At 40.8% G+C, this 72,089-nt stretch overlaps 2 protein-coding genes across 3 annotated transcripts; one reads left to right on the top strand and one right to left on the bottom strand.

Moving 5' to 3' along the window:
• The first annotated feature begins 22,011 nt into the window (after positions 1-22,011).
• On the top strand, positions 22,012-27,462 carry LOC122056728 (mitochondrial carnitine/acylcarnitine carrier-like protein). Of its 2 annotated transcripts, none has more exons than XM_042618814.1 (3): positions 22,012-22,299; positions 24,997-25,388; positions 26,740-27,462. In XM_042618814.1, exons 2-3 carry the CDS (start codon positions 24,997-24,999, stop codon positions 27,233-27,235), a joined length of 888 nt encoding a protein of 295 aa, XP_042474748.1. In that variant the 5' UTR covers positions 22,012-22,299; the 3' UTR covers positions 27,236-27,462. The 2 variants fall into 2 exon arrangements, with proteins under 2 accessions (XP_042474748.1, XP_042474749.1); XM_042618815.1 differs by lacking the exon at positions 22,012-22,299 and adding an exon at positions 22,368-22,534.
• Positions 27,463-27,507: 45 nt separating this feature from the next.
• On the bottom strand, positions 27,508-40,646 carry LOC122056727 (zinc finger CCCH domain-containing protein 56-like). The gene is made up of 2 exons (XM_042618813.1): positions 39,591-40,646; positions 27,508-28,070 (listed from the first exon to the last, which is right to left on the bottom strand). The coding sequence occupies exons 1-2, from the start codon at positions 40,387-40,389 to the stop codon at positions 27,793-27,795; spliced, it is 1,077 nt and encodes a 358-aa protein (XP_042474747.1). The 5' UTR covers positions 40,390-40,646; the 3' UTR covers positions 27,508-27,792.
• Positions 40,647-72,089: the final 31,443 nt, after the last annotated feature.

Raw genomic sequence — 72,089 nt, 5'->3', positions numbered from 1 at the left:
CAATGCCTTAACTCCTCCTTGCGCTTTTCGCCCGAGCTGAGACCGACGCCACGCGAGAGGAAGATTGGGAAAAGGTTTAGGTCACAGCAACATCACCCCAACTTATCCCCCTTTTATAACTCCCATATTCTGTTAACTAACTATCCTTTAAATTATTTTCGTTCGATATTTTCTCAGCACCGCCCGCTTGGGTGCTTGGTCATTAAGCTTTGCTTAAGGCGTGGACCGGGTCGGAGGTTGCAGGTTCGAATCTCGGCCGCAACTCTTTTATACTTAATATTTTCTATTTAACTACTACTACTTAAAATATTTCCACTATTTTTTCTAAACAGCACCGCCCGCTTGGGCACCTGGCTATCGCGCTTCGCTTAAGATTCGGGTCGGGTCAGAGGTCGCAGGTTCGAATCTTAGCCGAAACCTTTTTATTCCTAATTATTTTCTATTTACTACTACTATTTAAAATATTTCCACTCCTTCTTTAATAAGCACGACCCTATTGGGTTCCTGGTCAGCAGAGACAACTAAAGGCTTTGCTTAACCGGAGGTCTCCGGTTCGAACCTCGGCTTAATTTTTTTATTTTTTTGCAACTTGTGTCGTTTGGTAAAAATACCAAACGAACTCCAAAAATTGCATAAAAATACTCTAAAAATTTATAAAAAATTCTAGAATATTTCTAAACCATTTATAAATATTTCTAATTACTATTAGGACCCGAAATGAGGAAATTGGGTTATTACAGATCGAATGCATCTTTAACCAGGTTGAAGGCGCCTTCTATACGTTATGGAGGGCGCCTTCAACTAGGTTGAACGCTCCTTCTATACATTATGGAGGACACCTTCAACCAGATAAAGGCGCCTTCCATTGATTAGGGCAGGATTTCCCGCCCTTCCGAGGGCACCTCCAATGGACATGGAGGTGCCTTCAGTAGACGTCTGCGTGTTTTTTTTAAAAAAAAATATTTTTTAAAGGAAATTTTAAATGATTTAAAAGATTTTTAAAATAATTTATAAAATAATCTTTTAAAATATTTTTAAAATAATTTTTAAAAATAATTTTAAAATAATTTTTAAAATGATTTTTAAAAGATTATTAAAAGAATTTTTAAGAAATTTTTTTAAAATAATTTATATATGATATGTTAATTAATGTATGTTTAATTAATAATGGTATTTAGTTTAATTTAACTTAACTTAATTTAATTTAATTTAATTTTTTACCTTAGTCATCTCAGCTGATCTATATTTTTAATCATGGAATCCTATGATTTTATGAGATGAATTAAGTTCAATTTCAGGGTTTGATTTAACTTTATGTTATATTCAAGTTTAGCTTTGGGTTCAACAAATAAACATTTTTGGATAAACTTCTGGGCTATGCTTAGTCACCTGGACATCATTAGAGTAACCATGCCTTCGAAGTTTTCCAAATAGTCCTATCCACCGAACTTAGTATAAAACCTTGGTCTAACTAATTAGGATCCGTAAGGGGTAGCTTCAATTAGTTCCACTGAGCTAAATGCACTAGGTCGAAGTCATATATTCCTAAACATGCATAGACAAAGTTTCCCTAACTTACTATCATCCAAAACTTCAACAGTACCATAGGTCAAGTTAAAATTTTGTCCCTTTTTAGACTGTCCTAATTACCCATCCGGGTAAGTTATTATTTTTGAATGTGCCAACCATTTTGGAGTCTCTCCCTGAATTATTGAGCTTAAGTTTTGGGTTTCTGTCGTTTTTTTTTATAGTTATAATAGACTTGATTATAGTTTGAGTTTGGATTAATTTTGTTTTTACTTGATATAGGCTTAGTTCAACTTGTTTTATGTGGTTTTATTGGATTTATCTTAAAGGGAGTAATTGAGTTTGAGTTAATTGGTTTATTTGATTTTAGATAGTGTATTTTATTTTTTGGTGCGTAGTATTGGTTGAGTCCTACTTGTGTGGTCAAACACGCTTTATGAACCCAAGCCTTAATTTGATTTTTACTTTAGTTAACTAAGGATATAAGGTTTTGTTAGTCGAGCTGGACTTGTATCCGAGTCTGAACTTATTGTACACAGCTCTTTGTGACCCAAGTATCATGTCGAGGTACTCGGATCTAGTTGTGAATTTCTTCAGTAATTCTTTTAGTTCGACTATTTCGCTTTTCAATTTGAAATTGTCCTCCTCAAGTTTTGCAATTTGAGTTGGGATTTCAGGTTGAATCAGCTTAGTTGTTGAATTTGATTTTAGTTGATCATTAAGTGTTCTATTTTCTTTTGTTAGTTCATTTATGTTATTTTCAGAATTAGTTAATTTCTAATTTAAACATGCAATAATTTTTAAAAAATAATTGCTCAAACCAGAATATACCTCATCGGAACCTTTGGAAATGAGTGCGCCTTCAAAAATTCACTTTTCGATTCTGGTTCGTATGCCATCAATGTGATGTAGTTGGTGTGTCTTGGCTCGTCGTTGTCCGATTCCTCCGAGGACAATTCATCCCAAATCATCTTAAGGGCTTTCTTCTTCTTGAGATTCAGGCAGTCGGTCTTGTAGTGACCCTTCTTGTTGCATCCAAAGCATGTCACATTCTTGCTATTCGAGTTAGAGGTGAAGTTGATCTTCTGCAGGTCCTTATTGGTTAAGTTCTTCTTTCTCCTGGTGAACATTTTTTACCAAGTTCACCAGGTATTCTTCTTCATCTGAGCCTAGGTTAGACTCGACTTCATGTTCCGGCTTAGTCCTAGATTTTTCTTTCAACGTTCTTACAACAAGAGCAATACCTTTCTCGATTTTGACGTTAGTCTGTTCGTGTAGCTCCAATTCACAAAAAAGTTCATCTAATTTTAACTTGGACAGATTCCTCGAAATCTTATAGGCACTCAAAGCCAACGCGCAAGTTTGTTTGCAACACTTACAAACCAATAATGGAGATCGTGGAATTTATTTAAAAATCCCTCTCCCACTTAGTTATTTAAGATGAGGATTTTAACATGCACACACACACACATTACAGTAAATAAAAGCAATAAATATGGAAAAATAATTTTCCAACTATTATGACCTCTTCCATCACTGCCCCCCGTGTGCTGCCAGCCCTAGCAGTCGTCAAAACTAGCTGCCAGCCCTAGGGCTCATGTCGTCGCATCCATCGAGCTTCTTTTTCCGCTGCGCCTCTGGTCCTCAAATAGCACCACGCCTCGCAAGGATACGATCCGCGATAAAAATAAAATTTTATATATATCGATCCTATATTCCACAAAGAAATGTACATAAAGTCTCGATCGAACAAAATGTAAAATCTTAAAACTAATACAGCTCCTGTTGTATTTAATAAATACAATCATGCACACACATAAAATGCCTTCGACATGTCCGAGGGTCCCATCACACATAATCACAATAGGCCTTAATAGTTAGATCCTGCAACCACAGAGTTAATCTATTTGTACATCCTACTATTTTCATGCCTAAAATATGTATGACATGTGCATAATTAAACTAAAAACCAAACACACAGAGGTAAAACCTAGCTCTGATACCAATTGTTGGTTGCTACTCGGAATACCATTCTAGTTCCCCCTGTACAAAAATTTGTACAAGCATAGAACTATCCTAACTACCCATGTGCTCTACTGAAGTTAAATTTGGATTGCAAATGATGCTTAACATTATTAATCCAAATTGTCCTTCAGAAGTTAAACTTGGATTGGAAACGATACTTAACATTTTTACTCTAAGTTTAACCGATGTGTTCTTCATAAGTTAAACCTTATTACAGAAGTTAATTAAATATCTATTTCAAAAATCGGCTTCCAGGTTAAACATGGTGAGGCACTAGGCCTTCTTGGGTATGGGATCATCCACCACTTCCTAGACAAAGTCTTTCAAAGAAATCAGATATTTAACTTCAAACAGTAAACTAGGTTTAACTACAGAGACCTCAATAGAAACACAATATCGAAACATGAAATCAAAACACAAAATCGATAACAAAAATGATAGCCTAAAATCGATAGCCTCTTGTGTTTAGTTTTTCAAGATCTATACAAAGAAGATGAACTAGTTATGATGCGAAAACAAATAAATAATTATACCTTTTCGTAGCTTATAGGCCTCTTGATCTTCTATTGTATTCTTCTCCTTCTCTTGGGCGTCGTGTGGGCGACGATCTACCAAGATGAAATCCACCCAAACCTTCTTCTTCCTTATAAACTTTCGGCCACTAAGAGATGTCACAACTAGAGAGCTTCCTTTCTCTTCTTTTTCACCTCCAAGTATCCAGCCACCAAAAGAGCTCCAAGCTTGATGCCACTGGCTACAAGGAAAAAGAAGAAAGGAAGAAGATGATGAAGGGGCCGGCCACCAAGGAAGGGAAGAGGAATAGAAGATGTGTTCAACCATAAGGCACCACCTCCTCTTCTTTTATAATCCTTGGTGAATGCAAAAAAGAAAAATTTTAAAACAAAATTAAAACTTCCTTTAATTCATATATCATGGTCGGTCATAACCTTCTTCATCAAACAAAGAAAGATTTTAAACAAAAATTAAAATCTCTCTTTTAAAATCCCTTTTGTGAATAACTATAAAAGGAATGTTTTATAAATTAAAATCTCTCTTTTAAATCCTTTTGTAGATGTCTATAAAAGAAAAGATTTCAATAATTAAAATCTCTCTTTTAAATCCCTTTTATGGATCTCTATAAAAGGAAAGATTTAACAAAATAAAAACTCCTTTTATTTCCTTTTGTGACCGATCTAAAAAAGGAAAGTTTTATAATTAAAATCATCCTTTTAAATCCTTTTAATGGATCTCTATAAAAGGAAAGATTTAATAAGATAAAAACTCCTTTTATTTCCTTTTGTGGCCAATCTAAAAAAGAAAAATTTTATAATTAAAATCATCCTTTTAAATCCTTTTAATGGATCTCTATAAAAGGAAAGATTTTACAAAAATATAAAACTTCCTTTTCCATGTGTGGCCGACCCCTTGCTTGGGCAACAAGCAAGGCTTGGCCGGGACCTAGAGGAGGAATTGGCTTTGGTCTCCCGATGAGCTTGAGCTTCTCGTGTTCGCTCTGAACACCCAACTCAAGTTCATCAATAATAACTCATACCACTAAAAAGTTATCATTGAACTATTGCACCATTCCCAAATTACAATATGAGCTCCTTCTTATCATGAATGCATTAAACTCCCTATATCTAAGATATCTAATGTCCATTAATTAAATGAGTTACTGTCACTCACTTAATTAATATCTAGCTCTAAGAGTAGTACCACTCAACTTTATTGTCATGTCGGACTAAGTCCACCTGTAGGGTTTACATGACAATCCTTATGAACTCCTCAAGGGGGAATCACCAACCTAGATCACTAGGATACAGTTTCATTCTATAATCAACAACACACCATATAAATAATATCATTTCTCAACTTATCAGCCCTATTGATTTAATGAACTAAATCTCACCCTTTGATAAATTAAAGAAATAAATATTAAGTATATGTGCTTATTATTGTTGATGCAATCGACCTCCAAGGTTTTAATGTCAGACAAATATGTTTAAGTATGCTTAAGTATGCTTAAGTATGGAACTTGATCAAGGGAAGTCCTAGTTGTAGGCTAGGCAAGAGGAAAAATCTTGGTATATCATGGAAGTCAGTTGGATAGGTCTGGAGGACTTGATCCCTGGGTAGCCGAATACTGAGTCTTGGTGAGTGAAGCCAAGTGGAGAAAATCCTAGGGGGTGGTAACCTTAGGTCTTGGTGAGTGAAGTCAGGTTGAGAAAATCCTAGGAGGTGGTAACCTTAGGTCCTGATGAGTGAAGTCAGGTTGAGAAAACCCTAGGAGGTGGTAACCTTAGGTAACTAGAAGTCTTGGAGGAGTGAACTCCAAGCAAGGTTATTCGGATGGTTTCCAGTCGACTGCGCACGGTCGACCGGACCAGCGGATCTCAGTAAATCTATGTTTAGGTTTACCATTGTATTCTATATTACTATTATTGTTGTTGGCTAATGTAGTATTGCAGGAAAAGTCTTAGTGGATCGGGCGATCAAACACTAAGCAGGAAAAGTCCAAACATGTCTGGAGGGCCATGTTTGGCAAGTAAGTTGAGGTAAAGAACTGGAGGAGTGACAGTGAGGTCGGGTTCCTGAAAGGAACAACCTAAGGTCGCTGATCCAACTGAAGAAACCGGGAAGGTTTCCTAGTTGAGATCAAGACAGTTCTACTGTCTTTTATACTACTCATGCATTATAATATTACTATTGTAACGCCCGCCCTTCCAAGGACACTCTGACTGCCCTTAGAGGGACGGGGTTACTTACTTTCACCTAACATACTAATGCATATGAACTCATGGCAGCGGAAGACATACTTAAAAAATTTTATCATATGCATTTGATTGTCTTAACACATGGCATGTGAATCATAACTTATTAACATTTTACCATATCATAATTATTCTAACATGAGCAAAATCTCATAAGAGCATAACATACTGGCTCAAACTATCATCATAAGCATAAGGTCCAAACTTAGTTCACATGCACAATTTAACCAAATATAAATTTAAACTTAATTTGATCTATCCACCATGTCACTTCCACACACATCATCATTGCCCTTCCTGCTGCTCCCCTTAATTCATCCATCCCTTGCCTTTATCTGTAGTACAAGGAACATAAAACTATAAGCCCTAAAGGCTTAATGAGCTCCTTTCCTACTCATAAAACATAGAGCACATAACACAACATAGTATGTGAACAAAGCATATCATAACATAGCATGGAGAATCATAACATAGAACATATAAGAAACATAACATATCATAACATGGCATGTGGGAACATAATGTAAACATATCATCTCATATAAGGAGCATAACATAGCATAGCATGGCATGTGAGTGCATATCATGAACATATCATGTCCTGTAAACACATATCATGAAACATATCATATCATGTAAACATGTATCATAACTCATACCTGTTCATAATAGTGCAGAAACAATAATTTGTAAAATATGGGCATGTAGGTGCAAGATGTATATTTTTTTAAAACATGTATCATGGAATGCACATATGCATCATTTTTAAAACATATCATATACATACTTGAATATAATATCATCATGGGGGCCCGACTTGTACCACATACATACATAATACGCGCAATCCCTAGGACAGGGTAGCTAGCCCCGAACCTACTAGGGATCTAGGTCCGTTCATAGTCCGTCGACCTAGGGGCGTACTAAGGAGCCCATCCCTTTTTACGAGGCCCATTTCATAGACCATCGACCTCGGGGCGCTTATGGAGCCCACCCTTGGTACAAGCAATATAAAATAAAATATAATGTCATACATATCATGTCATTATGCATATCATAGCTTATCATACATGTCATAATTTCTTGTCATATCATGAAGAGAGCTCTTGATCCCATCTTAAGGGAAGCATCTCTTTGCCATATCATGAAGAGTGCTCTTGATCCCAACTTAAGGGAAGCAACTCTTAGGCTTTTCTTCTTACATAAGCCTTTCATACATATATCATGAAACATAACATGTTCGTATCCTAACATAAAACATAACATGTGATCTTCATGACATCAAGCATAGCATAACATATCATGAAGCATAGCATATCATATCCTGAGCATAGCATATCATATCACGAGCATAGCATATCATATCGTGAGCATAGCATATCGTACCATGAGCATAGCATAGCATATCATATCATGGAACATACTTATCTCATACATAAGGCATAACATATCATATCATGAAGCATGGAACTTAAACTAATCACATATCAAAGACCAAACATCATGAGAAAATATAAGCATGCTTGATTAGATTCACTCTAGACCCATTTATCCACCTTGGCCGAAACCTTACTAATTGGGTTTCCCATTTTTTTTTCCACTATAAGAAGCATGAAACTAAAGCCACCTATAGATAAATAACCATATATCATAAATGGGCATAAACAAGCATGGTTAGTTTGCAAGACATGGCTCTAAGTCTCTACACTTGCTTGGGCCGAACCCTAAGGTGCAGTTCTAAGTTTCATTTGTGTAACATGTAACATGAAAACTTATCTAACAATATACCAAAGATCATATATCATGTAGAAACATAACTAAGCATGATTAGGGTTCAAAACTTTACCCTAGGTTTGGCATTCTCTCTTGGCCGAAACCTACATTTAGGGTTTTAAGTTTTTCTAATGCCACATGTAACATAATGACTTAACCTATCTTCATACAAGATATCATACCTCATGAGTAAGCATAAATAAACATAATTATATTTCAAAACTTTCCTCTAAGCTTTTCATTTCACTTTGGCCGAACCCTATAAATGGGGTTTTAAATTCTTCTAATGCAACATGTAACATAATGACTTAACCTCACCATATACAAGATATCATACCTCATGAACAAGCATAAAAAAGCATGATTGGGTTTCAAATTTTGACCCTAACTTTGGTATTCCCTCTTGGCCGAAACTTTACACTAGGGTTTCCATCATTTTTGTTACCACATGAAGCATAACAATCTAAGCTATCAACATATAAAAATTCATATATCATGAAGGAGCATAAACAACATATTTCCTTTTCAAAATTTTTGCTCTAACTCTTATAATCCATCTTGGCCGAAACATTACATTAGGGTTTTCCTCATTTTTGTTACCACATGAAGCATAAAAACCTAAGCTATCAACATATAAAAATTCACATATCATGAAAGAGCATAAACAACATATTTCCTTTTCAAAATTTCTTTGCTCTAACTCTATGATTCATCTTGGCCGAAACATTAGGTTAGGGTTTCTAATTCTTCTAATAACATATAAGGTCTTAAAACTTAAACTAACAACACATGAAAGATCCTACATCATATAAGAGCATGGGCAAGCATGATACCAAAAGAAACTTTGCTCTAGATCTTCCCTTTTTGTCTTGGCCGAAACTTCAAGATGAGGTAAATATATATTTTTTTTCTACAACATAAGGCATAACTTGTAAACTTGTAAATCCTAAGTGACTACCAATCTATCTTGTCCAAAACTTTCAAGGAAATTCATAAAATTTCAAAAAAAAAATATTTTCATACAACACAAATCGAAACTACTTGTACTGCAGTGAAGGGATACTCACATTCTCGCTTGATTTTCTTTCTTTTTTTTTCTTAGGGAATAGACCTTGCTTGTGGAGCCTTCCTAGAGAGGAGCTTCTTGCTTGGGCTCGGCAATGGTGAGGGGAAGAAACTCTTGGTCACGGTGAGGAGGAGGAGGGAGGGAGAAAAATGAAGATTTTCCTTCATTTCTCCTTTTATTCTAAATGAGAAGAAGAAGGAAAAATGGGTTTTTCCTTCTCTTTTCCTTTACTTCTCTTTTAATGAAAAGAGGAGGCAAGAATTCTCTTTTCTTTTGAGAGGAAGAAGGCAACTCTAACTTCTCCTTCTAATGAAAGAAACTCTTTTCTTACTCTTAACTATATTGTCACTTCTCTTTCTAACAATATCTTCTCTTGGTCTATTGGTTAACACATACATGTATCTAGTAAGAGATCCAAGGTTCAAACCTTGGTCATCTCTTTTTGGTTCTCTTATTTTTATTGTTTTTGAAATTTTACATATAAGGCCTACTAAAAAAAAATATCTAAAATCTTGCTAGATATCCTAGGGGTGTTACAACTGTGCTAATCTCTATTTTGCAGGATTATTATCTAACACTGTTTTGCAGGTTCGACCCGATCGGTCGATCGAACAAGAGGATCGATCGATCGAACCAGGTCAACTCAAAGCAGGTATCAGTTCAGACCAAAACATAGTTCTGTCCGGTCAAAGCTTGATCGGTCGACCAAACCAAAGGATCGATCAACCGATCCATGGTGACTCAGCACTGGTCAGCTCATTAGCACCGATCAGCAGGAAAAGGAAAAAAGCTTGATCGGTCGACTGAACCGGAGGACCGGTCGACCGATCCAATCAGCATTAAATACAACATTAAAAGAAGATCTCAGCTAATTATGACGAACAGGGAAAAGATCCTGTTCGGTCGACCGAAAGGCATGATCGGTCGACCAAACCCTTAAAGAGCATTGATTGCCGGAGATTGAGCCAGCTTCAGACTCTAGCCAGGAAGGAAGGGAGCGGGTTCGGTCGACCGAACAGAGAGATCGGTCGACCGAATACCCAAGGCACCTATAAAATGAGGCTCAAAGTCTGAGGCCAGAACAACTCTTCTGATAATCTAAAAAGCTCTTCTTCGCGTACGGATTATGCTACACAACTTCAACAGCTCAGCAAGTCACTCCGTCCGGAAGTACCGACCAAGCTACATCCTACATATACGATTGTTGGTATATTTATTTTCATATTGCACTTAATTTAAAATAAGATAGTAGGAGTGTTACTATCTTATTTCATTTTACTTGTATGATCTGCTTCTTTCCGAAGATTTCGAAAGAAGGGTTTTAGTGCTTTGCCCATCGGTGCGGTCGAGGACCGCGGGCCTTCGAGTAGGAGTCGAGCTAGGCTCCGAACGAAGTAAACGACTTTGTCTTTTTTCTTATTTCCGCTGCACGATTCTGATTTAAAAAGTAAAAGAAAAGTTTTAAAAGAAGTGATATTCACCCCCCCCCCTCTATCGCTCGCATCCGATCTATCAGGTATTATATCATGATTAAAAGTACGCACTTCCATAATAACAAAGGTCTTATTCTTTTTTACAGTCAGTATAAAAAGAACAACCTCAAATGGTCCTGCTCAATACACTTAGAGTGTACTAGTATAATTTTATAGTCAAGACAAACTAATACCAAATTATACTACAACCATTCCAATGGTTTGTCCCATTCCATCTTGGTTGTGAGCAACTATTTATAATTTATAAGGAACTGAAAATATGATCTTCTATGTGACACCACACACTATGTTATCTTCAATATAAATTAAATGAACAACTACATTTAGCATATAAATGTAGACATTTGACCAATGTGATTCTTATTTCAAAATAAATATTTATACAAAAAGCTAAACTTTTAGTATACATTCTAACAACTTCAACTATGGAGGTAGAGTTGGAAGCATCCTACGAATCATCAAATCACAGAATTCGGCTGCAGAACTTTATCACAATATTACAGATCGTTGATGACATTGACAAATCACTAAGGATCTATTGTGATAATAAAACTGTAGAACTTTATGCCAAAAACAACCATACTTCATCGAAGTTCAAGCACATTAACATCAAGTTTTTAGAGGTTAAAGAAAGAGTTCAGAGTCGTCAGGCCATGAAAGAGCACATCAGCACAGATTCCATGTTGACCAATCCACTCATCAAAGCCTTGTGTAACAACCCGCCTCCTACTGACTAGGCTGCGAGGCCGATTGCTACAGTTATGCTATGCTAAATTACTATTGCGGAAAAACTGATCTAATTTGAAATTTTACTGAACTAAATGTTGTAAGGTTTAACTTAGTGTTCTGGGTGTACCTAAGAGTCGTACACATGCTAGGGGAGGTGTTTACAACTGATAATAAGCTTCGGTTGATCCACAGACCGATCTACTGATACTGGCACGGTAGGAAACTCCGGATCGTTCACCCGACCGATCCATAAACCACACTGCGATCCTGTACGCTGCTGGATCGGTCTGCCGACCAATCCAGCTGATCCCTGATCGGTCAATGAGACCGATCAGTGGCTTACTGATCGGTCTGCTGACCGATCAGTGAGCCATTTCTTCGCGACCCATCTCCTGATCGATCCACGGATCGATCAGGGAACGAACAGAAGCTTCTGTTCGCAGAACCCAGGTCCCTCATCGGTCTACCGACCGATCAGAGGCTCCCTGATCGGTCTGCCGACCGATCAGGGGTTTCTGATTTAGTATCAGGCCCCTGATAACAGCACTGATGCGTGCCAAAGATCTCACATAACAACTATCTAATGCATAATAAATATTCCAATAGCATATAGCTAACATTCCAACATGACATGGAGCATGGTTCATCAACTCATAACCTTTAACTACTAGAAATGCATAAAAAGGAAGATATAAGGAAATGTCTTAAAGAAAAACTAGTTTCTAATTTACTAAACTCTCCAAGGTCTTTTATTCCAGTTCCTGCCACACACACCATCTTTGCATTGCCCTCCAGCTTCCTCTGCTAGTCCATCTTTCCTTTACCTTTATCTGTAGTATAAGGAAAAGTAGAATCTGTAAGCTTAAAGCTTAGTAAGAAACCAACTACCTCACTAAAACATGCAACGATGCAACATGCTTTTTAAAGAATGCTATTTAAAACAAGTACTAGCATGGCATACAATGGTTACAAGCATAAACTGAATTACTATCATGCATACTGAACATGACATGGCAACTAATCATATGAATCAATAAAGATAATTGAACTGAACATATAATAAGCTAAATTGTAGCTAAACTGATACTGAATTCAAACTCAACTAACTTAACTAATTTTGATCTTTGAAAACTAATTCATAATAAGTGAAAATACATAATCATGTTGTTTGGGCCCGACAACTGTACTTGCTGTGCGCGCATCCCTAACTAGACCCGGGTTTGCAAGTCCCGAATTTAGTAGGGTTAACTAGGTTATCTAAACCTAGGGACGACTGTGGGAGTCCAACCCAATGGATATCTGATCCAGTACAGTACCACTGAAAATAAAATACTGAATATAGCTAACTATTTTTAACTTGCTGTTTCTAGGTTATCTGAACCTAGAGCTAGGTTGTCTGAACCTAAAGGCGACTGTGGGAGCCCACCCATTGGACTGTAGTCCCATATATGAGCTAAAATAAACTGATTTAAATGCTTCTAATGCATTTAACTGAGCTATAAAAATGCTAATTTGCATTTTAACTTAACTAGCTATTTTATCGAACACCTAGTGCGCCCCAACTCTCCCCTCTATTAGGGAGACCACTTCTAGGCACCCGACAACGTCTAGGAACACCCACTGAAGAGTGAATACGTGTCTGGCCCATCTAGAAGTACTCACTAAATCCCTAAATCTGCGAGGAGGGTCGAATTCGCCCTATGCGTCGATAAAAATTGCATATAGCTAAACTAGTGCGTATAAAACCAAACGGAGCAACTTATACTGCAGGTGAGGGGTTTCTTACCTTGTGTGCTAGATTTCTTACAAATCAAATCGCTAGAAATTCCGGTGGAGACGACTTCTCGATGATTCGCTCGCGTCCACATGCTCTACTCGCGGAGGGGAACGTCCTTGTGCTGAAATCGTCGCCGGAAGATGTCCTTGGGGCCTTAGGGAGAGAACCCTAGGTCTCCTTGTGGTTTGCGCCGAGAGAGGGAGGAGAGGGAGAGGTGGCGTCGGTGAGGGTTTTGGAGAGGGAGGAGTTGCTGAACCAATTAAAAATAACCCAAACCAACTTAAGTTTTAAATTTATATTAAGTGGATAACTAGGCCCAACTTAAATATAAATATATTTGATTCTCTTTTCCTTTCAGCACGGCCCTGCTGGGTTCACCGGTTATTAAGGCTAACTAAAGGTTTAGCGGACCCGAGAGGTCCCGGGTTCGATTCCCGCTTAAGCCTTTTTATTCTTCTAATTGTTTTTGCTACTTCCGCTACTCGGAAAATTCCGTAAAAATGTTCTAAAATTCCAGAAAAATAATAGAATATTTCTAAAAATAATTTGAGAATTTTCAGGCGTTACAACTCCCATACCTTATAAAAAGTTCGTCATCGGACTTAGAATAACTCTGGGTACTTCTGTCTCATGCTGGCTTCTGTCTCCCAAGTTGCCTCTTCTGCTGTGTGACTGCGCCAAATGACTTTGACTAATGGTACTTCCTTGTTCTGCAATTTCTTAACTGCTCGGTCTATTATCTGAATAGGCCGACTATCATAGCTGAGGTCTTCGCGGATCTGTACCGACTGGGGCTCAATCACCTGGGTGGCATCTGGGGTATGCTTCTTCATCATAGAGACATGAAATACGTTGTGGACAGCTGACATTTCCTGGGGTAGCTCTAACTCATATGCTACCTTGCCCACTCTTCTGCTGATAAGGTATGGTCCCACATATCTGGGACTAAGTTTGCCCTTCTTCCCAAAACGCATCACTCCCTTTATGGGAGCTACTCTGAGGAACACTGTATCCCCGACTGAAAATTCTAAGGGCCTGCGCCGTGTATCAGCATAGCTTTTCTGGCGGCTCTGAGCTGTCTCTATCCTCTGGCAGATCTGCTGTATAGCTGCTGTGGTATCTACCACTAAATCTGTCTGAAGTTCTACCTCTTTCTGTTCACCACTCTCATACCAGCAGATTGGAGATCTACACCTCCGTCCATAGAGAGCCTCGTAAGGTGTCATGCCGATAGTGGCCTGATAGCTGTTGTTGTATGTAAATTCTGCTAAGCTCAGATATTTGCACCAACTTCCCTTGAAGTCTAGGGCACACGCTCGGAGCATATCTTCGAGTACTTGATTTACTCGCTCCGTCTGACCATCTGTTTGAAGATGGAATGTTGTGCTGAACTTTAACTTAGTGCCCAATGCCGACTGTACACACTCCCAGAAGTGTGATGTGAATCTGCTGTCTCTGTCTGAAATGATGGTTCATGGGACTCCATGTAGTCTGACGATCTCCTGGAGATACAACTGAGCTACCTTCTCCATGGAGTAGGATATCTTGATAGTTAAGAAGTGGGCTGATTTAGTCAACCTGTCGACTATTACCCAGATGGCGTCAAAACCATTCGTGGTTCTGGGCAGTCCCACTATGAAATCCATAGAGATATCCTCCCACTTCCGTTCTGGAATCTGTATAGGCTGCAGGACTCCTCCTGGTCGCTGATGTTCTGCCTTGACCCTCTGACAGGTGAGGCAGATGCTAACATATCTGGCGATGTCTCGCTTCATCCCGGGCCACCAAAAACGGTTCTTCAGGTCTTGATACATTTTGGTGGAACCTGGATGCATCGCATAGGGAGTCTTGTGAGCCTCATCTAAAATCTGTCTCCGTAGCTCCTCCTGATCTGGAACACAGAGTCTGTCACCAAAATACAACACCCCGCTATCGGACACTCTGAATTCTCTACTTTATGATTCGGCTAGCCCTTGCTTGATTTTCTGAATTTCAGGGTCCTGCTCCTGAGCTGACTGAATATCACCAAGCAAGGTAGACTCTAAGGTCATAGTAGAGAGCTGTCCAACGATGAGTTCAAGACCGAAATCTACGATCTCCTTCCGTAGGGGCGGTGACATGGCTGTAAGAGATAATAAGGTAGCACTAGATTTTCTGCTAAGTGCGTCGGCTACCTTATTGGCCTTCCCTGGATGGTAGAGGATGTCTATATCGTAGTCTTTGACCAGCTCAAGCCATCTGCGCTGTCGCATATTCAGATCCTTCTGAGTGAAGAAGTACTTCAGACTCTGATGATCTGTATACACTCTGCACTGAGCTCCATATAAGTAATGTCTCCAAATTTTGAGAGCGAACACTACTGCTGCAAGCTCAAGGTCATGAGTAGGGTAATTCTTCTCATAATCCTTGAGTTGTCTGGAGGCATAGGCGATCACCTTGTCGTTTTGCATCAGTACTGCTCCTAGTCCCAACTTAGAGGCATCACTATAGATATCAAAGCTGCTGGTGTTGTCTGGTAGAGCCAAAATGGGAGCACTGGTCAATCTCCTTTTTAGCTCGCTGAAGCTGTTCTCACAGTCCTCCGCCCACCGAAATTTCTGTTCTTTTCCGGTAAGAGTCGCTGGGGAGGCTATCCCGAGAAGTCCTCTACAAACTTTCAGAATATCCTCGCTAATCCCGAAGCTCCCGATTTCACCTGGCGTTCTTGGGTCTCTTCCGATTTATCGCTTCTATCTTGGGATCTACCATAATACCATCCTTTGAGATGATGTGACCTAGGAAGGACACTGATCTAGCCAAAATTCACATTTCGTGAACTTGGCGAATAGCTGTTCTGAAGGGTCTGCAATACTAGTTTCGGGTGCTCAGTGTTCTTTCTGAGTTCCTGAGTAGATAAGAATGTCATCGATAAACACAATAACAAACTTATCTAAATACTCCTGAATACTCTGCTCATGAGATCCATGAATGTAGCTGGAGCATTGGTCACGCCAAAGGGCATGACTACGAACTCGTAGTGTCCGTGTCTGGTTCTGAATGCCGTTCTGGGTATATCCCTTCTTTAACCTTTACCGATGATAACCTGATCTGAGATCTATCTTAGAGAACACCGCTGCTCCCTTCAGCTGGTCGAACAGGTCATCGATTAAGGGGATACCGTTCTTGATCGTGACTTGGTTCGATGATCCGTAGTCTATGCACACGCATGCTTCCATCCTTCTTCTTCACGAACAATACAGCGCTCCCATGGTGAATGACTCGGGCGTATGAAACCCTTGTCAAGCGGCTCCTGTGCTCCTGAAGTTCCTTCATTCTGCTTGAGCCATGCGATAAGGCGCTTTGGAGATAGGATTTGTACCGAATGAGCTCTATCTCAAAGTCAATCTCCTGTCTCGTGCTAAGCCTGGTAACTCTGAATGCTTGGTAGTCACATACGACTCGAACCTCGCTAGCTGTTGGTTCTTGTCCTGGCTGGCGTTGACTACGTGTGCTAGGAATCTCGTACATCCCGAATCCAGTAGCTTCTGCTTTCATAGCTGAGAGAAACTTCTTGGCCTTTTCTTTGGTTCTCCGCTGTATTCAAATTGCACCGCCGCTTCAGGTTGGAAGATGACTTTTGTTTACGACACTCTATGGTAGCACCGTATCTGATCAGAAAATCCAGTCCAAAGATAACATCATATTCGGTCATCTCTAGCACTAACAGATCACAAAAGAAGTCTCTGTCTGCTATAATGACGGTCACTGCTCTGAGCCAGGGCGTGGATGCCAAGATCTCTCCTGAAGGTAGTGCCCAAAAACTGACCACTGAGTACCTCCGAGGGTATTTCTAATTTTTCGGAGAACAACTGGCTATATATGAATGGGTTGCCCCAAGATCAAAAGCAGTAGCACTATCTGTAAAATACTAATCGACTGTGACGTTGCCGAGGCATTGGCTACATCCTCTCGGTGAGTGAGTAGATCCTCGCATTCGCCGTGGCTGGAGGGGCTTCTAATCTGCCTGGCCGATAAGTGGACCTTCTAGAGCGGCCTGCATCTGATGAGCTGGCTGGCCTGCATACTGAATCTGCTGTGGCTGAGGAAGACCGGTCTTGTTCGGGCACTGCTTGGCCATGTGCCCTTCTTGTCCACATTCAAAGAATCCTCGTGTGCCCTTGCGACAAACCCCTGGGTGGAATTTCCCACAAGTAGCACACTTTGGATAACTGGGTCGCTTGCTAGATGGTCCTCCTTTTGGGTCACTCCCTGATTTGCGCTTGCTGTTAGAGTTCCCTTTCCAGTTAGAGCTGTGGCCTTGCTGTTTTTGAGTGTGAGAGTTTCCTTGGCCTTTGGACTCTGAGGAGACTTGCTTCTGCTGCTTTATGCTGTTCTGGTAATGCTCTGTGGTCAAGGCACTGCTCACTAACTCCTCTGTGGTTTGTGGCCTATGTATGCCACCAGCCACGTTCACTGCTATCTCTGGCCTCAGCATCTTGAGCATCAACCGGATTCGTTCCTTCTCTGTGCTGACTAGCTCTGGGCATAGACGAGCCAACCTGTTGAATTTCTTCACGGCTTCCTCAACTGAAAGGTTGCCCTAACGAAACTCAGTGAACTCGTCGTAGTGGCGGTTTGTAACCCTTATGTGAAAGAACTCCTCGAAGAATTCCTTCTCGAAGTCAGCCCATGACATCTGGTTCACTGGGTGCTTTGTTCTGATTCTTTCCCACCACATGCGTGCGTCTCCTGTCAGGCAGAAGGAGGCACACTTCACCTTCTCGTGTTCTGGCCAATCCAGAAGCTCCATCGTGCTCTCCAGTGTTTTGAACCAGGCTCGTGCATCCCATGGTTCACTAGTGCCTGAGAAGTTTTCTGGCTTGACTCGCTACCACTGGATCAGATAGGCTTCCTTTCTTGGCTCAGCTGTTGGGACTGCTGGTGCGGGTACTGGTGCTGACGCTGGCGCTGCAGGCTGGGTTGGTGGAACCTCTAAGACTTCTGGAGTCGTCAGATTCGGTTCTGGGGTGACTGTGGGGGTACTCTGCTGATTGGCCTTTAAGGTGGCTATTTCCTGTCGCTGCTGCTGTAACTGAGCCACTAATGCTGTAAGGTCGGGAGGAGGCACTGAACTGCCTGCCTCTTGCTGGGGCTCAGTAGCTAGTGCCCTTCTAGCTGGGCGTCCTCGTGTCATTTCTAAAGACATAGAGAACATACATAACTAATGTAATCACAGTTATATAACTACTGATATCATGTTTAAAAAAACATCACATACTAACAAGCAGTAGGCATATAAACATGAACTGTAATAACAAACAAGGAGCATAAATTAAGTAGAGGTATTCTTACTTGGAAGCTGTAGGTTCAATGCTGATGTGTGTGTAGGAAGTATGGAACACTGCTCTGATACCACTCTGTAACGACCCGCCTCCTACTGACTAGGCTGCGAGGCCGATCGCTACAGTTATGCTGTGCTAAATTACTATTGCGGAAAAACTGATCTAATTTGAAATTTTACTGAACTAAATGCTGTAAGGTTTAACTTAGTGTTCTGGGTGTACCTAAGAGTCGTACACATGCTAGGGGAGGTGTTTACAACTGATAATAAGCTTCGGATTGATCCACAGACCGATCTACTGATACTGGCACGGTAGGAAACTCCGGATCGTTCACCCGACCGATCCATAAACCACACTGCGATCCTGTACGCTGCTGGATCGGTCTGCCGACCGATCCAGCTGATCCCTGATCGGTCAATGAGACCGATCAGTGGCTTACTGATCGGTCTGCTGACCGATCAGTGAGCCATTTCTTCGTGACCCATCTCCTGATCGATCCACGGATCGATCAGAGAACGAACAGAAGCTTCTGTTCGCAGAACCCAGGTCCCTGATCGGTCTGCCAACCGATCAGGGGTTTCTGATTTCGTATCAGGCCCCTGATAACAGCACTGATGCGTGCCAAAGATCTCACATAACAACTATCTAATGCATAATAAACATTCCAATAACATATAGCTAACATTCCAACATGACATGGAGCATGGTTCATCAACTCATAACCTTTAACTACTAGAAATGCATAAAAAGGAAGATATAAGGAAATGTCTTAAAGAAAACTAGTTTCTAATTTACTAAACTCTCCAAGGTCTTTTATTCCAGTTCCTGCCACACACACCATCTTTGCATTGCCCTCCAGCTTCCTCTGCTAGTCCATCTTTCCTTTACCTTTATCTGCAGTATAAGGAAAAGTAGAATCTGTAAGCTTAAAGCTTAGTAAGAAACCAACTACCTCACTAAAACATGCAACGATGCAACATGCTTTTTAAAGAATGCTATTTAAAACATGTACTAGCATGACATACAATGGTTACAAGCATAAACTGAATTACTATCATGCATACTGAACATGGCATGACAACTAATCATATGAATCAATAAAGATAATTGAACTGAACATATAATAAGCTAAATTGTAGCTAAACTGATACTGAATTCAAACTCAACTAACATAACTAATTTTGAGCTTTGAAAACTAATTCATAATAACTGAAAATACATAATCATGCTGTTTGGGCCCGACAACTGTACTTGCTGTGCGCGCATCCCTAACTAGACCCGGGTTTGTAAGTTCCGAATTTAGTAGGGTTAACTAGGTTATCTAAACCTAGGGACGACTGTGGGAGTCCAACCCAATGGATATCTGATCCAGTACAGTACCACTGAAAATAAAATACTGAATATAGCTAACTGTTTTTAATTTGCTGTTTCTAGGTTATCTGAACCTAGAGCTAGGTTGTCTGAACCTAAAGGCGACTGTGGGAGCCCACCCATTGGACCGTAGTCCCATATATGAGCTAAAATAAACTGATTTAAATGCTTCTAATGCATTTAACTGAGCTATAAAAATGCTAATTTACATTTTAACTTAACTAGCTATTTTATCGAACACCTAGTGCGCCCCAACTCTCCCCTCTATTAGGGAGACCACTTCTAGGCACCCGACAACGTCTAGGAACACCCACTGAAGAGGGAATACGTGTCCGACCCATCTAGAAGTACTCACTAAATCCCTAAATCTGCGAGGAGGGTCGAATTCGCCCTATGCGTCGATAAAAACTGCATATAGCTAAACTAGTGCGTATAAAACCAAACGGAGCTACTTATACTGCAGGTGAGGTGTTTCTTACCTTGTGTGCTAGATTTCTTACAAATCTAATCGCTAGAAATTCCGGTGGAGACGACTTCTCGACGATTCGCTCGCGTCCACGTGCTCTACTCGCGGAGGGGAACGTCCTTGTGCTGAAATCGTCGCCGGAAGATGTCCTTGGGGCCTTAGGGAGAGAACCCTAGGTCTCCTTGTGGTTTGCGCCGAGAGAGGGAGGAGAGGGAGAGGTGGCGTCGGTGAGGGTTTTGGAGAGGGAGGAGTTGCCGAACCAATTAAAAATAACCCAAACCAACTTAAGTTTTAAATTTATATTAAGTGGATAACTAGACCCAACTTAAATATAAATATATTTGATTCTCCTTTCCTTTCAGCACGGCCCTGCTGGGTTCACCGGTTACTAAGGCTAACTAAAGGATTAGCGGACCCGAGAGGTCCCGGGTTCGATTCCCGCTTAAGCCTTTTTATTCTTCTAATTGTTTTTGCTACTTCCGCTACTCGGAAAATTCCGTAAAAATGTTCTAAAATTCCAGAAAAATAATAGAATATTTCTAAAAATAATTTGAGAATTTTCGGGCGTTATAGCTTGGTACCTAAGATGTTTTATGTGCATGTTGTGGATATGAAAGTCCTTCTTATAGAAGAAGAACTCATCTAATGAGAGTCTATATTTATTTTATTGCTCTATATTTATTAATAAAGATAAACATTTTTGTTTTGATTATTGTATGCACTTAAAGTTCAAATCATTCATGGGACTTTGTTTATTTGACATTCTGAAATATAATATCATGATTTATTGCTGCTGTTTACATTTGGTATTTGTAAATATGATATAGATTCCTTTTTGGAATCATAAAGTTTGGATCATGATTTGTTCTTGCAGTTTAATATAAAATATTTACAAATATGATCTGATATCTTTTGACATCACTTTAAGACCAGTTTGGAAATTGACATATGCTGATCATATTTCATGCAATTTCGATCTATACATCCACATTTTGATCTATATTGTTAATGACATTGGTATTATGATTACTATTGGAGCTTATTACGATCATATACAGTAACTATGACTTCTTTAATCATATATTAATAAAGTTAACGAACCAAATTATTTATTGGGGTATTTTGTACCCATTATGTATAATATCAACTAAAATTATATTCACATGTTGTCTATAATCACATATAACCTAAGTGAGAGATTATTAGATTTAATATCTCTTGAGATGGACTCACATGTGATTTAAAACTTATGATATCGAAAGTTGTTAAGTGATCTAACTTAAGGTTATTATATATCAAGTTATTGGATGCGAACTTATATGCATAAAACTTATTAACCACATCCATTATTATTTATAGATTGATAATAAATTAGATTTAGAAATCTTAACCAAACTTTTTATTCTCCATCTATTAAAAGTTTTGTGACATCATTACCTCATAATTTTTTTTTAAAAATTTTCTCCCTTTTCTTTCGTTTAGATATTTTTAGATTATCTAAACGACCTCAAAAATAAGGATAACTTTTCAATAAATTCTTTATTACTATTTATTTATGTGTCGTATTATTATGTCATATTTTTAATGTAACTAGATTATACTCATATATTTTTCTTGGTTCGATCAGGTTTGGTTTCTAAAATTCCTACTGTTTTGAGAAAATTCAAGGCCTAACACACAATTAAACAAATCACAGTACGGCACGGAACTACCTGCGCAGCCCACGCCTCTGCGCTCTTCGCGACTGGATTCGTCGTCTCCCATCGCACGGCCATGGCGGCGGCTACCTTTCCCTCGTGCCCTATTTTTCTGCGTCCTCGTCCGTTCGTGCGCTGAGGTGGAGTCCTCAAAGGCTTATTATTCAATGCTTTCCTTTTCTTTTCCTTCGCGGAGTATCAATGAGATTTAGTGAGCAGCCGCCTTCCTTCGTGAACTTTGATTTTGGGGGAAGAAAAAGGATCGGGAAGTTCTTCCGCCAAGGTAAAGTTGTCTCGCCTTTCGCTCTCGTTTCTCCATTCCCCGATCTTTGTGCTCGTTCCATTGCTTTCTTAGATTCGACGCTTTCTTTTTCTGGGTGATCGTAGAATCCTTTGCGCTTTTCGAATCATGGTTTCTTTGTTCTTTGGTGGCAAAAAGGCAAATACGCGCCCCCGCCTGTCCGCCGACCAACATGGAGGTAAATCACGGTGACTGAGAAGGCAAAGTGACAAGTGGGGTGAGTTTACACGGGTTGTTCTTTGGTGTCAATGCAAATCGTTGGTTGTTGGAGAAAATGCTTGATCTTTGTTCTTCGTTTGGTAGGAGTTTGAGGGCTTGTTGTTTGTTGAAATGCCGATTTGGCTAAGCATGAAACAGCAAGTAACAAGAAGTGCCTGGCTATCCCATGAGATACTCAAAAAGGATCTCTTTATTTTGTGTGTCTGGTCAAAGGATCAAATAACTCATCAAAAAGAGCAATCCTTTTTTATTAGTATAAAGTAAACACAAGTATTCTTGGAACAAGATTTTGGGCATAGACAAATGAATTCGAAAGGGTTGAGAGAAAAGAAGGGAAAGTTGGTGTCACAACACAATTCTTCACCGAGATATTTTTCACTATAAATCCTAACTAAATTTGTATTTGGTTCTTATACTTGTAAAAAAAAAAAAAAAAGACTTTGTATAGCTCTCTGTCCAATCTTCCCTGGCAATGGCTAGATAACCTGTAAAAATTGGTTATGGTAGGTTTTCCCCCAATAATGTCAATAAAGTAGTTGATGTGGCAAAAATCTACCGCCTCACTTGAAATCACTGACGAAGCTTTTGAGATTGCTGAAGAGGCTTTCTTCTTCGAACGTGGTTGACTCTGCGAAGCCAGAGTGCTCACAGGGAGTTCCCGATGAGGCCTCTCTGATATTTAAATCATCATGATGCCCCAAATACTATAATGGAAAAAGGAAAAAAAATAAGAGAGGGAATTCATGAGAGTCAGCCCTTTTTCACATAGCATATACCTCATATTCATAGGTGCAAGAGAGCAAGATACCTTGGAGATAATGGGGAAGTGGATAACACATCATGGGAAAGTGAGAAGCACATCATGACCCATGTCTCTCTGTAGTCTGCTAAGTCTGGTTAAACGAGCTCGGATGGCTCAAACGGTTCGATCTAACGACTTGGCGACTCGATAGGTCGACAAGTCTGATTTGCTCAGTAGGTTGGCCGATTGGACTCGCTCAGCAGGCAAGCAGGCTGGTAGGTCGGACCAACTCGGTAGTTTGTCTCAACTCGGCAGCTCAGCTAAGTGTAGCTCGGATAATGATGACTCAACATGATAATTGGGCTAGCTCAGGATGGGGCCATGTAGGATGTGGCCACGTAGGTGTATCCTGAGACCTAAAGTAGGTCGGATACTAACAGTATCATTAGTTATCCCAATCTATCATGAGCACCTTGCAGTTCTTGATATGTCAAGTCTATCATATATATATTGAACTGGCCACCACAGGCAGTTTTGGATAACACTGTTTCATTGTGCATATGTTTGGGCGAACCATCCATGTGGTGTCGAGAAGATTGGTCGAACCAGAATTCTCAATTCCCCTTGCTATGAATGATCCTTCAGGATAAATGCTGGAATTGCAATCTTTTGTGTGATTGTGCTGTGTGTCACTGAACTACTGTAATATAATTGACTATACAAACTGATTATAAACATTACGGATTCAAAGCATCAATCATTAAAAAATTGAACTCAGAATATCGTACTCACTTTTGAAGAATTTTATATGATGTGGCATTCGGGCATGCACATGTAAAATAACTTCAAATCACATGCAAATGAAATACTCAATGTTCTTTCTTGTTAATATGCCATTGTTTGGTAATGTAGAAGTACCTAATCTCAGTGGAATTGAAATCAACTCTTTTCCTAAGATTTCAAATAGCTGTCCTGAATTCAAGTTGATTATATTCGCTTTTTCCTCGAAGAAAGAAGAAAGATAATCAAATAATTCCCAATCATGGTCGTTGTAGATCAGATCTCATCTGCATAGGATAAAAAAAGAAACTTCAGAAAGCTTTTTTCCTTCTGAAAGATATAGGAGTGAAACAATTAACCTATTGATATTGGAAGACCAAAAAGATTCTTCCAATATTTCATTTCCACATCCAATGGAATTCATAGGTATAGGAAGAAGTCCCATCAAATGATAAGATAATGCATGGTTTTCTTTCTTCAATTGTTATTTACTGTTTGGAAACAGTCAATTGTATTAATGTTACAATAAAATGGTTGGATGTGGTGAAGTTTTGCAAGCTAGACGCGCATATAGAAAATTGCTTAGGTTGTCAAATGTTGGAAGATCTAGCTTCTTGTTTATGGCTGTTTCATCAAGGCCTCCTTTACTTTCGAGCTCACATCTTCTAGGTTATGAATGCAATTTTTTTGGCTAATTTGTTTTTCATTTCCTTTCCAATAGTATATCATCAAAAACACATGATTAGGCTGCCCGGCTCACATTGCGATATGTGTGATAGTTTATTCACACAAAATTATGAACCTAATGCAAACAGGATCAATTTTATTATTATTAGCATTATCGGAGTTTGGTGTATTGGTGTTGATGATGCTCTTATTTGCTTACCTATATGAATGCTCGTATTTGATTATTGAAGTTTCTGAAAATTTCATGACAGATGGGGGATGTAGCTAGGGATCTCGCTGCAGGAACTATCGGAGGAATAGCACAGTTGATAGTAGGACATCCTTTCGACACTATCAAAGTCAAGCTCCAAAGCCAGCCAGCCCCACTTCCAGGCCGACCCCCAAAATACTCCGGTGCCATGGATGCGGTGAAGCAAACAGTTGCTTCTGAAGGACCAAGGGGCTTGTACAAAGGGATGGGTGTTCCGCTTGCAACTGTTGCAGCGTTCAACGCTGTTTTGTTCAGTGCAAGGGGCCAAATGGAGGCGCTATTGAGATCGGAGCCAGGAGCTCCCCTAACAGTGAGTCAGCAAGGTGTTTGTGGTTTCGGGGCCGGCATTGCAGTTTCTTTCCTAGCTTGTCCTACAGAATTGACCAAGTGCAGGTTTGTGATCCTTGCTCTTATCGTTATGCTACTACTTTTCTTGTATTGTTTGCTCCTTAGGACTTCGCCACATTAATTTTTACGGGTTCTTCTTGTGTCTTGATCGAATCTTATTTATTGTGTTAGATAAAGTTATGAGATGGTTCGTAGCTCACCAGAATTTCTTACGCAATAATTGATAGGGTTGTAAATAAACCAAGCGTTCCTGAACAAGCTTGGTGTTCGGCTTAGTAAGAGTCTGTTTATGTTCGTTCAATATACATAAGATTAATTGAAGAGGAGTCTTGGCGCAACGGTAAAGTTGTTGCCATATGACCAAAATATCATGGGTTCGAATCCTGGAAACAGTCTCTTGTAAAAAGCAGGGTAAGGCTGCGTACAATGGATCCTTCCCCGGGACCCCGCATGGCGGGAGCTTCGTGCACCAGGCTACCTTTTTTTAATATACATAAGATTAATTAAACAAACAAACTTGAACAACTCGTTAAGCTAAACAAACAAGCTTGAACATATATGCGTTCAGCTCGTTAACGTTCGTAAACAACGTTTGTGAATAATGTTCGTGAACAACGTTCATGAACAATGTTCATGAACCATATTCATTAATAAAATTCTTTTCAATATGTTAAATAAACAATAAAATAAAATAAATAAATAAATTAAATTATCAAGCTCAATAACCAATCAAACAAGTTTGAATTGAGAGTTTGATAACATCTAAATGAACCAAGCTCAAGACAAACTTGAATTGAGAGCTTGATAACATCTAAACGAATCAAGCTCAAGCCAAGCTTCAAACAAGCTCAAGCTCATAAAAAATAGACCAAGCCAAGTTTGAACACTCATTTCAAAAGTTTGGGTCATTTTAAGCCCGGCTCGGCTTAGTTACCTTATTAAACAAGCTTGGGTCATTTCAAAAGTTTGAACATCTCAAAGCTCGGCTCGGCTTATTTACAACCCTAATAATTGATAGCCTATATGGTACGCCGTTATGCATACCTGTTTTAGTTCTTGCTTGCAAGTTCTTTCTTGTGCTCGAATCAAGCTGTTTTGGATGAAAAGCTGACCTTACCGGAGCTTCCTCTTTTTTTTTCTCCCAAGTAATCATATTTGTTCTATTTTACATCGAAGTAATCAAATAATCTCCTATTTTGTTCATCTTCTCTCCGAATGCCTGTAAACCTAACCTAATTTCTCGATGATGCGTATATATGGAGCTCATTTTACGACGATTTTAGGTCTTTGATTTAGTCCTTCCTCAAAAGAAAAGGAATAGATATGCATGTGAAGAGAAACTATTAAGACTATCGAACTTGGAGTAACTCTGTCTTCTTTTCGACACTTTGAACAGGTTGCAAGCGCAGAGTGCTTTAGTAGTCTCATCGGCTGCTTCGGTAGTGAAGTATGCAGGGCCGATGGATGTGGCAAGGCATGTCGTCCATGAAGCCGGCTTTAAAGGCTTATTCAAGGGCATGGTTCCAACCATGGCACGCGAACTTCCTGGGAACGCTGTTGTATTTGGTGTCTATGAAAGCCTCAAGCAGCACCTTGCGGGAGGCCTAGACACTTCAGGACTCAGCAAGGGTTCTTTGATGCTTGCTGGGGGCCTCAGTGGCGCATCCTTCTGGCTATTTGTCTACCCGACTGATGTTGTCAAGAGCGTTATCCAGGTCGATGACTACAAGAAACCAAAGTACTCTAGCTCCATTGATGCCTTCAGGAAAATTCTAGCTTCGGAAGGAATCAAGGGTCTATACAGAGGCTTCGGACCAGCCATGGCTCGAAGTGTTCCTGCAAATGCAGTCTGTTTCTTGGCATATGAAATGACCAGATCGAGCCTCAGTTGATCTCGTTGACAAGTCGCCCTAATCTCATCGAAAAGACATGATCGAATGGAAGTTCAGATTTATGCTCCTCAGAGCTGCTTTATTTTCTGCATGCTTATTTCTGCTATTAGACAAGCATTTTTCTTGCAGTATGTTCTACTGAGCCAATTTTGTGGTGGTTGGACTTGGTGTCATTGAATCGGATGTTTTGATCGGTTAATTCAGAAATTGAAGACAATTCAATCTCTCATCTGTTCTCTTTGAACAATATCCATCATGTCTTAGAATGAAAATTTAAAGGCTAAAGAAGCAGCATCAGACGCTTAACCATAACAAACTCAAACACTCGCAACACATCGTCCATGAAAACAAGAGACTTACAGAACCTGCTCGATAACAGACGAAGATGAGCACTGCTGTTAAAAACATTGCTCTAGTATTTTTATTAGAGCGAAGGAGTTTCAGTAAATGAAAGCTCAAGAGTAGATTATTGCAAACATAAAACCATGCCAACTTATTCGGCATCACAAGTAAATTAGGGGGAAAAAAATAGTTGACCTGTAATTATGATCGCGGTTCTATTCGAAGTCATCGATCCAATCTCCGTAAATCTTACTAATCTTGTTCGGGCCTTTCCATTTCTCCATAGACCTCTGTCCCTGTCTCTGTACAACACTAGAGAATCTCTGCGAAGGCACGCCAATGTGATGTGTGTCTGCGAGGGGAACCAAAACATTCGAACCTAGGGAAGCATCCGCCGTAGCCTTAGCTAACGACCCAGCTTGCTGTGTGTCTGGAGCAGGTAAGACATCTCTACCTTCGGGATCCACAATCCCCCCACCATATCGATGCAATTCTGCATTTCCAGAGTTGCGCATGAACAAAAAGGATAAAAAAGAAGAAGAAAGACGGCAAAGAAACATGAACAGATCTAACACTTAATGATGCTACAACATCAAATGGCACCTCACATATTCAAAATTTGGTATTCTGAAACTAAACTCCAAAAATACTGATGCACATGGGTTCTTCTAATTCGAGTGTTTTAAACTACAGTACACAATCACAAACATCTAATGCATATTTACCCACAGCATATTTTCCACATGAAAAGCTTATATAAACTTATTGATAATATAAACATAAATAAAAAGTCTTATCCCACTAGGTGAAGTCGATTATATAAATTCTTTTACATTATTAGGCTCTATCCCCTACTATAAGATCATTTATATTTAAATAAATTTTATTAAACTTTATTATTGATAATTAATTTTTTTTATCTTCCTCATTTGATTTGAATATTTGTCATAATTTCACATTTCCTAATTGAAGTATTTATTGATCGTCTAAGTACATGTACCGTACTATCTTAAACGTGTCTCCCGGACCCCGACTTTCTTTTTAATATTTTCATTTCTTATCCTGCTCCATATAACATAGTAATTCTAACTGCTATTTTGTAAAACTTTCTTTTAAGTCTTAGAGAAACTTTATGATCACAAAGAAATTCAACCATCTTATTTATATTCTATATAAGACATCTCTCAATCCCTCCATCCTTTTACAAATCGCATTAGTAACTGATGCGGTGATAAAGGGAGAGGGGGAGGGGTCCGTCCGATATGGGTCAACTGCCAAGGTGGGGGTTAAAGTCAAGATGGTCAACGCCCGGGTGTCAAAAGACTCGCCCATGGTGGCCGAGCGGAGGTCAACTATAAGGGTCGGTCGGGCAGACAATGTCTGATCGGCAACAGGCTTGGCCGAGCTAACCGCCCGTCTAACTCGGAATAGTATGGTAGGATCGCTAGACGCTCAGTACGGAACGACAGAACACTAGGAGATCGGAGCACTTGTCCGATCGAGAGGCTAGGCAGTCTCCTATACCCAATCGCCGCAAAAAAGACAAGTCGAGGCCGACCGAGTGAAGGAGTCCCCAACTGAGCGGCTACCCCGCTCGACCGAGTAACGGGATCATCGTCGTATCTCTCAATGTCCTTTTAGGAGATAGTGTTGCCGACAGGGGGCATGGTCAATAGGCGGATCATACGACAACAAATCGGAGGGCGTGCCCACAACCAATTGGAAAACATGTCCATGACATGTCCAAGACCGATTGGAGAACGTGTCCATGACAACGTGTCCAGGACCAATTGGAGAATGTGTCCACGACCAATAGGAGAATGTGTCCATGACCACGTGTCTAGGACCAATTGGAGAACGTATTCGCGACCAATGGGAAAACGTGTCGATGCCTAAAAAAGCGTGCACATCACCCACCAAGGCATTATATAAAGGGGGGGGGGGGGGGTCCGTATACCGGCGGAGGTACGCGTTATTCATGATTCACGCTTGTATCTACTGTTGTTCCACCTTTTTCCTCTTTCCGATGACTGACTTGAGCGTCGGAGAGTCAACGCCGGAGACCCCTTCACTAGCTCGGCATTGACGTTTCTTGTGTTGCATTGCGGAGTGTGATCTGCATCCAGTCAACGCAGCAGTCACATCCTTAGCTTTCCGTCTCCACGATTTTCGGACAGGATCAAATTGGCGTCGTCTGTGGGAAGATAGCCTGAATCTGAAACGTGAAGATGGAGGACGCTAGATGACTCGCCACGATTACTTTAACAAAGGAGTTGGATATGCTGATACAAGTCCAAGCGGCAAAAATAATGGAGCAACAACAGCAGCAGTCGTTGGTCGATCGCCATGTACAAGAGCCCGCGACCTCAGCAACGGGTCATCCAGCCGGATATGGAAACCAAGCGAATCATGTATCTGTTCGAGGATAGAGTAAGAAGTCGGCCTGCGCATACGGAGACGCGCCCCACGTGTTGATCCTCTTCCATCGTGCACTGTTCCACACTCTAACAGAGGAGGTAGGCCGAGCGAATAAGGAACGAGGATCCTCTTCGGACGACGCACCCGTTCGGGATGCACGTAAAGGGAAAGCATCAAGGAACGATGATTCGCTCGAGCGGATCAATCAACAGTTTTCTCAGGGAATCTTGGATGAACCTCTGCCAAAGCACTACACCCCATTGACGATCGGTGAGTATAACAGAACGACCGATCCGGACGACCACCTGGTCAGTTTGATAATACGGTCACACTTCATTAGTACACCGACAGGGTGAAGTGTCGGGTCTTCCTCACTACACTTTCCAGGTCAACGCAGTGCTAGTTCAGACGAATGTCGATCGACTCGATTCATAGCTTCAAAGACTTCCGAATGGCATTCTTACACCACTTCGCCAGTAGCCGCCGCTACCAGAAAACAAGCGTTAGCCTATTTTCCTTAAAACAAGGGCCCAAGGAGGTATTGAGGGCCTACATTACGCGCTTCAATCAGGTGGCTATGGATATTCCATCGGTTTTCTCGGAAATATTGGTGAACGCCTTCGCCTAGGGGCTCACCGAAGGAGAGTTCTTCCGTTCACTCATCCGGAGGCCACTGAATAACTTCGACCACCTGCTCAGGCGAGCTACAGAGTACATAAAAGTGGAAGAGGCCCAAGCAGTAAGAAGAAAGGAGGCACCGGCCAAGTCCGCAGAAGCGCCTGAGCGGCAACCACCAAACAACCATCAACCACCCAAGGAGTCCCGATCGGGAGGAGCGCAGCAACACCAGGAGCTCCGAACACAAGCCGTGCAGCATGTATCAGCCAGTCACCCAAAGGCGATGAAGGAAAAGGTATGGACGCCAATGTTTTGTTCATTCCATCAGTCGGCAACGCACATCACCCGCGATTGCTACGATCTGACGCCAATTGCGAGCTGACTGGCTCCTCGAGGATATCAACGCTGGTCACCATCACTTGATCGGCATAAGAGGCACTGATCAACGAAGCGGCGAGATGACGATTGAGCGGCGCCTGAGCGACGTCATCATCAGTCTCAAAGGAGAAATAACACAAGTCCTGCTCGAGTTCCTGCTAAGCGGACTAGGACCTCGGTCTGAGAGGAGAACCGAAATAGCGTCGCTTAGGGAAAGATTGGAATGATCGCCGGAGGGCCGACCGGCGATGATTCGAATCGAACGAGGAAGTCGCATGCCTGGCGCCTAGAAATGCATGCTGTCGAATTCAGCAAGGAGAAGGTCGAAGGGCCTGAGATCAGTTTCGGCCACCGAGACCTGGAGGGAGTGGAGATCCCTCACGACGATGCCCTGATCATCCGAGCGGTAATAGCTAATTATACTATTCACCGAACCTTTGTTGATACAAGAAGCTCGGTGAATATTATATTCAAGAAGGCATTCGACTAGCTATAAATTGAACGAAATGAGTTGCAACAAATTACGACCCCGCTCTACGGGTTCACCGGCAATGAAGTATTATCGATCGGCTAGGCACGGTTGGTCATATCGCTCGAAGAGGAGCCACTTAAGAGGACAAGAACCACAAACTTCATTATGGTGGATGCGTCGGCCGCCTACAATGTCATATTGGGTCGACCGACCCTTAACGAGTTCTAAGCGGTGGTGTCCACTTTCTGTCAGAAGATCAAGTTTCCGGTGGACAACAAGGTAGGCGAAGTTAAAGGCGATCAGCTGGCTGCTTGGCAATGGTACGTTGAGATAGTCAAGTCTGAAGCAAGAGCCGCGCGAAAGGCCCCGCGCTTGGAAGCGAACGCCATCAAGGAAGAACCTCCCGTGCTGATCTACGAGAAAAAGGAGGAAATCCAGATTCATCTCAGCCGATCGGAGACCACCACTTTCATCGTTGCCGACCTGACAGAGGAGAAGAAGGCAGAGTTGGTCACCTGCCTTAGGCAAAATCACGACGTGTTAGCTTGGTCGACCCACGAGCTCCTGGGCATCTTGCCACAAGAATAGCTCAACACGAGCTTCACGCCGAACCGGACGCTTGGCCTATGGAACAGAAGAAGAGGGACTTAGTGCAGAGCAGAACCAGATCATCCGAGCGGAGATAGAAAAATTGCTTGAAGTCGGCGACATCCGCGAGGTTTAGTTTACCAGCTGGCTCGTCAACGTCGTGCTGGTCTCCAAGCTAGGCAACTAATGGCAAGTTTGCATCGGCTTTCGTGATCTGAACAAGGCTTGCCCGAAGGACTTCTATCCCCTGCCCAGGATAAACCAGATGGTAGACTACACGGCGGGTTGCGAGTTAATATGCATGCTCGTCGCATATCAAGGTTACCACCAAGTGTCGCTCGCTCGAGAGGATCAAGAGAAGGTCAGCTTCATCACTGCAGACGAAACTTATTGGTACAATATCATGTCGTTCGGATTGAAGAATGTCGGCGCCACCTACTAGAGACTGATGAACAAGGTGTTTCGTCGGCAGATCGATCGCAATATGGAGATATATGTCGATGGCATATTAATAAAATCTCTCTGAGCTGTTGACCTTTGTGCAGACATCGAAGAAACTTGCCGAACCCTGAGAGCATATGGACTAAAGTTGAACTCAAACAAGTGTTTATTCGGAGCGAAGAGTGGCCGCTTTCTCATATACATCATCATCGAACGGGGGATCGAGGCGAAACCGAGCAAGGTGAAGGTGCTACAGGACATGCCCCCATCCTGTAACTTGAAGAAGGCCTAACGGCTGACCGGACGGATCACCGTGCTATCAAGGTTCATCTCCAAGTCATCTGACCGGAGTCACCCGTTCTTCAAGATACTACGCCAAGTGACTAAGTTCCAGTGGGACGTGGAATGCGACAAGACACTAAAAGAGCTCAAGGAGTATCTTATCTCCTTGCCTATATTAGCCAAGCCCATTGCTGGTAAGCCGCTAATGATTTACCTATCATCCACCGAGTATGCGGTTGGCTTAGCGTTGGTGCACCAGAACGACTCTAAGCAACAGTCTGTATATTTTCTGAGCCATATATTAAAAGATGAAGAGTCCCACTACACCTGTCTCAAAAAATTGGCTTACACGCTAATACTCGCTGCCCGGAGACTCCATCCGTACTTCCTATCACATCAGATCGTCGTGATGACCAACAGTACCTTGGAAAGAATCCTTCTTAACCTAGAGGCATCCAGACGGCTGATCAAATGGACAACTGAGATGAGTGAGTTCGACATATAATATCAACCCAGGACGGCGATCAAGGCCCAGGCCTTTGCAGATTTTGTCATTGAGGTCTAGAACGCCGAGCCAGACGCGACTTGGAAAATATACGTAGACGGATCATCCACTCGGCAAGGTAGCGGGATTAGCATTCTCTTGATTTTGCCTCGAAAAGACAGGATGCAACTGTCCGTGCGGCTAGACTATCGGGCTACAAACAATGAAGCCGATTATGAGGCCTTAATAGCCGGCTTACAGATGGCTCGGCACATCGGAGCTATAAAAGTCATCATCCACTCAAATTCTCAATTGACCGCTCAGCAGCTATTGGGGGCGTTCGAAATAAGCAGCTCCTAACTCAGGCTATATGCAAAAGCTTTCGAGAAGTTGAAGGCAAACTTCCAAGAAATTATTATACATAAGATCGCCCGATCGGACAACCAAATCGCGGATGAGTTGGCTAAGTTAGCCAGTTCATTGTCACCGATTGTGATAGAGCAGCCGATCAAGCAAGTCTCACTGGTGGCGCACATCGATAGGATAGATGTAATAAACTTCCCGAGCGACTGGAGGAGCCCATTGATAGAGTTCCTCCGATTGGGTAGCACTCCAGCCGATCAGGAAGAAACTTGCCTGTTGAAAATGAGGGTCAGACGGTTCACTCAGCTCGCCTATTGAAAAAGAGGGTCGGATGGTTCACTCTGATCGGAAACCAGCTATAGAAAAGAGCATTCTCAAGGTTGCTGCTCAAGTGTGTCGGACCGGAGGACGTCGAGTACATCCTTCAAGAAGTGCATCAGAGCTCCTGCGGAAGTCATCCGAGCGACAGATCGCTGGCCGGAAAGATCCTGTTGGTAGGATGTTTTTGGCCCACACTGCAAGATGGTGCCGCTCGGATAGTGGTCACCTGCCTGTCGTGTCAAAAATATCACAACATCCAACGTCAACATACCAAGGAGATGAAGACATCCAAGGTGTCTTGTATGTTCGACCAGTGGGGCATGAATATTGTTGGACCATTTCCAATGGCGACCGTACAGTGTAGATTTCTACTTGTTGCAGTAGATTATTTCTCAAAGTGCGTGGAAGCCAAGTCGCTAGCCAAGATAACCGAACACATGGTCATCAAGTTCATATGGCAGAATATCCTATGTCGGTTCGGCATCCCTCGCCGGCTCGTCTCAGATAACGGGAGGCAGCTCGCCGGACGAAGACTTAAGGAGTGGTGCGAGGGCTACGACATTGCATAGGCTTTCACCTCAGTGACCTATCCTCAGAGTAACAGCCAAGCGGAAGTCACCAACTTGGAAATCCTTAGAGGTTTACGGGCTCGGCTCGACCATGCTGGAGGCAACTAAGTCGATGAGCTCCCGAGCGTCATGTAGGCTCGTCATACCACACCAAGAGAGGCAACCGGCATCACACCATTCCACCTGGTGTATTGCAGTGGTTCCAGTGGAAGTCGGAGTAGAGTTTAATCGGGTGCAACTCTACGACGATGGAAACGCCGAGCGGAAGCTTATGAAGCTCGACTTGGTGGACGAAGTGCGGGATAAGGCCGTCGTCCGGCTGATGGCGTACAAGCAACGCATGAAGCAAAATTACAACCGGAGGGTGATCCAAAGGTCATTTCAGGTTAGCGACCTGGTTTGGAAAAGAGTAAAGTCGGTCGCCGATGTCAACAAATTGGAGGCTTCATGGGGAGGGCCTTTTAAAGTCATTCAAAAGCTCCACTCGGGACCCTATTACCTGCAGGACCAGGATGGGAGAAAGCTCGAGCAACCTTAGAGCGCGAACCATCTCCAACCATATAAGGTCGGGTGAGAAGTGCGTGGTTAAATCCGAATGTACTTGTGTAAGTGTATGTCTTGTGGATGCAGGAAAATAATGAATAAAAATCCTAAGTGTTCCAGACTCTTGTGTCATTTAGCTAAGTTAAAAGTCGGGCGGCGACTTTAAACCTCTGTCTACGTCAACAGTCGAGAAGCAACTTTAAACCCTTATCTTCCCAACAGTCGAGCGACGACTTTAAACCCTAGTCTACATTAACAGTCGAGCGGTGACTATAAACCCTAGTCTACGTCAACAGTTGAGCAACGACTATAAACCCTAATCTATGCCAATAGTTGAGCTGCAACTATAAACTCTCGTCTATGCCTTGAACAGTTGAGCGACGACTATAAACCCTCGTCTATGCCTTCAACATCCGAACGACGGCTCTAAACTCGAGTCTACGACGAATAATAGTCGAACGGTGGCTCTAAATCCGAGTCGGCGATGAATGAGGCCGAGTGGCTTACATAAAACCCTCAATTAAATTAAAAGGTCGAACAGTGGCCAAAGCAGAGACACATCGCTATGATATAGCCGTTCGACTTATACTGGGTATGAGCATTCGAATGTCTCTGAGACTAGTTACACTAATGATCGGGAAAGGAGTAAGTTATACTGGGTATGGTTGTTCGCAAGCTCCTCAGGTGAGATGCCCGCAACGTGGGCCCTAGCATCGGCCCACACTGGGGCTGGGGACCCTTGAATCCAAATCTGGTGCTTGAAGGTGCAGGACATGATGTCGCCGGACTGCGCCATTCGTCGATAGGCAAGTGGATGATGATCGTTATTTGTCTCTGGCCGCTCAGGCCAGAAGGCTCCGAAGTCGCCTTGCCCATGGACTTGGCGTTAGGGATTGTCGGACGATGGATACTTGTGCAGTTGGTGAGGATTGCAGTGGCATAAAGGTGATCGACGACACACAAATAGTCCCCGACGGCAGCCCGGATAGCTAGGGCATCCGGTCGGAGGATAGTGAAGTATGGAGTGTTGCGGCTCCCTGCTCAGGAAGAGCAGGCATCGATGTCTCACCCCTCTCGGATGATGGACAAGAACTGGTGCAGGCGGGGGTTTGCAGGGTGGAAGTAGCGGATCGGGAGGAAACTTCCCCATGGCGCCTCTTGCGTCGTGTCAAAGGCTCGCCGAATGTGGCCGACTCTGAAGCCACCGCAATCGACAGCATCGAAGGTCGTTCGAGAGGAAGGTCGCCTGTACCAACCGCGGCTCCACTAACCGCAATCTAACTTCCTCCACCCTCGCTGGCCGACATAGGTACTCCTTCAGCTTCGCCGAGCAGATCTTCGTGGTCGCCAACAGCTTGTAGGTCGTGACTCTCCAGTTCGGCCACCCCTGCGGCGTTGATCTCAACGTCCGCAAGCCTGCTCTTACCGGCCAGACGTGCCCTCAACATGATACAGGCTGCAAAAAAGAAAGAAAAATGTTAAATTCAAATATGAAGAGAAAAAAGAGCATACTTAGGCTGGACGGAAGCAACGTTCGAATCGGGCTCAAGCCGAACATATATAGGATGCCCTCCAACAACAACTGGTGAATGTGATACTTCTGACCGGTCAGTCATATCGACTTCGATACCGCCCGAGCGACGGAGGATTCATCACTTCCATTTGCCAAACGATCGAGAAGTTAGGCCGCTCGGGAAAACAAACAAAGAAGTAGCATTTCCTCCCATGCTTATTGGAGGTCGACAATTTATCAAAAAAGACCGAGCCCACTTAAGCTTGGAACTAGAAGGTCCCCGGCTCGGATAATTTAGGGTAATAGAAATAATGAAAGACCCGAGGTGTCAAGGGAAGATCATGCAGGCAAAAGAGAATCACTATCCCGCATAGCAACCTAAAGGAGTTCGACACTAACTGATGTAGGGAGATGTGAAAGTATTTTCAGAAGCTAGAAAAGAAGGCATGAACGAGAAATCGAATGTCTGAGCTGAACTGGTCCTTAAAAAATGGAAGTAAGCCTGCGGGAGGTTCGTCTGGCCGGTCGTAATCGGAGGGAATAACAACTTGATAAGCATAGGGAGAATGGTATGTGGACTTCATCTTTTCTATGTCGTCCTCGTCAAACCTGGACTCAGTGGAAGTATATCAGAGCCCAAGGACGGGCACAAGGAGTTGCGAAGAACTAGCCATCGAAAATAAAGAAATTGGGAAGAAACAACGCATGGATTCAACAAAGGAAAGAGAGAAGAACCTTACTGAGAAAGGTCGCCGGAGAAGAAGAGGAGAAGAAACGTCACTGAGATCGCTTGAAGAGGAAGGTGCAATGCACGGTGAAGACGACGGCTAGCAAAGGGAGGTTTATAAACCTCGTGGTCGATAGCCTACAGCTGTCCGATCAAGGGTTGCACAAAACTAGGATGAAATCTGGCCGTAGAATTCAAAAAGGTGTCTGTCACATCACCAGCAGATATTCGTCTGTCATGTCAAACGTGTGACGGCAGAAAGTGGGGCACATGGCAATCGGCTACCAGAAGGCATTAATGAGGCTTAATTAAAAGGTATGGTCGTGTGATAGGTCATAATTATCAAGGATTTGCACGATTTCCTAGAAATTTGAAGGACGTCAGCCACTATCTGACAACTACCAACCCAGGGCAGCAAAATGAAGCCGAACGGCGAAGATAGGTAAGCTGATCAGAAACTCGAAAGCACAGATAGTCCGATTGGACGTGGAGGTTACCAAAGACGCTACTTATCTAGTCAGTCAGACTTGCAACCTTCTTCAACTAGACTTGAGGGGAAAACTTGTGATGCGATGATAAAGGGTGATGCGGTGATAAAGGGGGGCCCGCCTAATACGGGTCAACTGTCAAGGTGGAGGTCAAAGTCAAGGTGGTCAACGCCAGGGTGTCAAAGGGCTCGCCTACGGTGGTCGAGCAGAGGTCAACTACAAGGATCGATTGGGCAGACAATAACCGATCGACAACAGGCTTGGCCGAGCTGACCGCCCGTCTAGGTCGGAATAGAATGGTAAGATTGTCAGACACTCAGTACAAAGTGATAGAACATTAGGAGACCAAAGCGCTTGTTCGATCGAGAGGCGGTAGTCTCCTTTATCCAATTGTCACAAAGAAGACCAACCGAGGTCGACCGAGCGGAGGAGTCCCCAGCCAAGCGACTACCCCACTTGATCGAGTAGCGAGATCATCATTGTATCTCTCAATGTCCTTTTAGGAGATAGTGCTGTCGACAGGGGACATGGTCAACAGGCAGATCACGACAAATCGGAGGGCGTGCCCACGATCAATTAAAGAACGTGTCCATGACCATAAGGGTATCAATTCAGGTGGGTCGGGTCAGATTGAGTTTTTTTTTTAACCCAACCTAAACCCGACCCGAACCCGAATTCAATCCAAAACCCCTAAACCCGAATCCGACCCGGACAACCCGAAAATCCAATTCAAAACAACTTTTTTTTGGCTATTTTTCCTATAATTCTTCACTTTTATCTGAATACTCCATCATTATCATACAAACATGATATTAATATACATAAAAACATTTTAATTTTAAAAATAAACTCGATTTAACCCCCAAAAAACTCACTAAATCTTATATTTAGGTCAACTCGGGTCAACCCAAACCCGACCCAACCCAACCAGAAAATTTTTAACCCTCCAACCCAAACTCGACCCAAACCCGAAAATGTCCAACCCGAACCTGATTTTTTTCGGGTCGACTCGGGTTGGGTCGTTGGATCGATTTCATTTTTGACACCCCTACATGAACACATGTCCAGGACCGATTGGAGAACGTGTCCACGACCACGTGTCCAGAACCGATTAGAGAACGTGTCCAGGACTAATTGGAGAATGTGTCAGTGGCCAATGGGAGAACGTGTCCATGACCACGTGTCTAGGACCAATTGGAGAACGTGTCCGCAATCAATGGGAGAACGTGTCCATATCTCAAAAAGCGCACACATCGCCCACCAGAGCATTATATAAAGAGGGATCCATACACCGATGGAGGTACGCGTTATTCACGATTCACGCCTGTATCTATTGTTGCTCCACCTTTTTCCTCTTTCTAGTGACTGACTTGAGCATCGAAGGATCAATGCCGGGACCTCTTCCCTAACTCGATACTTACGTTTCGTGTGTTGCAGAGCGGAACGTGGTATACATCCAATCAACGCAGCAGCTACATCCCCAGCTTTCCGTTTCCATGATTTTCAGATAGGATCAGTAACAATCAAAGAATATTGTGCATTCAATATTTTCTCTACATTTCTACTATGGCTTAATGTTTAAGCAGTGTACTTGAATAGATGAGAAAGGAACATAATAAAGACTGAATTGACAAACTTTCGAAGCTAGCTTGAAATCGAACGAGAGAAAGGAAGTAAGGAGGCAAGTTTAAGCCAACTTACTTTGTTTTACTTCCACCGAAATCAAAGAATCACTTTCATTCTCGAGTAAACATGGTTTCTTTTGTAACTACTAGTGAAGTTAGAAGAAACAAGATGAATTGGCATACCTTCAGCGCCATGAGCAAAATGGCACTTAGTGCCAAATGGGCAGTATCCTGTCATCTCCCACTTGTTGCAGATTCTCGTCTTCCAATTCGACGGCTTTTGAGCCACCACAGCCGCTCCACCCCCGCATCCGCTGCCACCTCCAACTGCTGGTGACAGACTAATAGCAACGCTCTCGCGAGACTTAGATTGCTCATCATGCATGAATGAGCAACTATCCCCATAAGGGCACCCCTCTTCTGTGTAGAACTTCTTGCATCGTCTTCCCTTATACGATCTCTCTGACTCCCCTGTTGCGATTGACGAACCGATGGTGGAATTGTGGCGTTCCTCTATCGGGAATGGTGGCTCTGAACCCTCCTCATGAGCTGCCACAATTTCCTGCCAGTTGGGAGGTGGCTTCCGGAGCTCCTCGATCCCATGAGCAAAATTACAGTTTGTGATGTAGGGGCAGGTCCCTGCCCGGAACTTACAGCAAAGCTTGGTCTTGAAGAACATCTTCCCAATGGTTTTGGAGCTGGCATTCCTATTGCCACCCTGCGAATCTCCGATCCGAGGCCGCTTGCCAGGAGGCTGTTCGCTGCCAGCTCGAGACCGGGACTGGCGGCCATCGTAGGCAGAGTTGAAGCCGTTGTCGCCCAACAGGTCGCCACCCCAAGCACGGTAGTCCTCGTCCGTCGCCCACACGAGCTGGTCGCTCGCCGGCGGCGGCCAGGAATCGCGGCTGGGAGGGCCGGATGCGTCTGGAATGATGGCGATGGCGTTGCTTTCAGGATACGCAGCTCCACCGCCGTAATCCATCGTGCATGCGAGCCAAATCGCAAGGAGACAGAGATCAAGATTGCAACTTTCGACCACCAGAGTCGAAAAACCCCCGTAAAGTGAGAGAAAAAGGGATTCGACAACAGATTCGCCAATTGAACGCCGTTTCCGGTGACGGGAGATCAGAATTGGGGAAATCTAGCAGTGGAAGAAGCCCGATTTGGCGATCAGGTATCCGAAATAGGGAAGAAGAGGTCGCCGAAACCCTAGGAGGAACTCAAACGGGTGGCGGCTCGTCTTTTAAACGGAATTCCAATTTTAACGACTTACAAATCTGACCCTGAAATGTTTCCTTTAATAAAAAAAATACGTTCAAAAATACGAAATTCAACCTCCTCTTTTGTTTTTTGTTTTTTACCAAAACACATAAATAAAATTTCAAAATTATTAAATCATGTAGTCTAGTTCTAAAATTATCAAATCATCTATCAATTTTTATTTGTATCCCATTACTTATAAGTATCCCCGATTAATTTTAATATGGTCAACCAATTCAAGTTAAGTCATGTTATATTTGACGCCTTATGTCTAAATATGCAGGGACTTAGGAACATAAGAAGTTGAGTGGAAGACACAGCGGACTAGAAGGATGGCACGAGAAGCGAATCGACAGGCTCCATGCATCCGAGAGATGAGAAACTACGGAAGAGTATATCAGTGGGCGAGAAGGACGCGTACGACGCTTCCGAGGAACGAGAAGCCGGAGTAGAAGACTGTTCGAGGAGAGAAGGTCGGAGTTGGGTTCGAGTGAGCCCAACTTTGGATGGTCAGAGAATCACCAAGCAACCAAAGCAGAAGCTGAACAAGTCAACATGAAGTTGACTTGTACAAGCTCCTGGACTCGTTCGGGCACCTGGACCACCCTAGATCAACGCAGGCTGCCGCTTCGAGTCGTTACATCGTAGATAGGTCTTTGGTGCACTTTGTCAACACTCCAGGAGTCTGAACCAATCTAGGCACTCGGGCAGGGATAAAGTTTTATCTCCAAGTTGTTGTGAAGCTCTGGTCCAAGCACCCGAAAGTGTCACGTCATCAAAATGGCTATTTTCGATCATTGAATTATAAATAGAGCTCTGGTCCTAGAAGTTTAACAAAATACTAATTTTACGAACTTTGTGCTTTCATTTGTAATTCTATCTTTTCAGTTCTGCGCTGTTAACATTGTAAGAGGCTACTCCGCTTTCATCAAAAGGAGATCTATCGAGTGGAGTTTTTACAATCTTGGATTGTCAACCTCCCCAATTGCAAACCAAGTAAATCCCGCCTCTTCTTTTTTTTTTATGTTAATTAATTATTGTTCAACTAACCTGTGTTGTTTTTGCATACTTCAAGAAGCAAAAGAAAGTTTGAATCTGAATTTCAGGGCAATTCACCCTCCTGCCAACCGTACCAAGACTAACAATTGGTATCAAAGCTCAGACTACTCTAAAAGGACTAACCTCCTTCTAAAGTAAGGAGACGATGGTCAGGCCAAGTATATCTACCCGCCAAAGTTCGAGGGGGGAGTTCTCACTCTGGAAAGGTCGGATGGAAGTATTTTTCAAAATCGATTTCAAAATTTTTTAATAATCAAATATGATTTTATAATACCCAAAGATCAACAAGGAGAAGAAAAAAGAAGAATATCTTTGGACCAAGAAAGAGCAAAACGACTTCGTAGCCAACAGCATAGTAGAATTTCATCTACTAAGTGTGCTACCGCCTCAAGAAGTCAATAGAATCGATGCCTACGAATAAGCAAAAGAACTCTGGTAGAAGTTTCTAGAGTTGCATGAAGGGATCTCAGAAGTCAAACTCGCAAGACAGGACCTACTCTGGAATCAATTTAGCAACCTTCAATGGAAAAGGAAAAATTAGTAGCTCATCTACACACAGGAATCAAGGAGCTGATCTCCGAACTCACGAATCTCGAAGAAATGGTAACAAACCAAGACTTGCTAAGGTATACATTAAATGTTTTTTTAAAAACACCCAAGTAGACATCCATAGTAGACTTTTTCTACATCTCCAAGAACCTCAAGGTAAGTACGTTAGAGAATCTATTTTCAACTTTTGAACTTCATGAGTTGAGATATGCAAGTTTAAGGAATAAAGATGAAAAGATAGCTCAAAATCTATCACTGAAACCTAACAAGAAACACGAACCAGTTTTTGACACATCACTCGAAGAAGACAAGCAGCTTTTATAGTAAGGAAGTTTTTAAAAAATTTTAAGTCTAATAACTTTGGTAAGAAACAGGCAACAAAACTTCTTCGAGGCAAAAGGAATCAGATGTTATAATTGCAATGAATAAGATCACATAAAAGATAACTGCCTAAAACTAAAGAACAAGACCAAAGAGAAGGATAAAGGGCCAAATAAAATCAAACACAAGAACCTTAAAGCAACATGGGATGAGTTGTCATTCGAGTCCAAGCTGGAAGTATATGCTGGACTAGCACTAATAGTGGATCACCAGAAAGATGACGATAGTACCTTAGAGATGAGCATCGATGAAGGAGGAGACATTTAAGAAGAAAGCAACGATAAAGAGGCAACGTCGAATAACGAGATCCACTCGATAAGTGAGATACGTTCTCTACCTCCTGATAAATTATGTAAATTTATCAAAATGCTTTCTAGAAGTTCATGTAAACTAGAAACAAAAAATGCACAATTAAAAAGGGAGAATTTAGAATTAAGAGTTACCTTAGCAAAATCAGGTTTATTAGAAGATTTCGATAAATTAAAGGGTGAAAATGAAATGTTGAAAGATCAAATAGAAAAATTGAAAAAGAATCATTCATGTTCAAATGTTCAAAATTTTATAAATTTTTAAAAGTTTAATTAGTATTTTAGATATCACAAAGATCAAATTGTAAAAGTGTCATGAAAATGTAACGCCCGCCCTCCACTCCTGCCTAGTGAGGACGGTGTTACTTACTTTCTACTTTACATAGCGTACGTACAAATAGTTTACTTATTGATTTTTCTTTTCAAAACAGCGGAAGTATTTAAATCATAACATAACTAATCATACCAATATGCTCAGCATGGTTATAAACTTAAGGAATCATAATCATCCATTCCTAACATAAGCGTAAATAAAAATAGTCATTCAAGTCATCAACATAAAATAAGCATAAGCAGGTCATTTATTTCTTTTAGCCAAGCCACCACCACACACATCTTTTTGCCCCTCCTGCTGCTCCTTTAGTTTATCCATCCTTTACCTTTATCTGTGGTACAAGGAAAGTAAGCTATGAGCACACAAGGCTCAGTAAGATCCTTTCCTACTCACAAAAACCGTACATATCATATAAAAGTAATCATATCAATATCATAGCATGAATGAAACTCATATCATGGCATAAATGGAAATCATAGCATGGCATAAATAACAATCATATCATGGCATAAGGTGAGCATCATATCTTGGCATAAACTTATCATATCAAGCATAAAGTAAACATCATATCATGACCTAAACTTATCATGGCATAAGTGACATTCATATCATAATGTAAAGTAAGCATCATAACATATCATGTCATATCGTAAAAAAAATAAGCATCATGACATATCATATCATCGTATGAAGAACATCCTATCATAGCATGTGAGTAAGCAACATATCATATCATTCCATATCATAAACATATATGCAAGATGTCCTTTAAATCATGGATGATGTCATGTGCAAGACGCTTTTCAAAACATGCTTCATGTCATGCGCCAATGTCTTAAAAACAATATCATATAGTACTTAAAAATAATCTCAACATGAGGGGGCCCGGCTTAGTACCACATATATACATAAATGCGCGCATCCTAAGTAGACTCAAGGTAGCTAGTCTTGAACCTACTAGGAAACTAGGCCCGTAGCTCGACCTAGGGGCACGTAAGGAGCCCACCCTTTACTAGGCCCGTTTCTTAGTCCATCGACCTAGGGGCGCATAAGGAGCCCACCCTTTTGGTTCAAGTCATACAAAGTAAAATATTATGTCATATACATATCATATCATAGCATATCATGTTCATGTCATTCATAGCATATCATATACATGTCATTCATAACATATCATATTCATGTCATTCATACATATCATGTGCATGTCATTCATAGCATATCATATTCATGTCATTCATACATATCATGTACATGTCATTCATAACTTTTCATAACATGGAGAGTGCTCTTAGTCCCACTTGATAGGGAAGCAACTCTTAGGCCTTTCACTTAGCTTGTCATAAAGAGTGCTCTTAGTCCCAACAATAGGGAAGCATCTCTTAGGTCTTTTCTTTTCATTTCATAAAGCATACATACTTGAACATTTTACATATTATAGAAGATATTTTTATGCATGATTCATAAGCATACATAATGAACATTTAACATAACATGGAACACATAAGAATGCATGGAACATAAGTTAGCATCTCTTAATTCATATTATGGCAAGGTGAAGCACCTAGAGAGTCATAATTGGGTCTCAATATCAACCTACTAAGGGTGGCCGAAACATGTAAAGGTCCACCTAGGTTGCAAGCAATCATAATAGCATATAAACCCTAAATCAATTTCATAACATTTATCCCAATGAACATCATAAGCATATTAAATTTTTGGTTCTAAGCTTCCTAGGTCTAAACTTCATAATGGGGCCGAAACATGCAAGGCCTAGATCTAGGTTACAATAGTATATAAACATGTGAACCCTAAACAATTTTCATGACATTTATTCCAAGCAACATGTAAAATACCGGAAATAGGCGAATATGAATAAGGGAATTTTTCGAAATTTTTGAAAATTTTTCGAGAATTTTTCGGAGCTCGCACGGACGAGTTGATGGGGATAAAAACGGGGTCCGGAAAAGCCTGTTTGGGCTACCCCATTTAAGCGAGGAAATGTTTATTTCTTAAATTCCTTTTTATTTTTATTTTGTTTTCTCTTTTTCTTTATTTCCTCCGCTTCTTTCCCCGTGCACCCGACGCCGAAACCACCCGCGCCTATTTTCTTCTCTCGCGCCCGACGCCGGCCCTAACTGGCCGCAACAGTTCCTTTCTTCTCCCCATCGCGCCGATTTCTTCTTCTTCCCCCCGAGCCGAACTTCTCTCCTCTTACATCTTCTCCTCTGCCGACGCCGAGCATCAGCCACAAGAGCTCCGGTGGCTTCGCTCTCTGCCCTAGCCGACCCCTTCATTTGCCGGCGATCTTCCCTGAGCCGAGCATCACGCCGGCAGCCGACCTATTGCCTTTCCCCTGGAGTCCCAGCGCCGACCACCACAGTGCCGTGGCCCTTTTCCCTCTTCCCATCTTCGCCAGTGCGTCTCTGCTTGGATTTCATCCGACCAAGAACAACGAATCAAACCCTAGTTCTTCCTTGGCGTGCCACTTCCGAGTGCGAGTTTGTTTCTCCACAGCGAACCCCTCTGCCCTACCTCTTCCTTAACACCAGCAGCTATCTCCGATACAGAGTAGGTGAGTTTGTTAATCAAGCTGTGGTTGGCATCAGATTTGTAGAAAATGAAGTAGCATTTTCTGTATAGATTTGTAGTGGTTATGTTTTTGGGAACATGGTTTGGAAGGAAATTGTTGATTTGATTGCTTGTTTTGTTTCCAGCAGTTGCCCCTATTGCGGCAGCTCTCAATTCAGCAGTAAACGATCGGCAACAATCAGCGGTTGTGATTTGAGGTAAAGTGTAGGATCGTGATACATTTTGTAGTGAATTTGGAATATATGGTTAGTAGGTTGGTTTAGGGTTTTTCCATAAATAATTTTTAAGAATTTGTTTAGCTATTTATGTAAATTATAGCTAAATAAAATATATTTATTTGTTCGTGACTTAGGACTTTGACACGAGACGGGTTTCTCGACGTCCGGATTTGGACGGATTGGACCATTTCTTTTGGAGGCGGGTACTTTTGACTTATTGTCTTCGATATGCTTAGTAATGAAATTAACAATTTGTATTAATTGTGTTTTCTTATTTGTTTCGGTTAATCACTGCCCGATACATGTTACCTGCTTGATTGATTGTTTATTTGCATTTTGGGTTGATACCTATCTGATTTCACATGCTCATGGGTAGTGATATAACCATGTTTTACCATGTCAGGACCTAGGTTTGATACCTTATGTGATCAGTATACCTTGATATGATTTATTTACTTTGGTGCACATTATCATATGTCCAGAGATTGATTTAGCATATTACCATGCTTAGTGACATGCACCATTCGCATGATTGCATGCTGTGTGAGAGATTGCTCCATTATTGTCGAGCACTTTGCCAGTTTTCATCACTGTTCGGTGCTCCGTTGTGACACTCATGGGTAGCGTGACACAGCGTGGTAGCACGTCAGTTTGACTCTTCCGGTGCTCCGTTGATCCGCTCATGGGTAGTGTGACGCAGCGTGTAGCACGTTAGATATTCCTCCCCGTCATAGCGTACCGGGAGATGAGAGCATTGCGCTCCCCCATTTATGATTTGGGGTAGGAGTACGTATGTACTCCGACAGCATCCCGTCCACTCGGTCACTCATCAGGGGTAGTGATGTAGAGTGTACGGTTGTCACAGCTCTACCCACTCGGTTCCACTTTTGTTATGAGTTGGCTGACTGGCGTCAGGGGTGACCATGACATTGGCATCATGTGCATGATGCATTTATTGTTTGTGATTGTGTTTGCTGCATTTATATGCTGCATATTGTTTGGATACCTATGTTTGACATGCATACAGGTCTTCTATACCTTTCGGACTGTTTGTCCTTATACCGGGTCCTGGTTAGTACAGATTCTCTCCTGTCTACTTCGGTTTGCATTTATCTTTATTTTTATCAGGAGACTGTACGCATGATTAGTGCAAGGTGTTATTTCTTTACTTTGCATATCAATTGTACCTGCTGAGTGTTGGACTCACCCCGCCTCCATTGTTGTTATATTTCAGGATGATGCTGTCAGGAGAGAGTTCTAGTTGCTGGTCCCCTGAAGACCCGAAGACTTACGGATCTACTGGTTTTGTTTGTTTCCTTTTTGACTATGTTATAGACTTGGTTAGTTTGGATACTTGGACTTTGTATGGATTTTGAGATGTTGATGGATTTATGGTATGATTTGGATTTTATTCTACTACATGCCTGCCTGGACGGCAGAAGAGGTGAGTTCGTCGGATTTGAGCTTTACGAGTGTAGTGGAGTAGGGTGGATTTCGAGTCAGAGTATTATTTTAACTGCGTGGTTGTGACAGCCAGAGGCTGAATAAATTATAAATACTGCGTGGTGTTTGCTTTTACTTATTGTTATTATTCCAGCCGCCTGTGGCTGATGTATATGTGATATGTAGAAATTTCATATTGTCCGCCGTACAGAGGAGATGTTGCCGAAATTTCTTCGGATATGAACTCCTCTGGGGCGTGACACAACAACATGAGCACATTGAATTTAGGTTTCAAGCTTCCTAGGTTTACAAACCATAGGTGCCCGAATGTCCTAAATGTGAAGCTAGGTTCTCAACCAAATACAAGCATAAGAATATCATGTTAATTCCATATTATATCATGGGAAAAAAAACATGTGCATGTTAGAGTTGAGTTTAAGCTTGCCTAAGCCCTAAAATCTATCTTGGCCGAAAGTTCTCAAGGTGGAAACCTAGTTCTAAACAACATGAAATCTTAAGTACATCAAGTTATCTTCATACCATATCATGAGGAAGATCATAAGCAAGTTAGATTTGTGTTTGAGCCTCATTAGGGTTTTTAATCCTTTCATGGCCGAAACCCTAAGGTAAGGTTCACCTAGTTCCAAACAACATACAAGCATGCAACATCAAGGAAACATTCATAACATATCATGAGAAAGATCATAAGCATGTTAGTTTGAGTTTTAAGCTTCTCTAGGGTTCTTATTCCTTCCATGGCCGAAACTCTTAAGGTAAGGTTCACCTAGTTCCAAACAACATACAACCATGAAACCTCAAAGAAACATTCATAACATATCATGAGAAAGATCATAAGCATGTTAGTTTGAGTTTTAAGCTTCTCTAGGGTTCTTATTCCTTTCATGGACGAAACTCTTAAGGTAAAGTTCTCCTAGTTCCAAACAACATACAAACATGAAACCTCAAAGAAACATTCATAACATATCATGAGAAAGATTATAAGCATATTAGTTTTGAGGTTGAGCTTTCCTAGGGTTTTTAATCTCTTCATGGCCGAACCCTAAGGTGAGGATTCACTTAGTTCTAAGCAACAAACAATCATGAAATATCAAGGAATTATTCATACCATATCATGAGAGAAACCCTAAGCATGTTGGTTTTGGTTTTAAGCTTTCATAAGTCTTACAACTCATCATGGCCGAAAGTTTCAAGGGAAACCCTAGGTTTTTAAGCCATCTATACTTGAAGAAAAACCACATAACAACTTGTACCATAGGTGAGGGGATACTTACATCCTCTTGCTTGGTCTTTTCTTAAGATAAAGATACCCTTGAGAAGAAGAAGAAGAAGCTCCTCCTTCTAGTATTTCCTTCGCTTCTCTTGCTTGTAAGAAGTAGGTCTTGAGGCTTTCTTCTTGAGGTTTAGTTTTCCTTAGGAAGAAAACTAAGATTGGGTTTCAGAAATTTGGGAGAGGGGAGGCTCTAGGTTCGGTAATGGTGAGGAAAAGAAGAAGAAAATAAAATCCCTTTCTCTTTTTCTCTCTTATGCTAAGTGGGAGGAAGAAGCAAAGATAAGTTTTTGCCTTCCCTTTCTCATTAACTCCTTCCTAATTATCCTTAATGAGGCAAGGTGTCCCCATTCATCCCCTTAATTCCTCTCATCTCATTCCCTCATGCATCTCCACGAAAATGGAAGAGAAGGAGGAAGGAAAAGACAACTTGTCTTTTGCTAGTTTTCTTCTTAATCATGAGAAAGAGGAAGAAAGGTACTTGATGTTTTCTTGCTTCCTTCTCTTAATCATATTTTTACCTTTATCTACAATTTCCATTCTCTATTCAACAATAATTTATGATGGCCTAGTGGTCAATCCATAATCCTTAGCATAAAGAGGTTCAAGGTTCAATCCTTGACCAATTCCTTTTCTTTTATATATATTTTTGGCTCTATCTTTTCTTTTTATTCTAAGAGAAAATCTTCACATACTTAGTTTAAGAAATTCGTGGGTGTTACAGAAAACATATTCCTAATTTTTTTTATTAATTTAGTAGGTAGGAACCTATATTAGGTTCCAAAATTGTGTTTAGATTAAATTTTCTCTAATTTAATTGATTTGCTAGGTTAGAATTTCTTTACTTAGAAAAATATTTTTTCCATGTTAGAGTTTTCTATTTAAAATTTTTTTAATGATAAGATAGTAGATATTTTGGTAGAATAAAATTTTTTAAAATTTGCTGACCGTCAATGAATTTCCTATGAATTTTTACCAAAAAATTAATTTTTAATATTAAAATTTTTTTAAAATGGAATTTTAAAATTTTTAATTTTTCTACGGATATACATTCAGTCTTACATACTCAGAAAAATTAACAAGATTTTTTTAAGATCAAATCTATTTTAATATTTATTCTAGAAAAATACATATTTATATATAAAATGAATTATTTATGTTAAAATAAATTTATGTTTTTTTGTAAAAATTTGTATCCTAATCCAAATGTCTCTAGTTAAAGTTGATAAAATTTTTTCAATTTTTTCAAAAATCAAAAATATTTTTCTTATTATTTTCGACAAATCTTGTTTCTAAATATTAGAAATTCGAATATTTGAAAACTAATTCTTGTAAATTTTTTAGATTCTTTTTACTTACCCCTATTATTTTGTTGTGATCAAAGGGAGAAAAAAATTTAGGGGGTTAAGGGGAAGATAATTGCAAATTTACCTTGTATTTAATTGTAATATTTTACTTGTACTTAATTGCAATGATACTTTATGTTTTGGTTAACCTTAAGTTAACTTGGGTTGATACACATCAAAAAGGGAAAGATTGTAAGTACCCTGGGTTGGTTTTGATGTGGTCAACTAAGTCAAGTTAAGTCCTGTTGTGTTTGATGCCTTGTGTCTAAGTGTGCAGTGACTTAGGAACATAAGAAGTCGAGCGAAAAACGTAACAGACAAGAAGGATGACACGGGAAGCTAGTCGACGGACTCGGTGCATCCGAGGGACGAGAAGGACGTGCGTGACTCTTCCGAGGGATGAAAAGTTAAAGCGGAAGACTGCTCAAGGAGAGAAGGCTAGAATTGGGTTCAGGTGAGCTCAACTCTAGATGGCCAGATAATAACTCAAATGACTAGAAGTCCAGGCACACGAACTCCAAGTACCCGAACCCGTCCAGGGACTCTAACCACCCTAGGTAAGCTCACGACGCCTCTTCGAGCCATTGCAGTGTGGATAGATCTTGGGTCCACATCAACAACACTCCAAGCGCTCGGACTAGTCCAGGCACCCTGACAGGGATAATGTTTTATCTCCAAGCCGTTGCGAAGCTATTAAATGTAACGACCCAAATTTCCTTGTCTTAAGTTCTAAAAGTCCTTATTAATATTTAGAAATGCTGTATAAATATTCTAGAGATTTTTAGAAATTTTTAGATTATTTTTATGTAATTTTTGGAGGTCGTTTGGTACGACCTCGGACTCGAACCGAACCTTAAGTTAATTCGGCTGACCAAGTGTTCATGCGGGTGTTTCTGACTAAAGAAGGAGAAAAAAATCTGTTTAAGTAGTAGTTAAGGAATAGGAAATAAATTGAAATAAAAAGGGGCGGAAGAGGGATCGAACCCACGATCAGAGGTTTCGGCGGGATCCGACTAACCAAGTGTGCAAGCGGGCTATGCTAATCTAGGAAGGAGAGAAATATATTTATATGGTAATAGTTAATAGAATACCTAGTTATAAAAGAGAACTTAGGTTTTCTTTTTACCGAACCCGAAATCCTTCTCACCTTTCTCCCTGCGTGCGTCGTTTCTGCCCGAGCGAAGACGAAACGAAGAAGCGGACTTAGGGCACGTCTCCGGCGGCCGGCGAGGGGGTTCTCCGAGGGGTTCTTCACGCAGTGGTGATCCTCTCGTTGAGGAGAGTCGGTGAGCACAAGAAGAGGCCACAATCTCAAGCCACCTGAAACCTAGAACCTGCCTTTCTTCGGTTGTAAGTCCAAGAACATCTCGGTAAGTTGCTACTCACCTGCAGTAGGATAGCTTCGAGGTTTATTCATTGTTCCTTGCCTTATTCCCGAAGCTTTGCATGAAACCTTAGAGCTTGCTTATAGATGATTTGAATCCTAGAAGTTAAATGGAGAAATTTGTAGGTTCGGTTGAAGTTTTAGAGCTGTGCTTGTTTTCTTCATGTAGAATGAATTATGAACGGATTTGGAAGTTGGTAACCCATTTCCTTTGAGGCGTTTTGTTGGTTGCAGCAGAATTCAGATTTGATGCTTCATCTTTGGTTGCTAATGCCCTCCAAATTGTGCTAGCATAAATTAGATAGTTTGTAGCAGAATCAACAACCTATATGTAGCATTCCAGTTTTAGTTTCCCTTGCCCACCTTAGGCGCATGAGCAGATTTTATTAAGATTATTGTATAGATTTCATGTGCAGATTTCATTTACCCTTAGCTGAACATGTGCAGATTTTCATTTATCATTAGCTGAACGTGTGCAGTTTTTCATTTGCTACTAGTTGGGCATGAGCAGTTCTCTTTGTTTTGCTGTGTGCGAGCATGTTTAGTTCTTTGTTTTGCTGTTTAATTTTCCTTACTGTTTGCGAGCATGAGCAGTTCCTTTTTGCATTTCTGTTTGTGTAGCAATAGATGTACATGAGCAGATTTTCTAGTTTCATTTGCTATTATTGAGCACATGTAGCTTTTATATGCCATGAGATGAGCATGACCAGCTTTCTTTATTACTAGATATACATGAGCAGGTTCTTTAGTTTTCATTTACTATTTTAACCAACATGAGCAGACATGTATTTTAGTGGAACAATTATGTGATATATTAAACCTTTTTAGGGGATTATGAGTAGCTATAAGTAAGAAAAGACCAAGGTCTTGATAGGATCCCTAAATTTTAAGTATTGGGATCAGCAGCACACCAAGTGCTCAAAGAAATGCCAAGGCATTTTATTGTAAGAATATTAAAAGATAACAAGTATTTTATTTTAAAGAAAGGCTAGTACCCGACTTCCAAGGTTGTCGTTAAACAAATCCAAGTGACTAATTCCAAGGTCTTGGCCCTGGTAAGACCACGGTCTTTGCCCTCGTAGGACTGATGACTAGCTACCACAGTCCCTATTAGGGAGCGCGCATTGGTACTAAGCCTGGGCCCCAAGAGAAGTTGATTATTATTTTAAAATAATAAAGTATAAGTTTTGAAACAAATGAAACAAGCTTCACTTATGTTTAGAGTCAGCAAGTTTAGATCTTTTAATTCAAAGCATGCAGTATTAGTTTTGTTTGTTCCTGACAAGTTTATTGAGTATGGTTAGCTTTATCTACCAGCATGCAGTTTTATCCTTGTATATCATGAGTATGCAGTTTATAGTGCTTTGCTATTGATTATGCATGAGCAAATTTATTTCTAGTTTTAGTACTTTTGACATGAGCAACTTTATATGTCTTCTTTTAAAGCATTCAGTTTCTAGTTCTTCTCGTATACATGCACATTCGTGTTTTTGTGAGTTAGACAATGCTTACTAAGCAATTTTGCTTATAGATTGCATTTCCTCTTACTGCCGATAAAGGAAAGGAAAAGTTTTAGCAAAGGAAGGCGACAAGGAGGTGTTCGATGATGTGTGATGCCAGGACTATGGGAGAGATCTGGGGATTTGCCAAGAATTTATTAAGATTGCTTTCGTCAAATTGTTAAAAGAATTTAGAACTTATACATGCTATTCTATGGATCATTTTATCGTGCTTTGCGAGAGTTGATTATTTTGGTTATATATGAACTGCGTGGTTGTTTGATATATGTTCCAGTCGCCTGTGGCTGAAGTATACTATGTATGTATCTCATTTTATGGTCACCGGTACAGGGGAGATTGGCTGAAATTTTTTGGTAGAGACTCCTCGTGGTTTCGATCATACCGGTTAAATAGAGTTAGTAGTTAAGTAACGGTTGTTGGTGCAATCGACCTCCAAGGTTTTAATGCCAGACAAATATGTTTAAGTATGCTTAAGTATGTATGGAGCTTGATCTAGGGAAGTCCTAGTTGTAGGCTAGGCAAGGGAAGTCCTAGTTGGAGACTAGGCAAGGAGGGAAATCATGGTATATCGTGGAAGCCAGGTGGATAGGTCTGGAGGACTTGATCCCTGGGTAGCCGAATACTGAGTCCTAGTTGTAGGCTAGGTAAGGGAAATCTCGGTATGTCGTGGAAGCCAAGTGGATAGGTCTGGAGGACTTGATCCCTGGGTAGCCGAATACTGAGTCTTGGTGAGTGAAGCCAAGTGGAGAAAATCCTAGGGGGTGATAACCTTAGGTAACGAGAAGTCTTAGAGGAGTGAACTCCAAGCAAGGTTGATCGAATGGTTTCCGGTCGACCGCGCACGGTCGACCGGACCAGCGGATCTCGATAAATCTAGGTTTAGGTTTATCATTGTTTTCTGTATTACTATTATTGCTGTTGGCTAATATGGTATTGCAGGAAAAGTCTTAGTGGATCAGGCGGTCAGACACTGAGCAGACAAATGACCAAACATGTCTGGAGGATCATGTTTGGCAGGTAAGTTGAGGTATGCAACTGGAGGAGCGACAGTGAGGTCGGGTTCCCGAAGGGAACAACCTTAGGTCGCTGATCCAACTAAAGAAACTGGGAAGGTTTCCAAGTTGAGATCAAGATAGTTCTACTGTCTATATTACTCATGCATTATATTACTGTGCTAACCTTTGTGTTGCAGGGATACTTTGCTTAATACTGTGTTGTAGGTTTGGCCGGATCGGTCGACCGAACCAGAGGATCGGTCGACCGAACCAAGATAACTCAGCACAGATCAGTTTAATCAGCAACGATTATATGCAGAAGGAAACTACACTGATCGGTCGACCGAACTGTTAGTTAGAGCCCTAGAGTCAATCATTTGATGATTGTATGGACTCATGTATATCATATTCATGTATATATATTAAGGCATTTATTTTTTTGGTTATTATGCTTATTTGTATTAGTGCCAGATAAAATAAGTATAGTAACGTTCTAGAGTAGAAAGGTTCTTACCTATATCAATCGATTGGTTGAATCGATAGTGAGATGATATAGGGAACACTACTCTAAATCATTCCTAGTCGAGTATTAACATTCAGGGACAATGTTAATACAATAAGACTAGCATGTAGGTCAGCTCGATGACTTGATCTCACAAGTCATGGATATAGAGATATCAAGCTGACACATGGGTATGCATTAGAGAATGTATACTGAATGACCCGCCATGAGAAAGTATCATGGATCGTTATATGAGTGTCATATACTTTCTCATGTGGCTATTAGTATGATTATTAGTCCTTTGACATGAAGTCACCATGGATCCCTACATAAGGAGTTATGTACTTTGGTTTCGTCAAACGTCACCCGTAACAGGGTGGACTATAAAGGCGATTACTAGGTATGTAATAAATTATGCAGAGGGATGTGAGTGATGTAGATGGGATCTATCCCTCCCATATGACGGGAGCGATATCAATATTCTTGATAGAGTTAGACCACGAAGTGCATGGCCATGCCCAAATGAGTCAACATGAGATGTTGAGCTCATTTGATCTAGTGAGTCTACTTGGAGTTCAAGATTTAGATTGATTAGAGGATGACACGGTCTATGCCTCACATTGATCAATCTAGATGTCAAGGATAGAAGGACATTTGACATATTTTGTGAGGAGTCACAATTGGTAGTCACAAGGTGATGTCGGATCTCGACATTCTTGTAACTTGGGTAGTAATGATGTGTTGCTAGATACCGCTCATTACTTATGCTCCTAAATGGGTTTAGGGCATTGCCAACGTTACAAGAACCTATAGGGTCACACACTAAGGACAATTAGATGGAGATTTGGTTCATATGATGAACCAAGAGGATTAGATTCATTTGATGAATCATATTGGATTAAAAGTAATCCAAATTGGGCTAATTGAGTTGGACTCAAGTTGATTCATGTAGTCAATGAGTCTAATTTAGATTATGACTCATTAAATCAACTTAATTTAATAAATTAGATTCATTATATTAAGTTGGCTTGAATCATATGGTTGGATTAGATCAACCATGAGAGAGATTTGATCAAGTTTGACTTGATTTGAGAGGAAGAGAAAAAGTCATGTTTGACTTGACTTTTTGCCACATCACTAGTGAGTTGGCAAGATGTGGACCAATAGGATTGCTCCACATCATCAATGTGTGCCACCTCATGGAGGTTACAAGCCTCCATAGCATTTAATGTGGCCGGCCCACATTAAATGAGGAGGTTACACTTGTTGCCATGCCTTTTAGTGAGGTGACAAGATGTGGACCAATAGTGTTGATCCACATCATCCTAGAGTGCCACCTCATGGGGGTTACAACTCTTAATGGTCTTCATATTAATTGGAATTAATGTGGGGGTTACACCTCCTAGAGTGGCCGGCAACTTGATGGCTAAGGGGTTTTTTGAAATTCCTCTCAATTGATTCATTCACTCTTCTTCTCCCTTGGGTGCTCTCTCTTCTCCTTCTCCCATTCCTTGGCCGAACACTCCATTGGTGCTAGCACACCTTGTGTTTTGGTCATCTCCTTTCTACTTGTGTCCGTGTGGATACATATAGAGGTTGTCTACTTTGACAACTAGAGATCCGGCGACATCTTGGACAAGCGGGAACGCGAAGGGCTTCGCTACAAGGGTAATGATCTTAACTTTAGTGTAGATCTAAAGTTTTTACAAACTCGTATAAGAAAAGGTTTTTCGATAACTTTGTTTACGAATCTTTGCACGAGATCCATGGCTTTGGGTGACTCGGGGTTTCCGCGATGCGAAAAAGCAGTTTTCGCGGCCCGAAGAACCCAACAGTGGTATCAGAGCCACGTGCAAAGACTTGTACGAGTTCGTTTGTATTTTTATGAAAAATATACCTTCTGTGATTTTCTGTAAAAATTGAGTTTTTAGAGTTTTTATGAGTAATTTTTCCGTAGAAGCGAAGCACAAGTGTCTCGGCACTTGTAGGCTTCGGCTACCGGAAAGTTTTCTTTTAAATGGCTTCGTTTTGCCCCAAATCTGTTTGGGACAGCGGGGTCGGGTGCCATTAGATCGCAAAGGAGCAACTCACGATGGTTAGATTGTGGGTAGGGGCATTGCCCCTAACCCCGCAAGGGAATTTGCTCCGCGATTGCACCCGAAGTCGCTAAAAACGAACCCGCCGGGAAGATTTTTCCGAAACGGCAATGTCTCGACCCAAATTGTTTTGGGACAGCGGGTTTAGGCGCTGTTGGATCGCAAAGGAACCCTCACGATGGTTAGATCGCGGGTAGGGGCGCTGCCCCTGGGCCCCGCAAGGGGATCCGTTCCGCGATTGCGCCCGAAACCGCTAAACGGGACCGCCGAGAATTTTTACTCATAAAAATTGTAAAAATTATTTTTAAAATTACAGGAAAATTATGAAAAATATATAATTTTGAATTATATATTAATTTGTGATAGTCATGGCCCAAAATACCCAATAAGATTGGATTTGTGTTGTAATTCATAATACGGCCTGCGTGCTGTATTTTTATTTTTTTTTCCACGGCCTGCGCATCGTGCCTTTCTCTTATTCTGGTTGTAAATTAGATTTAGACTAGAATGTAACTCGAGTTTCAAATTGTAATGTACAAATTGGAGCGGTGGAGGGTCCACACGAGACGGAGTTCCGAGGCGGGCACGAGCAACACAAGGTGGTCAAAGGGAGGAGCTTGGAGAAGCTGTTGACCCTAGGTTGACCATTCGATCTTCTCATTGGCTTGAGAAGATCGTAGTAGGGCCATGACTAAATCACAAATAGATTAATTAATTAATTGTTATGTATCTGATGCATGTTTAATAATTAATTAATTAATTAGTGCCTTAACGATTAGATTAGATCTAAGTCGTGCACATGATGCACCCTTGCGATTAGATTAGATCTAAGTCGTGCACAAGATGCATCCTTCTCGATTAGATTAAATCTAGATCGAACCAACTCTAAATGCCTAACCGTGCCGTGATACCTATCACTACCTCGATCACATGTATTGTTGAATCTGCCAAAGCAGAGCAATACATATTATCTTGGTAGGGTACGGAGGGACAATCTTGGTCCCGCCTATCAACGCATGGGTGAATACAAACTCAATTAGATTGAGTATTCCTAGTTACTCGGTTGGATCGAGTCAACTATAGGCATTCTTCCAATAATTGGAAAGGTAGGACAAAATCACGTTTATATTAACTCTCGGGCGTATTAGCCAAAGCTAACTCGAGTTTTAATATAAATGCGGATATTGATTCTATAAACAAGAGTTGCATAGAGATGTAATTGGTAATCGTTACCTACCGATCATACTAAGCCTTGGGCGTATTAGCCAAAGCTAACTCAAGGGTTAGTATGATGTGGATCTTGTCCCACAAGAATTGTAGAATTTAATGGGAGCATCATTTAATTAAAGGCCTAATTAAATTTTTTTAAAAAATATGATATTTATTTTTGCAAATTTTCTGTTGTAGATAACCATGACGTCGAACACGAATTCCTTCTCCCTGCGATCTGTCCTTGAGAAGGACAAGCTCAACGGAGCGAATTTCCTGGACTGGTACAGGAACTTGAGAATAGTTCTCACTCAGGAACTGTACGTTCTGGAGCAGCCCATTCCGGAGGCTCCTCCCGCCACCGCCACGCGAGCTGACGGGATGCTTACAAGAAGCATCAAGATGACGCATTAAATGTGTCCTGCCTAATGCTCGCAACCATGAACTCGAGCTTCGAAGCAACATGTTGATGGGCGCTACGATATGGTTGAGCATCTTCGCCAACTATATCGTGACAAGCGAGGCATGAGAGATTTGAGATCTCTAAGGTCTATTTCAATGCAAGATGTCAGAGGGCCCTGTAGGTCCTTATGTACTCAAGATGATTGGGTACATAGAGAACCTACAAAGACTGGGTTCCCACTTGGCCAAGAGCTGGCCACCGACTTGATCTTGCAGTCCTTGCCGGATAGCTATAGTCAATTCGTTCTCAACTATAACATGAACGAGATTGACAAGCCACTGCCCGAGCTACTTAGTATGTTACGAACTGCTGAGATTAACCTTAAGAAGGTTAAGCCCATTCTGATGGTCCAGAAGCACAAGGGCAAGGGCAATCCCAAAGGTAAGGGAAAGTCCCAAACCAAGGGCAAAGGCAAGGCATCAAGCCTCAAAGGAGGGTCGCCAGGATGCTACCGCCCACCGCGATCGACCGCAACCGAAGAGGAACTACAAGGTGTACTTGAGGATCTTAAGAAGAAGCAAGTGAGACTTCCACGGTATATATGTTATATAAGTCAATCTATCTATTTCTACATCATGGGTATTAGATATCGGATGTGCTTCTCACATTTGTACTGATGTGAAATAGCAGAGCATTGGCAAAGGGCGAGGTGGACCTACGAGTAGGCAATGGAGCACGGGTTGCTGCTGTTGCTGTAGGAACTTATCAGCTATCTCTGCCCTCTGGGCTTGTACTAGATTTAGATGATTGTTGTTATATGCCTGCTCTTACTAAGAACATAGTTTCAGTTTCTTGTTTAGACAAGAAAGGATACTCTTTTATAATAAAAGACAAATGTTGTTCTATTTATTTAAAAGATATGTTCTATTGTAGTGCACCATTAATAAACAGACTCTATATTCTAGACCTTGAGAGCCCTATCTATAACATTAGTACCAAGAGGTTCAAGTCAAATGACATGAACCAAACCTACCTCTGGCACTGTCGCTTAGGTCATATAAATGACAAGCGCTTATCCCAGCTCCATAAGGATGGTTTGCTGGACTCATTTGATTTAGAATCATATGAGATATGCGAGTCATGCCTACGAGGCAAGATGACCAAGACTCCCTTTAGTGGGCACAGCGAGAGAGCGACTGATCTGTTAGGACTCATACATAGTGATGTATGTGGCCCTTTCAATGTCGCTGCTAGAGGCGGTTATAGGTACTTTATCACGTTTACTGATGACTTCAGTAGATACGGTTATGTGTACTTGATGACACATAAATCCGAATCCTTTGAAAAGTTCAAAGAATTCAAGAATGAAGTACAGAACCAGCTTGGCAAGAGTATTAAAATACTTCGATCAGATCGAGGTGGTGAATACTTAAGCCATGAGTTTCGTGACTACCTAGCTGAGTGTGAGATTCTATCCCAACTCACTCCTCCTGGAACACCACAGTGGAATGGTGTATCCGAAAGGAGGAATCGTACCCTATTAGATATGGTACGATCTATGATGAGTCACACAGATCTTCCGACTTATCTATGGGGATATGCTCTAGACACGACAGCTTTCATTCTCAACCAAGTTCCATCCATGGCCGTGATAAAGACACCATATAGGATATGGACCGGGAGAGAAGCTCAGGTGTCTTTCATGAGGATTTGGGGCTGAGAGGCTTACGTACGACGTCAAGTCTCAGACAAATTAGAACCCAAATCTGACAAGTGCTATTTCATCGGATATCCCAAGGAAACTAAGGGATATTACTTCTACACTCCCAGTCAGCACAAGGTTGTTGTGGCAAAGACTGGAGTCTTTCTAGAAAGGGACTTTGTTTCTAGAAAGACTAGTGGGAGCACGCTCGATCTTGAAGAAGTTCAAGATGCGAACAATAGCACTAATGCCTCGATGGAAATTGAACTGGAACCACAAAGTGTTGTGGATGATGTTGTTCCACAAAGAGTTGAGGAACAACAACCAGTTCAAGTAGACTTACCTCTTCGCAGGTCTGATAGGGTACGTCGTCAGTCTGAGAGATACTCATTTCTCTTGTCTGACCATGATGACATTGTGTTCATAGAGGATGAGCCCACCACCTATCAGGAAGCTGTGATGAGACCAGATTCCGAGAAATGGCTAGAGGCCATTCTCGGAGCTGGAATCTTCGATTCGATGATGCGATCAAACAGTTTGGTTTCATCAAGAACGAAGATGAGCCTTGTGTCTACAAGAAGATTGTAGAAAACATAGTTGTCTTCCTCATATTGTATGTGGATGACATACTACTCATTGGGAAGGACATCCCTATGCTTCAGTCTGTCAAGACCTGGCTAGGAAGTTGCTTCTCAATGAAGGACTTAGGTGAGGCATCCCGCATTCTTGGGATACAGATCTATAGAGATAGATCTAAGAGATTGCTTGGCTTAAGTCAGAGTACATACATTGATGAGGTACTCCTACGGTTTGCCATGCAGAACTCCAAGAAGGGATTTCTGCCGATGTCACATGGCGTGAGTCTTTCGAAGACTCAAGGTCCCTCTTCTAGAGAGGAGAGAGACCGCATGGATCAGATCCTTTATGCCTCAGCCATAGGATCGATCATGTAAGCCATGCTATGTACTCGACCTGATGTCTCATATGCTTTGAGCATGACTAGCAGATACCAGTCAGATCTAGGTGAAAGTCACTGGATAGCGGTCAAGAATATTCTTAAGTACTTAAGAAGGACTAAAGAATATTTCTTGATATATGGAGGCAATGATAAGCTAGCTGTAAAGGGTTACAGTGATGCTAGCTTCCAGACCGATCAGGATGATTAAAGATCATAGTCGAGGTTCGTGTTTTGCTTGAATGGTAGTGCTATGAGCTGGCAGAGTTCACAGCAATTCTACAACGTTTCCATCTCATTCGAGAGATTATCGATAGAGGAGATGTGAAGATTTGCAGAGTACCTACAGAGATTAACATCGCAGATCCTTTGACCAAGGTTTTGGCACAGAGGAAGCATGATGGTCACACTAGGTCATTAGGCCTTAGAGCCTTACTGATTGGCACTAGTGCTAGTGGGAGATTGTTAGTTAGAGCTCTAGAGCCAATCATTTGATGATTGTATGGACTCATGTATATCATATTCATGTATATATATTAAGGCATTTGGTTTTTTGGTTATTATGCTTATTTGTATTAGTGCCAGATAAAATAAGTATAGTAACGTCCTAGAGTAGAAAGGTTCTTACCTATATCAATCGATTGGTTGAATCGATAGTGAGATGATATAGGGAACACTACTCTAAATCATTCCTAGTCGAGTATTAACATTCAGGGACAATGTTAATACAATAAGACTAGCATGTAGGTCAGCTCGATGACTTGATCTCACAAGTCATGGATATAGAGATATCAAGCTGACACATGGGTATGCATTAGAGAATGTATACTGAATGACCCGCCATGAGAAAGTATCATGGATTGTTATATGAGTGTCATATACTTTCTCATGTGGCTATTAGTATGACTATTAGTCCTTTGACCTGAAGTCACCATGGATCCCTACATAAGGAGTTATGTACTTTGGTTTCGTCAAACGTCACCCGTAACAGAGTGGACTATAAAGGTGATTACTGGGTATGTAATAAATTATGCAGAGGGATGTGAGTGATGTAGATGGGATCTATCCCTCCCATATGACGGGAGCGACATCAATATTCTTGATAGAGTTAGACCACGAAGTGCATGGCCATACCCAAATGAGTCAACATGAGATGTTGAGCTCATTTGATCTAGTGAGTCTACTTGGAGTTCAAGATTTAGATTGATTAGAGGATGACACGGTCTATGCCTCACATTGATCAATCTAGATGTCAAGGATAGAAGGACATTTGACATATTTTGTGAGGAGTCACAATTGGTAGTCACAAGGTGATGTCGGATCTCGACATTCTTGTAACTTGGGTAGTAATGATGTGTTGCTAAATACCGCTCATTACTTATGCTCCTAAATGGGTTTAGGGCATTGCCAACGTTACAAGAACCTATAGGGTCACACACTAAGGACAATTAGATGGAGATTTGGTTCATATGATGAACCAAGAGGATTAGATTCATTTGATGAATCATATTGGATTAAGAGTAATCCAAATTGGGCTAATTGAGTTGGACTCAAGTTGATTCATGTATTCAATGAGTCTAATTTAGATTATGACTCATTAAATCAACTTAATTTAATGAATTAGATTCATTATATTAAGTTGGCTTGAATCATATGGTTGGATTAGATCAACCATGAGAGAGATTTGATCAAGTTTGACTTGATTTGAGAGGAAGAGAAAAAGTCATGTTTGACTTGACTTTTTGCCACATCACTAGTGAGTTGGCAAGATGTGGACCAATAGGATTGCTCCACATCATCAATGTGTGTCACCTCATGGAGGTTACAAGCCTCCATAGCATTTAATGTGGCTGGCCCACATTAAATGAGGAGGTTACACTTGTTGCCATGTCTTTTAGTGAGGTGGCAAGATGTGGACCAATAGTGTTGATCCACATCATCCTAGAGTGCCACCTCATGGGGGTTACAACTCTTAATGGTCTCCACATTAATTGGAATTAATGTGGGGGTTACACCTCCTAGAGTGGTCGGCCACTTGATGGCTAAGGGGTTTTTTGAAATTCCTCTCAATTGATTCATTCACTCTTCTTCTCCCTTGGGTGCTCTCTCTTCTCCTTCTCCCATTCCTTGGCCGAACACTCCATTGGTGCTAGCACACCTTGTGTTTTGGTCATCTCCTTTCTACTTGTGTCCGTGTGGATACATATAGAGGTTGTCTACTTTGACAACTAGAGATCCGGCGACATCTTGGACAAGCGGGAACGCGAAGGGCTTCGCTATAAGGGTAATGATCTTAACTTTAGTGTAGATCTAAAGTATTTACAAACTCGTACAAGAAAAGGTTTTTCGATAATTTTGTTTACGAATCTTTGCACAAGATCCATGGCTTTGGGTGACTCGGGGTTTCCACGACGCGAAAAAGCGGTTTTCGCAGCCCGAAGAACCCAACACGAACCATCAATATTAAAGGCGAAGTAAATGCAGATCACGACAAATATCGATGAACAGGGAAGGAGCCTGTTCGGTCGACCGAACAGAGGGATCGGTCGACCGAACCATTGAAGTCCAGTTAATGCAGAATATCGAGCCAGCGTCAGACTCCAACTGGAAGGGATCGGAGCTGGTTCGGTCGACCGAACAGAGGGATTGGTCGACCTAACCATTGAAGTCCAGTTAATGCAGAATATCGAGCCAGCGTCAGACTCCAACTGGAAGGGATCGGAGCTGGTTCGGTCGACCGAACAGAGGGATCGGTCGACCGAACCTCCAGTATACCTATAAATTCAGACTCAAAGAAAGAGGCCAGAAGAACGATTTTTCTGATCAATTCTGGTGCTACTCTGAAAGTTGCTCAGCTACTCATCTTCGTCAGCTCAGCAAGCAACATCGTCCGGAGTACCGACCTAAGCTTCATCTGCAATACATTGTCGGTATAATTTAATTAAAGCTTTCTTTTTACTTTTATTTAAGCAAGATAGTAGGGTGTTACTATCTTGCTCCTTTGTACGATTCACTTCTTTCCAAGGATTTCGGAAAGAAGGATTATAGTGCTTTGCCCATCGGTGCGGTCAAGGACCGCGGGCCTTCAAGTAGGAGTCGAGTTAGGCTCCGAACGAAGTAACCGAATTGTGTCTCTTTCTTATTTCCGCTGCACGACTTTGATTTCAAAAGGTTAAAAGAAAAAGTTTTAAGCTCGCGATATTCACCCCCCCTTTATCGCTTCAAACGATCTATCAATTGGTATCAGAGCCGGTTAGCTCTGAAATTTCTTAACCGATTTTCAAAGCATTTTAAAACTTTTTTCTTTTCTTTTAGTATATTCTTTTTTCTTCGTATATTTATCTTTCAAGCACTACTAATCTCAAGACAAAAGTCTTGGAAATATTTTTTAATCTTTTCTTGCAAGAATGTCGATATCATACCAAGAAGGACGAAGTATCTATGACCCTCCTCCGTATGATCAAGTATACTTCAGTTCCTGGAGGCAAATGATGGAATGCTTCGTTGGAAGTAACAATTTCGACAACTGGATCGCACTAAGACAACCTTCTCGAAACTCAGAATCGAACAAAAAGGTAATGAATATGTTAATAGATATTTTGCCTAATGAAGTTTTGTGTCAACTAGAAGGTTACAAGAATGCATTCGAGATGTGGACCAAATTGATCAAGCTTCACGAGACCCGTCGAGACTAGAAGATCAAGGCGAAAGTGAGTCCGAATCCGAATCCAAAGAGCTATACTCAGAACCAGATCTAGAAGATCTAGACCAAATCAGCTTCATCGCTCTAGTGGCTGAGGAGGAGGCTAATGGATCTGAACCCGAGTCTGACCGAACACTTGAGCTTGAATCCGAAACGGCAATGGTCAAGGGGGAGAATCCTAATGAGGATCCAAAAGGTAATATTTTAAATACAAAATTTAAAGAACACATAACGTGTTTTAATTGCAGTGAAAAGGGGCACTACAAAAATAAATGCCCGATGAGTCGATCTGCACAACCAGAGGCAAAGGAGGAGCCGAAGCCTAGAGTCTGGAAAAGGAAAGACCACATCGAATGTTTCAAGTGCAAAAAGATGGGACATTACAAATCTCAATGCCCGGAGAAAAGACTCAAGGATTCAGGGGGAGCTAGTATGGTAAATAATTTTAAATTATATGAAAATTTGCATGCTTTAGATCCTTCTTGCTTGAAAGGTAATATAAAATTAAAAATGCATGAAAATTCAACATTAAAATTACTTAACAAAAATAATCTAACTAATAAAAACTTAATTAATTCAAATATAATTAAAATTGATCAAATCAACTCAAATCTTAATCAAGACCCCAATTCAGTTAATCAAAGTTTATTTATTCAAGATAATTTGAATTTAAATCAAAATAATAATTATCTAGAATTAAATAAACATAATTTAACAAAAAATTTAAATAAAAATAAGAAACTAAACTATAAATCAAAGTTTAGAAAATTAGAAAAACAAAATAATGTTTTGCAAAATAAACTTGTTAAACTAGAAAACATTATTAAAATTTTTATCAACTCACAAAATCTAGATTATAAATCAAAACCTAATTATAATCATGTACCCCTTAATTATGAAACAAATTAATAATAATAATAATAATAATAATAATAATAATAATAACAACAACAACAAATCAATAAAACAATAATATAAATCAATAAATCAATAATAAATCAATAAAACAACAACAATAAATCAATAAAACAACAATAATACAATAAATAAACAACAACAACAACAACAACAACAACCAAGCCTTTTCCCACTAAGTGGGGTCGGCTGTATGAATCCTTTTACGCCATTGAGCTCTATCTCCTATTATATCATCATCTATATTTAAATAAATTTTATCTTGTTTTATTGTTGCTAACCAAGTCTTTTTTGGTCTTCCTCTTCCTCGTTTTATATGCATGTTTATCATAGTTTCACATCGCCTAACTGGAGCATTTATTGGTCGTCTAAGTACATGTCCGTACCATCTTAAACGTGTCTCTCTGAGTTTTTCCTCAATAGATGCAACTCCTACTTTCTCTCTAATGCTCTCATTTCTTATTTTGTCCATCCTCGTATGTCCACACATCCACCTTAACATCCTCATCTCTGCAACTCTCATCTTCTGCTCATGTGCTCGAGTCATAGCCCAACATTCAGCTCCATATAACATAGCAGGTCTAACTGCGGTTTTATAGAACTTACCTTTAAGTTTAAGAGGTACTTTACGGTCACATAAAACACTCGACGCTCCCCTCCATTTCACCCATCCTGCTTGTATTCTATGTAAGATATCTCTCTCAATCCCTCCATCATTTTGTAAAATGATCCTAAATATTTAAATTTCTCGGTTCCGGCAACTCATCCTCTCCTATCTTAACAATTGTTTCATTACTTCTAATATTGCTAAACTTAAATTCCATATATTCCGTCTTTAATCTACTAAGCTTAAAACCTTTCCCTTCTAGTGTTTCCCTCCAAGATTCTAGCTTAGCATTTACTCCTTCACGTGTCTCATCTACCAAAATAATATCATCTGCAAACAACATGCACCACGGTACTGTGTCTTGAATGTGTGCAGTGAGTTCGTCCATAATTAATGTAAAAAGATAGGGACTTAGAGCTGATCCTTGATGTAACCCTATCTTTATTGGAAATGCTTCAGTTACTCCGCCTGAAGTCTTTACTCTGGTCGTTACATCCTCATACATATCCTTAATTAGTTCAATATATGTTACGCTAACACCTCTCTTTTCTAAAATTCTCCATATAATTTCTCTTGGGACTCTATCATATGCCTTTTCTAAGTCAATGAATACCATGTGTAGATCTTGTTTTTGCTCTCGATATTTTTCAATTAATTGTCTAAGAAGATGTATAGCTTCTATTGTCGACCTTCCAGGCATGAACCCAAATTGATTTTCTGTCACTATGGTCTCCTTTCTTAATCTTTTTTCTATTACTTTTTCCCAAAGTTTCATAGTATGACTCATTAGTTTAATGCCCCTATAGTTTATACAATTTTGTACGTCTCCCTTATTCTTATATAAGGGAACTAGAGTACTTATCCTCCATTGATCAGGTATTTTTTTCGTTTTCAATATCATGTTAAATAATTTTGTAAGCCATTCAATACCTTGTTTCCCTAAGCACTTCCATACCTCTATCGGAATATCATCTGGTCCAACGGCTTTTCCATTGTGCATCTCATTTAAAGCTTGTTTTACTTCTGAAGTTTGAATTCTACGATAAAAATTAAAATTTTGATGCTCATTTGACCTAATTAAATTACCTAAGTTAAGTTGGTCTCCTAAACCTTCATTAAAAAGTTGATGAAAATACCTCTTCCACCGCTCTTTTATTTCTTCATCGCTTACTAATACCCTATTACATTCATCTTTAATACATTTTATTTGGCTAAGATCTTTTGTTTTTCTTTCTCTCGCTTTAGCTATTCTATAAATATCTTTTTCCCCTTCTTTTGTACCCAATTTTTGATATAACCGTTCAAAAGTTTCATTTTTTGCTTCACTCACTACTTTCTTAGTTTCTTTCTTGGCTATTGTATATTTTTTTAAATTTTCCTCGTTCTTACAAATATATAATTCCTTATAAGCTATTCGTTTTCCCCTCACTTTCTCTTGTATTTTCTCATTCCACCACCAAGATTCTTTACTTAGCGGTGCATGCCCCTTTGACTCACCGAGGACACTCTTAGCTACTATTTTCAACTTTGATACCATCTTATCCCATGTTGTATTAGAGTCATCGTATATTTCACCTAATGCTTGTACTTCTACCTTCTCTTTAAATATATGTTGCTTCCCATCCTTTAACTTCCACCACTTAATTCTAGGAATTGTATATATTTTCTTTCTATTGATACTATGTTTGAGGCGTATATCCAACACTACTACCCTATGTTGGGTAGTTAAGCTTTCTCCAGGGATGACTTTGCAATCTTTACAAATCTTTCTATCCTTCTTCCTAACCATAAGAAAGTCAATTTGCGATTTATTATTCCCACTCTTGAATGTGACTAAGTGTTCTTCTCTTTTCTTAAAAAATGTATTAGCTAATATAAGGTCATATGCTATCGCAAAATCTAATATAGTTTTCCCTTCCTCATTTCTCGTTCCAAACCCATAACTCCCATGTACTCTCTCATATTCCTCATTTTTCACTCCGACATGACCATTTAGATCACCTCCTATTAAAATCCTTTCATTTGGTGGAATATTTTGTAATATTTCATCTAAGTCCTCCCAAAACCTTAATTTGGTAGCTTCATCTAATCCTACTTGTGGTGCATATACGCTAATTATGTTCATAGTTTCTTTCGCCACTATTATCTTAAGAGTTATAATTCTATCCCTTTCTAACTACTCCTACAACTTCATCCTTTAACAAACTATCTACAATAATACCCACTCCATTTCTTGTTTTACTTTTTCCAGTGTACCATAACTTAAAACCCGAGTTCTCTATCATCTTTGCCTTCTCACCTGTCCATTTTGTCTCTTGTACACATAAAATATTAATTTTTCTCCTAATCATCATATCTACTACCTCCATTGATTTACCAGTGATAGTTCCTATATTCCATGTTCCAAATCTTAGATTATTAGTTTTCCTATCATATTTGTTCTTATCTAACCTATGGTGTGAGAACTCTTGCCTATTTAACACTACACCCAAGTTCTCATGGAGATGTAGCGGTCCTTGCTGAGACGTTACAGTCGGACCCTGTAACGCGAACTCTTGCATATTTATCACTACACCCGAGTTCTGGAGATGTAGCGGTCTTTGCCGAGACGTTACAGTCGGACCCTGCAACGCGTTCCTTCCGGGGAACAACCTAGCATTAGCACAATAGTTTAATGGATTCATTCATGAAATTTTGCCATAGTTTGACGCTGGCTGGCAACCTAACGCAACCCTCCTCCTTTATCCGGGCTTGGGACCGGCCATGACTGGTCATCATGGGCGGAGTTATACAATAAATAAACAACTAAACAATAATAAATTATGTATAACTTGTTTGAATTGTATGACTTGCCATGTTCATGCATATTTATCTATTATTTAACATGTCATGCATCTTTTCTTTATGCTACTAGTTTAGAATGGTTAGATTAAAAAGGTTTACCAAATCCTAACAACATAGCACCGGAATGGATTGGGATGATAGTACGTCAAGGAAACTTTATCGAAGGCATGTCTAGGCTGAATATGGAATTCTACCTGGTGCACTAGACTTAGTGGATCTGACCGAAGGTACCCCAGTCAAACATGGGCTAGTTAGACCAAAATTTAGTATTAAGTTTTTTGGGCGGGAACAGTTTAGAAAGCCTTCAGCAAGTGGTCTAGTGATATCCAAGTAGGCCGTATGTCTCGCCACTGAACTGAAAGCTTATCCTTAGGAAACCTGCTTGATTAACCCAAAGCTAAGTTTGAATCTAACATGGGTTCAATAATCTTTCTTGAATAATTAAATCAAACCTAATTCAAACTTTAATTCAAAATTAATTATATCAAACCTAATTCAAACCTTAATTCAAACTTTAATTCAAAATTAATTATCAAACCTAATTCAAACCTAATTCAAAATTAATTATATCAAACCTAATTCAAACTTTAATTCAAAATTAATTATCAAACCTAATTCGAACCAAATTCAAAACTATTTTTAAAACTTAATTAAAATTCTTTTAAAAACTTAATTAAAATTATTTTAAACTTAATTAAAATTATTTTTAAAACTTAATTAAAATTCTTTTAAAAACTTAATTAAAATTATTCTAAAAACTTAATTAAAATTATTTTAAACTTAATTAAAATTATTTTTAAAACTTAATTAGAATTCTTTTAAAAACTTAATTAAAATTTGTGAGATACGGCAAAATAAAATAACCTATAATGATTTATGGGAATTTTTAGGTATTTTTCTGGAATTATTTGGAGGTGGTATGGAGGAGTTTAAGGGGATAAAATGTTTAAGTCTAATAAGGTAATGGAAGTTATCATTTGAAAGGGGCTTAAAAGGGAATTTATGCTAAGTGGAGAAATTAAACCCTACTATATTTATACGGAAGCTACAGTAGCCCTAAGTTATCGTTGTCTCTTCTCCTTTTTCCCCCTTTTCGCCCTATCTTCGCCAACCCCACCTCGCGACGTCGCCTCCACACCCGAACTCACGGCGACGATGAATCCGTCTGTCGGCGAAACCTCCTAGGCCTCTAACCCTCGACGACGGCGTCACCAGAGCTTCTTCCTCTCCTCAAATTTCAGCTGCACACGGGGAATCTTCAGTCGAGAGGAGCAAATCTGAGCTCCGGTGTCTCCGAGGGTGGTAACGCCTGTTCCAGAGCTTGATAGGGATGAGGACTTATACCTCAGGCAGTTTCCTCATCTTCCCGAGGCTGGAGCCGAGTGGATCGGGTCGGGTTTCTCTCCGCCGATTGTGGAGGTCTTCGGCAGCAAGGTAAGTGAGGTATTGTGTACAATTAGAGTTCTTTGGATACTGATGATCTGCGATTTGATGTCAGGTTGGGAGGATCGGCTGATTGGTTTGGGTGTTGGCAGGGGGCTCACTGTGAAGTCTCGGCCAAGGACCTTTAGCAGCAAGTTATCACCGGCGGGTCTCCACAACAGTGTTTCCGGCTATGAAACAGTAGGTAAGGCTTTCACAACTACAGATGTGAGGTTTGTAGAACTAAGCGTTGAATTCGGTTGGAATTGTGGGCTGATTAGTGAAATTTTAAATGTTGGTAGCCTTGTAGAAACATTGGTTGTGCATCTGAGGTAGTGAGCAGCACCATTGTGCTTGTGCCGACGATTCCACCTACCGGCAGTGAGTCAACAGCGGGGAGTTAGGTAAGGTATGTTGATTTTGTTAGAGATTGGAATATTGGAAGCAAATGGGAAGTTGTTTTGTTGGATGCTCATATGATTGATGGTTGTTGGTTTTATTTAAGGAGGTGATAACCTTGTTCAGTAGATGTTTATTTGTATATAGTGATTTAGCAATTTTAGCAAGGTTAAAGTTTTGCTAGAGTTGTGGGAATAGAGAATGTAAACTCGGAGTGTGGATGGGTGGTGGATAGAGCAGAGGGGATTAGGTAGGTAAAGAATGAGTCAGATTAATTATGTGTTTCATGTATTGGATTAGCTAAAATTTATATGTTGATGCAGGACTTTAATTGAGGCGGGTGTCGTGACGAAGTGACATTGGATTCAGTCTACATTCAGAGGCGGGCACTTCTTACTTGTTTCTTTAGTTATTGTTCTTGGTGCATGAGTAGCCCAGATAAAGTAGTGTTTATCTTGACTCCACTCATTTTATTTCTTGTGCTTGATACTTTATCCACTCAATCTTCGAGATACTCACTTTCGTATCTATACAGTCTCCCGTTGTTATTCTTGATAACTAGCAGATACTAGATGCCATGTTTACCTGTTTGATTACTGTTTATTTATGCTTAGTATTGAGCATGCGGATTTATGTAGCATACCTGATTTCCTGTTATATATACATGATGATTGTTGCATTATTCGCATCATGTCATTGCATGCATTGCCGACGATCCTGTCTCCCTTGTGGTTGAGGCGGTTGTTGGCCTGGGCCGCACGCTCGGCCACTCATGGGTAGTGGTAGCTAGAGCGTGCCGCTTGTCCTGTCGTGCCCCCACTCGCACACTCATGGGTAGTGGTAGCTGGAGTCGCGGGCAGCATGGACCTCCGTCGCAGACGTAGCTATTTAGCTACTATGTAACTGTCCATCCGGTCACTCGAGAGTAGTGGCGGCCTTTGGGTGGTACAGCTGTCATCGATCCGGCCTCTCGACCATATAGGGGTCGTGGTGCAGAGAGGTGGCGGGGTGACCATCCGTGCATACGCTACTTTTTGATATACCTACTCATGCTGTTTATGCTTACTTATGCAGTTCTGTTATCACATACCTGTTATATATGCTTGGACACTGATTTCTATTACAGTATACTTTATATGTGATTCGGGTAGTTATGAGCAGTACTGTAGCAGGTTTATGTTATCTCAGACCTTACACTGTTAGCCTAGGATATGGTTTCAGGTATGGATATATACTTTGTTTACCTAG

This window comes from Zingiber officinale, chromosome 3B (genome assembly GCF_018446385.1).
Source record: "Zingiber officinale cultivar Zhangliang chromosome 3B, Zo_v1.1, whole genome shotgun sequence".
NCBI lineage: Eukaryota > Viridiplantae > Streptophyta > Magnoliopsida > Zingiberales > Zingiberaceae > Zingiber > Zingiber officinale.
The sequence above is the reverse complement of the archived record's forward strand: the minus strand, read 5'-3'. Positions and strand labels throughout refer to the sequence as shown.

Excerpts from the sequence above, each read along its gene's own strand:
- LOC122056728 (XM_042618814.1), top strand. The coding sequence starts at position 24,997 with ATGGGGGATGTAGCTAGGGATCTCGCTGCAGGAACTATCGGAGGAATA. Across the intron at positions 25,389-26,739 it reads ACAGAATTGACCAAGTGCAG|GTTGCAAGCGCAGAGTGCTT; the intron begins GTTTGTGATCCT and ends CACTTTGAACAG.
- LOC122056727 (XM_042618813.1), bottom strand. The coding sequence starts at position 40,389 with ATGGATTACGGCGGTGGAGCTGCGTATCCTGAAAGCAACGCCATCGCC. Across the intron at positions 28,071-39,590 it reads TTTTGCTCATGGCGCTGAAG|AATTGCATCGATATGGTGGG; the intron begins GTATGCCAATTC and ends CTGGAAATGCAG.